The 71,835-nt window shown below is 46.0% G+C and overlaps 3 protein-coding genes across 3 annotated transcripts; 2 read left to right on the top strand and 1 right to left on the bottom strand.

Annotated features, from left to right (window-relative positions):
• Positions 1-28,983: 28,983 nt before the first annotated feature.
• Positions 28,984-33,132, top strand: LOC146176342 (uncharacterized). Its single transcript, XM_084581287.1, has 4 exons — positions 28,984-29,583; positions 30,806-31,181; positions 31,969-32,037; positions 33,059-33,132. The coding sequence occupies exons 1-4, from the start codon at positions 29,233-29,235 to the stop codon at positions 33,130-33,132; spliced, it is 870 nt and encodes a 289-aa protein (XP_084437413.1). The 5' UTR covers positions 28,984-29,232.
• On the top strand, positions 33,072-46,672 carry LOC146176340 (uncharacterized). The gene is made up of 7 exons (XM_084582693.1): positions 33,072-33,440; positions 34,339-34,503; positions 35,774-35,960; positions 36,056-36,298; positions 36,589-36,760; positions 42,498-42,643; positions 43,035-46,672. Exons 1-7 carry the CDS (start codon positions 33,132-33,134, stop codon positions 43,217-43,219), a joined length of 1,407 nt encoding a protein of 468 aa, XP_084438819.1. The 5' UTR covers positions 33,072-33,131; the 3' UTR covers positions 43,220-46,672.
• Positions 36,551-39,925, bottom strand: LOC146176341 (P2X purinoceptor 7-like). The gene is made up of 4 exons (XM_084582692.1): positions 39,332-39,925; positions 39,052-39,261; positions 38,432-38,582; positions 36,551-36,852 (listed from the first exon to the last, which is right to left on the bottom strand). Exons 1-3 carry the CDS (start codon positions 39,505-39,507, stop codon positions 38,432-38,434), a joined length of 537 nt encoding a protein of 178 aa, XP_084438818.1. The 5' UTR covers positions 39,508-39,925; the 3' UTR covers positions 36,551-36,852.
• Positions 46,673-71,835: the final 25,163 nt, after the last annotated feature.

Raw genomic sequence — 71,835 nt, 5'->3', positions numbered from 1 at the left:
TGTGGCTTCACGAAGTTCTTCATACATATTATTGGCCCCAAGTTTGACTAAGCGGAGTGTTGAGGTGCTGGGAGGAAGGCGCAGAGTGGTTTCTGTACAACTGCGGAGTAAAGCATTCACTCGATCACGTTCCTTGCTAGTGAGGGGTAAGTATTGAAGAGCGTATGCGACTCTGCTGGTACATATGCTTGTGTGAGGCGAAGTGTGTTTCTTTCATAAAGACCTGTTTTTCGAGGTGCTACACGACGGATGAGCCGAGTAATTTGATGAGCGTGAGTCTGGACTGCTTTGATTACATCTCCATGTGCTCAATGAGAGTAGAGAGTCATTCCTAGTACTCTGATTTTAGTTAATACGGTAATCGGTCGTGTACCGAGTGATGGTAGCCTATCAAGATGAGTGGATTTGGGTTGGTAAAGGAAGAGTTGAGGTTTAGACGGTGAGCATGGCAGGCCTCTCTCCTTCACATATAGGTGTCAACAGGGTTGAGGGCTGTTTTGATGTGAGTCTCTATGGTGGCGTCACTGCCTCGACATGCCCAGACAGCGATGTCCTCCACATAAAGGGCGAAATGTATGTTTGGAATCTCAGAAAGTTGTTTTGGGAGATGAATAAGGGCAATGTTAAAGAGTGTCGGTGAAAGGACCGCGCCTTGAGGTGTTCCCCAAGCACCGAGCATGATGTTTGAAAGCGTATGAGGGCCAAGTGTGAGAGTCGCTTTTCGGTTGCTGAGGAGGGCCCTTATGTAGTTATACATGTGGCTGCCTACTTGTAGCGTTTGTAGATTATTGAGAATGGGAGAGTGTGTTACATTATCAAATGCTTTGATGAGGTCGACTCCACGAATGGCTTGTGTATCGCTATTTTTTGAATCAAGGATATTGTGCTTTAGCTGTAGGAAAAAATCTTGAGTGGCCGGACCCGGACGGAAGCCAAACATGTTGGGCAGCAGCTCCCGTTCCTTCAGAAAGCTGCTTAGTCGTGCATGAATGACATGCTCCATTAATTTTCCGACACAAGAAGTGAGTGAAATAGATCGAAAATAGATGGGGAGAAGTAATTTGCCTGGTTTTGGTATAAATACTACATTTGCCTTCTTCCACTGTGCCGGTAAAGTGCCTTGTTGCCAGCATTCATTAAAGTAATTGGTTAAGGTGGTTATGGAGGGGGTGTCTAAGTTGCGCAGAGGTTTATTAGTTATAACGTCTAACTCGGGAGCTGAGGAGGTATTTAGGTTCTGAAGTTCTGCCATTACTTCTGCTTCAGTGATAGGCTGACTTAGAAGGTCATTAGGGAGCCCTTTATATTCCGGATGGGACATTGGTTGGTAAGGTTTAAAGTATGTATCCTTGAGGGCCTCAAGTAGTTCTGATGTCGCTGTGGGGAAGTGTGAATTAGTTTTGTGAGGTTATGTCTCTGTGGTGTCATAGATTGATATGGGTCTATGAGATGTCGGAAGAGGTTCAATGGTTGAGACAGGCTAATGTTAACGTCAAGACGGTTGCATAGGGATTCCCAGTTTTGCCTCGAAAGCGTAGCTGCGTGTGTTTTTATGTCTTTTATTAGACCAAGACCCATCGCGCTCTGCCCATACCCTGTGGTGTTTAGTCGGCCCTGCCTGCGGCGGAGGGTCCTGTTCCATCTCTGACATTTCCAGCGTATTTCAAGACTGCCTTTACTCCCCAGAGATGTAGGAGGTGAGCATCAAGTGTCACTGGGACAGTCAATTAAGTTTTCGTGTGACTGCCTGGACATCCTTTTCTGTAATTGTGTAGTCGAAGCAGTGATGTCGGTGACTGGAGCAGCAGTCCCGGTACATCTGCATTTCCGAAATGAATCCCACTTGGTGAGAGTAGATCCCTAGGTGGACGGTGAGGAATGTAGGTGTTAAGAACGGTTTCAAGAATGCAGTGAACACTACCTAAACACTCCTTGGTGTTGCACCAAGTAGCTACTGGTAGCCGGTAAGCGAAGGTACGATCTGATGTGGTGTCATTTAAACAAACTATTGCCGATACGTGTGGGTTCAGTGGGGTTAGTGATGAGAGAGAGCCCTGTCTGTTGCGCAGGAAGCCACACACTGCGGCCTTTTGGGGAATGAAGTATCCCCATGCTGTATGCGGTGCGTTAAAATCAACCACAATCAGGAGAGGACACTTGTTGGCAGGTCTTTTGGCCAGCGTTAAGAGACGATAGAAGTTAGTATTTAGACGTTTTGGATAACTCGCAGCGCCATATACAGGCCCACACTTTCCTCTCCCCTGCACGCCTTGCCCTATTCACCCGGTGAGTTCTCACGAAAATACACGATATGCAGCTCCCTCGAGCAGACTACGCTCATATCCTATTCTCATGTCCAGCGCACGTTCCCCCGTTTCCTGGCAGTTAAACAGCCCGAAGCGGTGAGAGGTTGCTTTGACCATCTCGGAGCAGCAAATTCATAAGCGGCTTACGACCTGGGCAGCGGAAGTTGACGTCGGGCGTGATCTCGAGGCCACAACCAGCAGCCACAAGGCCACGCACGGAACGGCGTCAAAATAATTTTCTTTTAGCCTTCTCTAAATAAAGTATTCACCATTGAATACTTTATTCAAATAAAGTATTCGCTCGAACTACATGCCCTAGCGAAGCTTTTACATCACAGTTGGGGAGTTTAAGCATGGCTTTAACCTATTGATAGAGCGAAAGCTGTGAGTATTTTAGCGGTAGCTTCTGTAACACCGCCTATTCAATCCGTGGGGGGGGGGGGGGGGGGGGGGGGAGTGCCTGCTTCTGGCTCTGCGGGGCTAGTAATGGTAGGCTCCTGATCTTTGCGGCAGGGGTCCACCTGCCACCGGCGACTGTATCTGTTGTAGGCCGTCACTGCACACGGCACAGCTTCGGTGGCAACGCCTATGGAGTGCTTGTCTAGGCATCCTATCGAGTGACTGTACCTCTGTATTTATAAAAATAAATGTTTTCACCATCATGACGGCTGTTGCGACGCGGGTCTTTCTCTACCCTTTTCTTTTAAAGCGAAAGCCTTTCTATAGATATAAGATAATTGGTTTACTGGAAGGGAAAGGCACAGTTTCTGTCACACTTGCTCTGTGGACACCTGAACCGCGCCGTAAGAGAAGGGATCAAGGTAGTGAAGGTGGAAAGAGAGAAAGGGGAGCCGTGGTGGAGGGCTACGGTGTAATTTCGACCACCTGGGGATTTTTAACGTGCGCTGACATCGCAAAGCACACGGACGCCACTTCGTTTCGCCTCCATCGAAACGCAGCCGCCGTGGTCGGGTTCGAACCCGGGAACTCCGTAGAGTAGTCGGGCGTCTTACCACTGCACCACCCCGGCGGGGTTTCTATAGGCTCATGGATTGAAATCTTGTGCGCGAGATCTGTCATATTCAGCCAGATTCCTTGATATATGTTCTTGTCTATGTAAAAATTATAAATATATGTAGCCTGTAACGGACGTCGATGAAAGGCAAAGCATGGAAGCAAATGATAGCAGCAGAAGGATAGGCTTTCGCCACTCCTCTTAAGCGTCATCTAAGAGACTCCGTCTAATTTTCTCCTTTCTTCTCTTCCCTGTACTCTGTGCGCACGAGGCAGTGCATGTGACTCAGCTGCAGAGCTAGTAGCAGACCCGTGCATTTTCTTTTCCTTCTTCCTGCAGCGACAACAACAACAACAACAACCGGGCGCATGACTCCTCGTCTTCCCCTTTTCCTTCTTCCTAAAGCCACAACAACAGGGCGCATGACTGCTCGTCTTCCTCGGCACGCATGGCGGGGGCGGGGTAGAGGACGCCCATTTCCAATGGAAATAGAAGTGCAACCAACCAAATCCGAGGCTTTGAGCGAAGGGCTTCCAACCAATCACAGAGCGTTCCGAACTTAACGCAAACTGAACGCAGTTTTCTAAAGCGTCATGCATATACGAAGCTGACCCAACCGGGCGCGTCCGATCCAGGCTATCGTGCCGCGCCTTTCATTAGCCGCTTCTTCGAACGCCGCACCACACAGTAAACAGAAGCAGACCCAGATGTCTAGGATGAGGAGGATCTTTAACGTGCACTGACATCACACAGTATATGGACGTCACTTCGCTTCACCTCCAGCGATACCACACTTTGACTGAAACGTAGCCGGCGGCGTAGGGATTGATCCCGGGTACTCCAGCACAGTAGTCGAGTGTCTTGCCACTGTACCACTGCGGATTGGTTCACTGAAAAGGAAAGGTGCACTACCGATCACACTTGTTCTGTGGACACCTGTACCACGTCGTAAGGCAGGAAAGGCAGGTGGGAGTGAAAGCGGGAAGAGAAAATGGGGTACCGTAGTGAAGGGTTCCGGTGTAATTTCGACCAGTTGGGAAGTTTTAACGTGCACTGACATCGTGCAGCACACGCACGCCACTTCGTTTTGCCTCCATCGAAACGCAGCCGCCTGCTTTCGGGATCAATTAAACCAGGGTAGTCCGTTTTACCACTGCACCACTGTGGCAGGGCTACTGGTTCACAGGAAATGAAAGGCGCAGTATCTGTCACACTTGTTCTCTGGGCACCTGAACCACGCCGTAAGGAAAGGAAGGTGGAAGTGAAGGCGGAAAGGGAGGAAGGAGGGCCATAGTGGAGGGCTTCGGAGTAATTTCGACTACCTGGGGATCTTTACGTCTACTGACATCATACAGCACACGGATGCCACTTCGTTTCGCCTCCATCAAAGCAAAACCGCCAGCGGTTGGGTTCGAAACCGGGAACTCCAGCACAGTAGTCCAACGTCTTACAACTGCACCACCGCGGCGGGGCCACTTATAATAATGATATACAGGAAGGGAACAACGCAGTAGTTGTCACACTTCTCTCTGTGCGCACCTGAACCGCACCGTAAGGGAAGGGAGGAAGGTGGGAGTGAAAGCGGAAAGAGAGAAAGGGTTGCCGCAATGGAGGGTTCCGGAGTAGTTTTGACCAGTTGTGTGGGATTTTCAAGGTGCGTTAACATCGCACAGCACACGACACATTGTTTTGTTTCCAACGAAACGCAGCCGCTGCGGTCGGCATCGAATCTGTGTACTCCGGCACAGTATTCAGACGTCGTACCACTGTACCACCGTGGCCGCGCATGGGACCACTGTGGGTGGACATCACAGAATTGTGAACACCCACACTTCGTTATATCAAGTTCGCTTGGTCAAATTTGGTGCCACGTGAAGACCCTGGCGTAGCGAATGAAGCTGTCGGTTCACAAGTTCTGACAAGTGGCTAACCTCACGACGGAAATAACTGAGTATTGGCCACACAGCAGAACACAAAAAGAGGATTTATTGGGCACATAGGTTTGGTTTGGTTTGTGGGGTTTAACGTCCCAAAGCGACTCAGGCTATGAGAGACACCGTAGTGGAGGACTCCGGAAATTTCGACCACCTGGGGTTCTTTAACATGCACTGACATCGCACAGCACACGGGCGCCTTGCTTTTCGCCGCCATCGAAAAGCTGCTGCCGAGGCCGGGATTCGATCCCGCGTCCTTGGGAACAGTAGTTGAGCGCCGTAACCACTGCGCCACCCCGGCGGGGTTATTGGGTACATACATACATGCATATGTAACCTATAGTGTGTTTTTTTTATAGTGCTTCGTTTTTTAGTAATGTGCGTTTTTGTATGTATTGGGTACATACATAAATAGAAAAACGCTCATTACTAACAAAACGAAGCACTATAAAAAACACTATAGGTTACATATGCATAATAAACTAAAAATAACATTCTTTAGAGAGGGAAAACAGTATAAACGAGGAGGGTTCTAATAAAGGACGACAGGCATCTCAATTCTGCTGCCTCGTACAACATAGAAGCGCGTGTTCCAGCGCCGCAGAAACCGCGTCTCGCCGTCCGTTTCTAACTGTCCAGACAGATACTACTAGACGACGAGACGCAGCCTCTGCAAGGCTGGGTACATTGCTCTGGCGGGACTTCGGCGCGCCTCACCGAGGCACCTGCGACGCCACAACACAAACAGAACCACACTGAACACAAGGTGTTCAAAAGGGTTGCGCCGGCATCTGACGCCGTGGTTCATGCGGACGCTAAACATCCTATATGCGAGCCGCCACATTGTTCTCGCAACTACACATTCGAAAAAAAATATGTGCGAGGCTCTCGGGAACACCGCAGTTGGCACACTGGTCATTGGGCACAATACCCCATCTGGCAAGGCGCTGTCTCGTGGGGAGAACGCCCCAGTGCCTGAGCCAGTCAAAATCTCGCACTTCATTTGGCAGCCGACAAGCTGCCCACGCTCGCCATTTGGATACAGCGGTCTCTCGTTGCTCATCAGCTGAAAGCCTGCGAATGGCTACTAATTCGCTGGTGCGTATGGCTGGTAGGTCGCCTACATTAACATCTAACAGGTCTGCATCGAGAGTCAACTTTATGTTGGCAACCTCGAAGTAAAAAGGCAGAGGTCTGTCCGCCTGTGGACACTGTCGGAATGCACGGCAGGCCATGGCCTCCCATGCTCCTCGGAAGGTGAAGGATGTGACGGGCGACTAGCCCTGTCCTGCCACCCCAAACAGAAGTCCTATAAGGGGCGCGAGTCTCTTCACCATCCGACGCGGGATTGTCGCGATACGCGCCACATAAAAGGTGAAAGCGCACGCTCGTGTCTTGACGACACTAACTTTAGCATCGAGCGCGAGGTTGAAACGCGCTGCGTCAGAAAGGGCGTGCGTGGCTCGCGAGAAAAGTACGTCCTATGTCCGGGGCGAGACTCCGCTTGGCTCAGACAGCACACCAAGTACACGCACAGCGTCCACAAACGGTACCGCAGGCCGTCACACTGCCTAACGCTTTAATTTGTACTGTTTGCGCCTCTAGGACAGCAGCATACCATTCCGAGAAACACAATACCCTCTAATTACTTGACAGAATCTGCTTAAGAGAAAAAGTACAATTTTGTTCTAAAAATTAGCCTATGAACTCACTTGCATGTCGGTTTTTGCAATCACTGATTTTATTTTCTAATCTTACTCTACATTACAATATGGACAAAACTTCATCACCACACCTTGGCCCAGGCAAATTGGGAATTCGTTCTTTCACTCGGTTTTCATTGTTTGTAAATGTCAATTCATTAATAGGCAAGGTGCGGTATCTCACTTTTTTTCCCGCAACTTCTTTCACCGCACTAGTTGTACGCCAGTGCGTTAAGTCGTGATCGCTGCAGAAATTGGCCCTACGGGGCTGGGAGTGGTACTGCCCTGATGGGGCTGGGACAGGTGGGTCACCGCAGCTTGCGGCGAGGGCTAGCTTGTCACAGAATTCTTATCTGTTGTAGGCCGTCATTGCACCCGCCGCGGCTTCGGTGGTGGACGATGGCTGTTGCTGCGGCGCGCGTCTTTTTCTCCTTCTTCCTTTTTTTCTTCTCTATTTTCTCTTCTCTCCGCACGAGGCAGCGGAGGTGGCTCAGCTACAGTCAGTAGCAGGCCCGTGCATTTTCGTTTCCTTCCTTCAGCCACAACAATGGTGATCGCTGCTCGGAATTGTCTCTGAACTCAACTTAGATTGAACACAGACCCACTTTAGGTGTGAAATAATTACGCAATACGAGGTAAATAGTGCGAGCAATCAAGTACCACGTTATGTGACGTCGCCTCTAGGACATTTACAGCTTCTTTTACAGCAAGCTATAATGAAATTCTAGAGCGAACTTTGGAATACTAAGCTGCGATGAGGCGAAAGCTATTATAGCAGGGTTGATCGCAGCCCTCCACTACGACACCTCTATCTCCCTCTCTTCTTTCACTCCCAACTTACTCCATTCCTTTACGGCATGGTGCATGTGTGCGCGGAGAATTGTGGCAGATACTGCGCCTTTTCTATCATGTAAATCGATTTGAAACGCCGCTAATGCCTGCTGTACAAACGCCTCCTCGACATATGGGTCTGCTTCTGTTTGCTGTGTGGTGCACTGTTCGAGGAAGCGGCAAATAAAAGACGCGGCACGATAGTCTGGATTGGGCTTGGTGACGGCATGACCAGTCATGACGGTACATGGCGCGCCCATTGTCGAACACCACCGGCCTTCCTTTGAACGCATCAAAGTTCACCGGCGTTCTATAATTGATTAAAGGAAATGCAATGCGCAGTATCTATCTCTCGCGGAATCCTCCTATCCTCACGGTAGACAAGGGGATTGATTGATTGAATGTCCTTTATTGAATGGGAAGACTCATGGCCATGGGTTGGGATAAAGGGGAGTAGACATAATCTTCATTGTTTAGGTCGTCACCCGAATCACATTGCTCTAACCAGGCCACTAAGCGAGCCATACTTGGCAAATATCATCTGTGTGTTAGCATCAGTTTCTAGAAGGGAACGGTAGTTCAGGCGGTAGGGTTCGATCTCGGGGCGTCCAGTAGAAAAAGCAGGGCATTCCCAAAGTAAATGAGATATGCCACCGCAGGTTAGAGTCGTACAGTTGGGGCACGTAATCATTTTCTCCTTATACTGACGCCAGCGGGCCATAATACGTGGCGTGTAAGCCGCATGGGCGATGAGCTTATTCAAAAATACTTCTTGACTTCGGGTGAGTTATGATGAATGTTTCACGATCCGGTGCGTTGCGAAGTTGGTAAAGGGCTCGGCTGGAGATCCTAGGGATGGAGGTCGGATTCCCGGTGGAGACAAGGTTTACTATCTGCCTCGAAAGTGTGACACCCTCTGGGGAAAGCTCCTGCTGACAATGATGACGCATTAAAGGCTTCCGCCTTAAAAAAACATTGCGTAGTTCAGCCTAAATGAAACCACACCTCTATGAAAAATGATAATAATTCATTAATGCGAAAGCACTACTTTGTTATGTCACAGATTTCTGACCGCAGAAAGGGTTCGCAAATTCGTGTCCGCAGCAGTTGTATTTGAAAGGTGGTAGAGGTTAATGAGTGGTGTCAATCGATAGAGGGTGAGGTAAAGTTGTGTCCCAAAAATAATTAGGCCAATAAATTAATTAGGTATTTAATAAGCATAACTGGTTCATAGGAAGGAAAGGCGCAGTATATCTGTCACACACACACTCTGGACACCTGAAGCGCGCCGTAAGGGAAGGGAGGAAGGTGTTAGTGAAAGCGGAAGGAGAGAAAGGGGTTTCGTAGTGGATGGGAGGTTAAGGATGTGAAGTCACCCAATCGAAAGTGGAGCCGAAAAAGGGCATAGGAAGGGATTGGCGCGCAATTTGAAAGTACTAAAGACTGAAATGAGTAAACAACAAGTGAATTAATGTGACGTAGAGAATGTGACGTCACACAACTGGAAGTAGAGCCGAAAAAGGACATAGGAAGGGGTTAGCGCGCAAGTTGAAAGTACCAAAGACTAAAATGGGTAAACAATAGGTGAATTAAGCAACTAGAAGCTACCAGAAGCAGCCAACAGCAGCATCCGTGCTTTCGCATTACTCTAATGCAGACTCTGCAGAGCTCTTTAAATTTTATATTGCCAATTGAAAAATGTCCACAGAAAAAAAAAATAAGGTAGTATGAAGTGGATTCAAACAGCGGTCTTTGCGTTCGATAATGCAGCAGTAATCCATTGCGGTAATGACGAATTTTTTTTTTTGTTTATTGCATGGAAGTACTCCAAGCCCGGTTTAACTAAGTCACATCCCGCAACCTGTCATACAGAGTCGCACCAGCCTCGAGCTCTCACTTTGCCCACAGATCGAAATTTTGGAAGACATACATTCATCGAATAAAGGTAACCAGGCATACGGTCGATTCTGCGCAGCAGATACCCCCGCACCATAGCACGCTCTTTTCTGAACAGAGACTTCGATGAACGTGGTGGCTGTACATGGAGATCGGTCATGCGGCTCTTCCACAGGCTAAACAGTCCCATGAGCACAAAAGCATCACATAGAACTCCAGAGCCTTCCATTGTAGGCAAAATTGTTGTAGTATAGGGCGTAACAGCAATGTCGTTTTAGAGAGTTCGTTGAAGAATGTCCCCCAAAAAGTCTGCATCATGGCAGTACACAAAGCAAAGATCTATAGCTTCCCGCTGCTGACCCAGGGGACAGCCTACTGACCATGGTACGAAATTCCTTTTTGCATGAAGGCACGATTTGACAGGTAAGATTGACATGAGAACATTAAAAAAGAGATTATTTGCGGCTGATTGCATATACATCTGTTGCACCCGCTTTAATACAGTATTTAATACAGTAAAGAAGAGTTAAGGCTGCCAATACATCGATAAGGAAATAAAGTCTCAATCAGAACTTTTGTCATCTGTCTTTTGGATTGACTATACAGGTATTCTAAGGAAACCCGCATGGTGAGGAAATGTAATGTATCGGCAACTTCCTCAAGAAAACCCCACAGAGGACCCCCGCTCCTATGACCAGTGGGTGCAAACAAATTAGCAAATTGCAATTTATTCGTCAAATAAACGCAGCAAGGAGGCAGGGATGGCTTGCCCTCTAAACAAATAAAAACTTTTAAACAAGGTGATGAACAAACTAGGGCTGACGAAACGCATCGCCAGCCCCTAGAGGGAGAAACAAATTGTCACGTCGCATAGGCTCCCATTGAGAGCGCCACACAAAAGCAGCAAAAGTTATATGCATGGACTGTACTTTGTTTCTTGTAAAACAAAATGCCTTCATGAAGTAGATAAGCTTCGAAATCAAGAAATTGCAAACTTGTGCTGGTGTAAATAGAGACAGCTCCCTACCCATCCATGCATTAGTTTGTCGCCTAAGTGATGAGATCTGAGAATCCCAGTCAGGCCCACTATTGCGATAATGATGCAAGGAAACCCACAAATACTGTAAATCTTCGGAATCCCATCTGATGCCAGGCCCACATGATGCCGGCAAAAAAAAAGTGTATTTCTTCACCAGTCACCTAGTCCTGACCCTTTTGATTTATCATGGTTGAGACGCACGCGAGCTATCAGAAAATGCTGTTACGCGCAAAACTTCGATCACACTTTTTTATCAGAACACAAAAGGAAAATGTCATCAGAATAAGTCAAAACCTTTATTTCACATTGCAATAGGGAGGACCCGCGAACTGCTTTGTTCTTGACGGTACTACGAGATAAGAGCTTAAGAAATAAGTAAAAAAAAACGAGGCGGTAGTGGACAGCCCCGTCGAACAGATGATTTAAGCGGAATAGGTTTGGTAAAGTATTGATTAACAATCAGTCTTATGTAGCCGCTTTATAACATATTTTAATGCATTTGAGCAAGACGTCACCAATGTTTGCATTCTCTAAAACAGAAAACAAAAAATCATGACGTACCTTATCAAAAGCTTTTGCCAGATCCACCTGATTAGCGCAACTTGATTGACCTCATTTGACACTGTCTGTATCATGCAACGTGCGATGTGTATATGATTTTGGATACTACGGCCTTTGATCCCCCACATTTGGTGTGGCCCTAATAAATGTATTGCTACAAGCTTCAGACGAGAAGAACCTTCGCGAATACCTTATAATCCGCATTGCATAAGTATATCGTACTATACCCTTCAACAGTTTTCAACCGACATAAGTCCGTGGTTTTTGGGATTATAGTATGGTGTGATCACTAAGAACGTCGCAGGCAAGACGCCTAGCTGCAACGAAAACTTCTAAAGCAGGTGCCAATAAGGTAGGCATAAACGTTCCTCGTCTTGAAGATGAGCAGCGGGCAATCATTGAGGGGTCTATTTCTTTACACGAGGTCAAGTCGGTCATTTGTTCACTACAGAGCAAGATGTCTCCTGGGCCGGATAGTTAAGTAGTGAGTGCTACTGAAGCGTTTAGAGCGCAGCTCTTTGGCGCCCGTTCCTGCGTTTCGCGTCGTCGTCTCAGTCGCTGCCACCGTCGACGTTGTCCCTCGTAACCAGCTCCACAGCCGTGGTAGCGCGCGCTCTTCCCTTCCTCCCCCTTCCCCCCTCTTCTTCCGTGGCGGCGACCGTGCGTGTGCTCCAATTGCTGCGCGCACTCCTGCCACCACCGTTCGCCGCTGCTTGTACCACCCCCCTCTTCCTGCGTGGCGGCGACGGTGTTCTCCGCGTCGGGGTGGTGCAGTGGTAAGACGCCCGACTACTGTCCGGAATACCCGGGTTCGAACCCGACCTCGGCGGCTGCGTTTCTATGGAGGCGAAACGAAGAGGCGTCGTGTGCTGTGCGATGTCAGTGCACGTTAAAGATCCCCAGGTGGTCGAAATTATTCCGTAGCCCTCCACTACGGCTCCTCTTTCTCTCTTTCCACTTTCACTCCCATCTTCCTCCCTTCCCTTACGGCGTGGTTGCGGTGTCCACAGAAAAATAAGTGAGACAGTTACCGCACCTTTCCCTTCCTATAAATAAATCAGTTTCTCCGCGTGCCGAAGCGCCGGATCGCTATCAGCGGATCGCGGTGCGTGCATCCCAAGTCGAAACGCAGAACCACGTTGTCTTGACTCGTTATCGGTGTCAGCGGCATCAGTGAGTCGCTGCTATTTCTTCGCCGCGCAACGTACCTACATTCATAACCGAATTGCTCTCTTCATTTCTACTACCACAAAGCTTTCTTCAAGACACTCAAGAACTTAGTGAAGTGTTCCTTAAAGGAATATGTGTGAAAACTTAAAAATGTCTACAATTGTACGTACATGTCTTGCCCAAACCTTAGCCTCAATCTATTGAAAAGGTGAAACAGCTGCTGAGCTGCGCTCAAATTTCGCATTAGAAACTAACGTAATCGTCGGCAATTTTTTTAACACTTCATTACCCACTTCGGCATAGATAAGGTGCAAAAAGTATTGTTAAAACACGTCAGCAACACATTTACGGAAGTCGCAGATTTGAAATGTTCTCATCACCACCAGTTCTTCAAGCCTTCCAATCCATGTCGGCTGGTCAGGAAGTACGCAATTCGCTTCTCTGAACCATATGACACTCAATTAAATTCTCACTTACAAAGCGCACTTCGATATTCGCGCTGTTGTACTGCATCCTCGTTTTCCGCAAAATCAAAACAGCATCAAAATGAATATCATCTGTTTTTACAGGTAAGAACCAAATCTCACAGGTATGTAAAGCAAACTCTTTCTTTAATGTTCTTAGAAGGATGCCCCAGAAAAAAATTTCCTCCCTACAATCCAAAAACGTGTGTTATGTTATGTCAGGTTTATTGCAACACAAGCGACGAGAACAAAGGGCATTATTGGCACTCTTCTCCGTTTTAACAATATTTTTGCTATTTGTTGCCAGGCGACGCTGCTCAGAGTACCCTGCCGTTGAGAAAACGGAATCCTGCCACTCGCCCCCATAACAAATTTAATTACAGTGAATGATCAAGCCATGAATTTGTTATGTATATCGACAAATATCCACTCGCTTCTGCTAAAACTATACATCTCAATTTTAAGCTAACGAGATTTAATTTCCTTTTTAGTAAACTTGCAGTGCGCAAACAGCCGGAGTACTGGACAGAAAGACACACTGTCAGTTCAGGGGAGGTGTTTATCAAAAGTGTTCTGTGCAGACTCAGAAGAGATCAGGTGTTTCTCAGAGATAGAGGCCCATGCATGACCTGCCGCACTGTTTGCTGTGTACTCATTGTTATGTAAATCTAAAAGGCGCCTTGGGCTATGCGTTAAAGGAGCTAGGCCGGTAGTTACGGGAGACAGCAGATAAAACATTGTGGATACCATACCATTCAGTATACTTTACGATATTTACAAAGCCCTGATTCTCCATAGATGGGGAGTGCTGTGCTTCACGCCCGCATCAATTCGATTGCATTCTGCGTCATAAATTCGTAAACGCGTCGCGGATAGTCGGAGAGAAGTACCCGTTAAGGACGTGCTTCCCCTAATGTTGGCATTTTCTCCATCAACCGGATGCGTTGATACCACATCAACCATGAATACCAAAGGCTTTTAGTTGACATCTTTACGTTACCGGTTATTACCTAGCGTCCAACGTTCCTCAATCGATGTGAAAAAAAAAGAAGTCTTAACATCCGGAAGAAAAGCTGTTGTAGGTGACTGCGCGAATGCTTAACGGGAAACCCATGTGAGAGGCATCAAGTTCCGCTTCCCCTTTGCTACCTACGTCAAACATACCTGATAATATCAAGTAAGCCAGAACATATCCAAACTGCATTTGCGCTACATTAGTTTGAAAAAAAAAAGCAATAAGAAAAGTCACCCTCACACTCGCTAGCATGAATGCGCAAGAAAAAATACAATAGACACAAAGATGAACTAGCGAGATGGGGAGAAGAGCGGGGAGAAGGAACGGAGGGGGAAGGATGGGGGTATTATGTGTTGCAGACAGATGGCATCTATGACGCCACTCGTTTACTAAAAAGATTACAACTACCATACTTTCTAATGCCGAACGGGTGTTGCTCAAGCCCTTGTCTTCATGGGCCGCAAACTGACAGTGTTCTAATAAAAGTGGCACTGGCAACGAGGATCCAACTCCATCCAATCCAAGGATATGATCGGGGACAAACACGGTAAATGCGGAGGGCGGCAAGCCTATAAAGAACGTCCCATGAGACCCAGCTGGAGCCCTTTATTGAGACATTCGGCGCAAAGAGACAAAGAAAGAGAAAGGACGAAAGAACGGACTGAATAAAGTATCCACGATGGCGAAGTGACGCTCTCAGAACACCGAAATTGTGTTATCTTGCGTCTCAGCTGTTAGCGGCTTTTATGAGTGTGGACAAAGATCGACGGATGGAAGGTGTCCGGAGTAGAAGATTGGCTCGAGCATTCTCTAGCCGGGGATCGTAAAGTTAACAGCCTTTGGTCATCAAGAGGTATCGCATGCATTCGGCTTTGCCGTTCAAGATTTGGGCGTATGCGGGAAGACGGGAGAGTCGGGAAAATAGGGCGCACATATCGTATTTTCCTGGCATTATGAGGATCCCAGAGAGGTTTAGTTAACGACGCCGTTCATGGCAGTCACTGTTTGCAAAAGAATATCATGCACTACAGTAGGCTATGCTCAGAACATGAGATGTGTACAAACTTGTTAAAGTAAAGGTGAACCACATTCGACAAAGTTCGCTCAAAGACGACTCCTCATTCGAAACGCTAGCCTGTGAACTGACGTTTGCCCACGATCATTGTTGGTTTTAATGTAATAACATTAAGGACTCCGTTCACCGAAAATCCCGCTTTGGCGTTATGAGCGAAAAATCAGCAACATGGCGTTGGCAGGTGGTAGTTGGCAGCTGACATGGCCGCACACTGAATGGTAGTAGCGTTAACTTACAGTACGCTAAGCAGGAGCTGCCAAATCTGGTCTCTGCCTTCATATGGGAGGGCGATATCAGAATCAGCCGGCCAGGGTCCTTGCATTCACGTCAACCCTAGGCCACGCAGGTACGTTCATACGGCTTGGTTAACGCGGAGTTTTATATGGGGGCAATAGCCTGCGCTATCGCGTCATACTCTTAATGGCGGGATTTAAGTGCACTCCGTAATGTTTAATTCGTGTTATCTAAAAGCTGCTTTCTTCAACCAATCTCACTAATTGAGATGCATCTGGTGTGGAACGAATGGTGTTCATGAGGTTAATATTTGCACATTTGCTTAGCGGACAAAATCAAGCACGCACACACGAGGGCCTCATATCTCTATCTGCTTGGACTGTGAATGGGGACGAAAGAAAAGGCGGGCTGCCCCACGCTTTACTCTTGAAGTAAGCTGGTGTCCGTACTATAGGTTCACGCAGATTAAGAGGCGATGTCCCGTTTCATTTTTACAGAAACGTGCATGGCTGACTAGCAGGCTCTTTAGTCGATTTTAAATTAAAGATAAGTCTGGTAGTAAAGTCCACTTCGTGAAGCAGCACAGCCATCGAAACAAAGATCGAAATTTTTGGAACCGCAGGCCGCATGCGTGACGTTTGATACCCCCGGTATAACTATGATGTAGTACAGATCGATATGTCATGTGAAATGTTTACTGCAGCATATCCCAAAACTAAAAAGCCCTAATAGTTGCGAGCAAATTTTTCATTAACGAGCATGGCAATCGCGGGCCAATACTTTTTAATCGTGTGTAAGGCGAGCAGAATACTCCTTTGACAGGTATACGAAACACACTCACGACAGCCACTCTGGATTCCCCCAGCTTGTTGACCAGAGCTCGTGAAATTTTAGTGAGGATAAGTGCTGGCTCATAACTGTGGAATTTGCTGGTTTGCGGGCTTCAGTTTTCTTCCGCCATTCGCCAACCACACCAGGACTCGAACCACCACCCTTCTATACCGCAGCCGAGCCTACTGACCGCTACTCTACGGCAATTTTTTTTCTACATTACCTGCCCAGACAGAACTCCACAAATAAAGGTCAATAAATGCAATGCTTCATCAACACACGAGAATGTATGATTTTATTTAAGTTTCTTCGGGTGTGCTAGGTCATATAGAATGCTCACTCACCCATGTAGTTCGCTTTGGGTTTGATACACTACAAGTGCAAAAAACACAAAAATAATTTTAATGTCAGATGTCGAACCTATACTGACATCGCATGACGAACAGCCGTTCTCTTACTCCTCAAACTCTGGAGGGCCAAGGCCTATACAGATAAATATCAATTTCAAGCGGAACGTGTCGATCTATTTACGTGGTTATGAGAATTACTTTCTTCAGAGTACGCTGTAGAACATTTTACTGAGATATGACCTCCCAACAATAAGTGAAGGAATGTTCAATTGTTTCCGGTTGTTTAAACAATAAGCAGTAAGTCGTCCATGGCACGAAGATAGATTTCTGCTCAAGCAATGCTTCGGCAGCAAATATGTTAGAATGATGCTGGACGAAAAATAATTTAACAGTAGAGCTTACATGCATTCTTCTGACTCATTACAATACACCCTTTTGAGAGGCCTCCACATTGCTCCTTCCATAGGCATCATGTAGTCGACTACGTCTGAGTGCAGATCTTTTTCTTCGTTACAGAGAACAACGAAAAATATCGGTACAACATTCTAAAGGGCGCAAAAGTTTTTCGATATGAAAGTACCCAGCCAATTTCCGAGTAACGGAACTAGAAGTAGACACGACGATTTTTGGTAGGGCCTTTGTCTTTGCTGCCTGAATTCCAGTAAAACGAAATTCATTTAGTTCACCACGCAGAAAAAAATGGAGTGATGCAGTTTACTTTTTAAACAAGTGAGAGAGCCCAAACCCTCCAATTAGCGAACTATGTGAAACAATTTCCCGACAAAAACTCCATAATTATACTAATTCATGCATAAGAAAGCAGGAGGATTTGTGGGAGAGAACGACTGCGGCGCTAGAGAGGAGGTGGGAATTATCCACGACAGCAGCACACTTTAAAAAATCTTGCCCACCAATAATATGTAGCCTTGTGGGCTCAAATCTAAAAAAAAACAACAAAAAAGAACAAGACAAAAATAAATAGAATATTAGAACTGTAAAATACCAATAATAAACACTAAAACGAGACATGAAACTCATGGATAAAAGTTAAAGAATATACAAATAACAAACTAAATATAAACTAAAGGAACACTGATAAAAATGAAGTAAAGTAAAAGTAAAGTTGTGCACGTCGGAGTACAGCGAAACGCAGAAGGAGGTCATAAAGCAACTAGGCACGTAACTCACAATGATTTTGAATTTCCGCGCGTAAGAATGCTTAATTGCACCCTTGTAGTTTTATTAATCTCATGACTGTCATGAGTACCTTTGCGAATGTCAGGACCAAAAATAATTAGTCCTAATTCATATTAATTTAACCCTTGTGAGGCACAAGTTAAAACAAAGCGTAACGTGTCTGAACATATATTAGCGTGGAAATAGACTTAGTTGAATAGACTCAATTTTTCCTAAATAATATTAAGCTTAGCTACGTCAACGGCCACATTGTAGCAGTGCCCTGCTTTCGAAACGTATACATGACAGTAGTTGCCACTCGCTAACTTTAACTAGGCATTATTTTGCTTAGTAAAGCCCAATATGCTTAACTTAGCCTGTCGATTGGGAATGCACTTCTTGCTTTCGTACGTAAAACTTGCGCTTAGCTCTGGAAAACTCACCGTCATATTTTTACCGTTCCGTTACTGATGTTTGTCGTTTGGGTTAGTGCATTGTCATTTTTTAAATTAGTTAAGAATTATGTATTTGCGCCTTCCATTATCCCACTATACTAATGCACCGTAGTTCTTTCGAAGCGACATTTTTAGAAATGATTGCTTAGGATGCAAGGCAGGTTGTGCCAACGATCATCTTTTCAAATATCCAACCGAAGGTGAGGTTAAGCTCCCTTAATAAAGGTAAGCGTTAAAGTGTGTTAAGTGTAGACTTTTCTTGCAAGGAGAAATGATCAAATGAAGTCACATGATTTTAGTTTCTTATGTTGCTGTAAACCTCGAGCAACTCAGGAGACAACCGACATCTCGTCTCTTCAGCATGCTCTTCAGTATCGTGAACACAAATAGTTAGGCACATCCTCTGCAAAAAGCTCTTTGATTGAACTTCACTAATCACAAGCTGCTTCTAGAGCACAAAACTGTACTCGTATGGCTGAGCCATATTCTCATTCGATAATCATCTTGCCCGCAAAACGTCTATCTTGCAACTGGTTATTCCTAGCGCAAACACGGTGTGGCGCCGCTTCATAGCAACATTATTTAGTCCGTATAGTCTGTTTGGGACATCATGATAGTGGTTCTGCTATTTTTACGCAATTGTTGGTATTTTGTACCCTCGAAAATTCATTTAAAGCTAAGATGGCGGAACAGGAATGCCACGAGTGTTTACCCACCCCAGCCGGAACACAGCGGCTAGAGTCACTCCATAGGCTATAAGTAAAGCCTGGTATAGTAACACTAACTACACCTATACCCTAGTACCTAAGAATGGTTTAATGTTAAGTCTGCTTTGCTCACGAACTTATAATAGATGCTGGGGTAAATTTAAAAACTGGTCACAACAGGCCGGTCACTTAGCAGCAGCATATAAAAGCAAAGTGTGGAATGTCCTACCTGAGCGAAATGCAATTACTTGCACAGTCTGGGCGCCCCCTCTTCCCTCATATGGGGAGAGAGCCGGGAGAAAAGATGTATACCGCTGCCTCCCTAATGCAGAAAAATGAAGGAGGTGCAGGGAAACAATTTGCTGGATATTCCTTGGCTAGGGCCAACAGGGGCTGCACAAGGTTTGAAACAATACCACAGTCGAGGAGCTGGAGCTCGCTCTCGCTCGAATCGGGGTTGAAACTTTGCCGCATCGAGCACGGACGTTTCAAGGAAAAAGCGTTGCTTGTGCAGCATGTAATCCAAAAGGGCAAAAACATTACTGCAAAGGCACCGGGTAGATTTGAGCCGTTATTGGAAGGTTAGGTTAGATATTAACCGAGAGCCGACAACGTCAAAGGGCAAAGACGATAGAGACCGTACAAGGGGCTCAAACCACTGCAGTTCCTCGTGAACTATTTGCCGGATCGTCGACAGGTCCATGAAGCTGTCTTCAATGCTCGCCACAGATGGAACGTTGACAGCGGCCCAAATTTTGGCGTTATGCGACGAGTCTTCAATGTCTCGAATGTGCGAACGTGCCGAATTACATCCCAGACGGCTTTCAGGTCACCTTTGGCAATTAGAAAATTATAAACATCATCTGCGATGCCCTTCAGATGTCCTACTTTATTTTCCTCGGTCATATTAGCGCTTGCTGTTTTGCATAGCTTCAGGACCTCCTCTATGTATGTTGTGCATGTTTCCCCAAGTAGCTGAGCTCTGTGCGCAAGCGTGTGTTAAGCCCGCTTCCTTCGTACAAGGCAGTCGCCAAAGCACTGGCGCAATTCGGTAACGAAACGATTCCAGGTGGTAAGAGAGTCTTCGTGGTTTTCGAACCAAACAAGAGCGGTATATGTTAGGAAGAAAACCACGTTTGCGAGCTGAGCGGCGGTGTCCCATCGATTGTAGCGGCTCACCCGTTGGTAGTTGGTCAACCACTCGCCAACGTCCTCACCAGCCGCTCCGCGAAAGTCCGAGGCTCCCGATAGTGATGCGAGGAACTGTTCCCTGCGCCCGTAGGCCGGTCTTCAGCCTGGACCACCGCGTCACCACGGGCTGCTTGCGGGTCATTGGCCGATTGCATGGCGCTGGTTTGCGGTTGGAGGCCCGCAAGGTGACGAATCCGGCGAGGTTCCAGTTGTATCGGTGCTCTGTCTAGCGCCAGGGATCTCACCCAGCACCTCCACCACAATGTTACGCCCTTAGCGTTGCGACCGAGACGTTCTCGTCGGTTCAGTACGCTAGGTACACACGGCCAGCGGAAACGAGACGGGTGCCACAAGACAAAGGTCGAACGGGCGCGCACACTACTTCTTCATCTTCCTTCCTCCGTGCTCTGTTTGAGAACAAGTCCGTAACAATATGTTTGTTTTTGGTTTGGCTAAAGGGTTAGCTATGTCTAAATGTTACATGTATATTGCTATTAAAGCAATACCTGTCCTTTTTCCAAGAAGCCCAGCTTATTATACTTCTTACAATCCTGCATCTCCGGTCATCGTCATTAGCTGAGAACCACTGGACTTCATTGCCGTTTCGGCGTTTAGTGTATATTTTGTATCATTATATCTACGCAGGCATATTTTATACTGTACTAAAAAATATGCTGCTGGCGCTATCACGTTTACCGAATATGCAAGGCTGTGCAAAACCTATGCGCACTCACACTTTATTCGCCAGCCCAAAAGCGTTTCAGCAGTCGGCAGTCAGCTCATGTTTAAATGGTTTTGCCAAATCAGACCGCCTACTCGTGAACCGATCTGCTGCTTGTATCCGAAGCGGTGATGCAGTGGTTATGGCACTAGACTACCAGCTGATGATGGTGATGATGATAAGATGTCGACTTCTCTGGTGCCGCCCATGTCAAGCGCTAAAACACCTCTGTCACTGCCTCCTTATTACTAACTTCTCAGCTGCTCCCTCATCTCTGGACGTCCATTTCATGTACTCATCTAGGAGGGAGAGTGGAGGCAGGACGAGGGGAGAACAACCAAGTTGAAGTTTTAGCCAAACCTTCAAAGAGCACATGTCGCCAAAGGTGCCGCCACGCGTGAGACGCCAAGGCGTTTTAAACAAAGCGTAATTAGCTGTTTCTTATTCCACATTGCCTAGTTCCTGCAGTGCCTTACCTCTATTTGACGAAGTCAGAACGAGTAGTTCTCGATGCTAAGTGGTCTCCATCACCTCGCACAGCGCTTGCAAGAGTTATTTGAAACGCTTATGGGAGTTTCTCAGTATTACTGATTTAAACTGATTTATTTATAGGAAGGGAAAGGCGCGGTAACTGTCTCATTTGTTTTCTGTGGACACCGCAACCGCGCCGTAAGGGAAGGGAGGAAGACGGGAGTGAAGTGGAAAGAGAGAAAGAGGAGCCGTAGTGGAGGGCTACGGAGTAATTTCGACCACCTAGGGATCTTTAACGAGCGCTGACATTGCACGTTAAAGATCCCCAGGTGGTCGAAATTACTCCTTACGTGCCTACCGACCGTGACTACATGAAGGGCCGAAAAAGATAGTAATGCTTTAGCAATAAAATATGAGAAAATAGACATGTTCTGATCTCCTTAAGTGTCCCTTATTGTTGAAAAACAAGGAACTGGCTGAACATACTTCTCGGGAGTTAATAATACAAATACATATTATTTGTTAACATTATTTGTTAACACAGAAAGAAAATGAGCAGTATTTGTCACACTTGTTCTGTGGGCGCCTGAACCGTGCTGTAAGCGAAGGGAGGAAGGTGGGAGCGAAAACGTAAAGAGAGAAATGGGTGCCGTAGTGGAGGGCTTCGAAGTAAGGTCGACCATCTGGGGATTCTCAACGTGAACTGATATCTCACAGCAGATGGATGCCACTTCGTTTTGCCTTCATCGGAACGCAGCCGCCGGTGGTTGGTTAACGCTGCAGCCACTCTCAATCTAAAACATGCACTATTCCAGTTTCGTCAATCCTACTGCATATAGACTCCTTATGCTCATTGACAGAGACACGCGCTGTCATGCTTCCTAAATCAGTTATCTCCGCAAGCTTACGCGAGAGACAACAGTAAAATAATAAACTGATGGAAAGCATTGGTTATATTTGTAATACCGCCTATGAAAATATTCTTAAATTAGAATTTTGAGACCTGGTGAAAGGCGCTTAGACCTTTCACGGCTGTAAGCCGGGAGCTACAGCACCGAGCTGACCCGAATACCCTACCCTCTTAAGCTTATACTACCCGTGCTGAAAGAAACAGTTGTCAAAGTAGTTCGTCAATAATAATAACTTAGTTTGACCGTCCTGGCACGCGAACGCCAAACTAAAAATTACTATAGGTGTCTAAAGAGTCATTAAGCCGGATTGTAACAGCCTTTAAGATTTCGCCTGCATTATGTTTTTTGGGTTAGCGCTAGTTTGTTGCATTGTCAGCATATCGCCCTGCAGCCGTCAATGGTAGCAGTCCGACTCGAAGTCTTGCGAGTGCGTCTGAAAATGATTTTCTCCTATTTCACACCTGAACGTAGTCAGTTTTGAGTGGACGTTCGGGAGCGTAACCTTCAATTATGTGTTCTTGTCTCGACCAATCGTTGATGTAGAGGCAATTTTTAAATTCGACACTTTAGGTGGTGCTCAGTGATTAGCCATTCATGGTCATGCGATCTTTGTGGCCTAATCACTGTTCCCCAAATTAAGAAATATCTTCTCTGTCTGCTACTTGGCATATGGTATGAGGAGAATTCATCTGCTGGCCCATTGCATGTCAAGAAATTTGTTAAATGCGGCCAATATTATATGCCACACGTATATTCACCTTTTCTTTTTGCTCGGTGAAACAGTAGAACTTTTTTCATGAGGAAGTTGATCGCTATCACTATTTGGTGAAAGTATTGTAAGTAATCAGGGCTGCTTATATTTGCGCGAACGAAGAGGAGTATCTGCATTACCTTCAAGTTTGCGTGTCGTGGTTTATAGTTTCGTCATCTCCAAGCAACAACCTGACAAACTGTTGGTAGGAACAGGGCACTAACCATTACTTGCCCTCTGTGTTAAGAAAACACCGGAGACGAACAAAATGAAATATTCTGCAGGAAATAGGCGGTGGTTGCCCCGCCGCGGTGGTGCAGTGGTAAGACACCCGACTACTGTGCCGGAGTACACCGGTTCGACTCCGACCCCGCGAAACGAAGAGGCGTCCGTTTGCTGCTGTGTGATGTCAGCGCACGTTAAAGATCCCCAAGTGATGGAAATTTTCTGTAGGCCTCCATTACGGCTCCCGTTTCTCTTTATTCACTTTCACTCCCACCTTCCTCCCTTCTCTTTCTCTCTATCCACTTTCACTCCCACCTTCCTCCTTTATCTTACGGCGATTTTCGCCCCCGCCTCTGAACACCGCGGGTGCGTCCTTCCGGCATTGCCGCGCCATCTCCTCCCCCCCCCCCCCCCACGGGCCCCTTGCCCATCCCTCCCTTCTCCCCCACTATTTATCACTTTTCGCCACTTACCCCTCCCCTGCATAGCCCCGTTGCGGTGGTCCCTAAATTCTACTAGGAGACAGTTATAGGGCTGTGCCCCCTATTCTTCCTTCACATTCCTAATGCCCCCTCAAGAACCTCAAGCTCTCTCACGGCGTGATTCAGGGTCCCTATTCCGAGTTGGCGTCGTTATCCAAAGTGTCGCTACCTTCCTGACCGCGAGACATCTGATTCGTGGAAACGCCGGAAAATGATGTTGCCACCTCATCCGGTTCCATAATTTCAACACCCGGATCCGGCGTTTCGACCAGGAATATGACTCGAGATCACGTGAGATAGCGACACTTCGATAACGACGCAAACTTGGAATACAGGCTCAGGTGCCCACAGAAACAAGTGTGACAGATACAGCGCATGTCCCTTCCTGTGAACCAATTAAAAAAATATGAATATATATATATATATATATATATATATATATATATATATATATATATATATATATATATTAAGGGGAAATGAGGGTACTCGTTATAACACATGAAGGAAAGAAGCCAACAGTCGGCGAGGCCAAGGAAAGCGTTGGGGATGGGACTTATTTTTATTGTTTACTTGGATAAGCACGGAAATTAGTAATGTAATCTGTTTAGGGGAAAGATAATTAAACACAAAGTAGAAGAAAAAACAACGTGCCGATGGTGGGAACCGAACCCACGACCTCCGAATATCGCGTCCGGTGCTCTTCCAACTGAGCTACATCGGCCGCTGTCCCCCCTGCTACTTGCTTGGGTATTTATGTTGTCTGTATACGAACCTTGAGAGTGCTCACCAGCGCCACCCTCAGCCATAGCGGCGGACGTGGAACGTCCTTTGTTACCGCCAGCGTCACGTAGAACGTGATCAAGAGCGAGGGCGAAAGCTGTGCAAGAACCCTCTTACGCTACCTATGGCTTCAAGACTGCCAGAACCGAGACCCCCGTAAGCTACAAGCAGATCAATTAAGGGGAAATGAGGGTACTCGTTATAACACATGAAGGAAAGAAGCCAACAGTCGGCGAGGCCAAGGAAAGCGTTGGGGATGGGACTTATTTTTATTGTTTACTTGGATAAGCACGGAAATTAGTAATGTAATCTGTTTAGGGGAAAGATAATTAAACACAAAGTAGAAGAAAAAACAACGTGCCGATGGTGGGAACCGAACCCACGACCTCCGAATATCGCGTCCGGTGCTCTTCCAACTGAGCTACATCGGCCGCTGTCCCCCCTGCTACTTGCTTGGGTATTTATGTTGTCTGTATACGAACCTTGAGAGTGCTCACCAGCGCCACCCTCAGCCATAGCGGCGGACGTGGAACGTCCTTTGTTACCGCCAGCGTCACGTAGAACGTGATCAAGAGCGAGGGCGAAAGCTGTGCAAGAACCTTCTTACGCTACCTATGGCTTCAAGACTGCCAGAATCGAGACCCCCGTAAGCTACAAGCAGATCAATTAAGGGGAAATGAGGTTACTCGTTATAATACATGAAGGAAAGAAGACAACAGTCGGCGAGGCCAAGGAAAGCGTTGGGGATGGGACTTTTTTTTATTGTTTACTTGGATAAGCACGGAAATTAGTAATGTAATCTGTTTAGGGGAAAGATAATTAAACACAATTAGTAGAAGAAAAAACAACGTGCCGATGGTGGGAACTGAACCCACGACCTCCGAATATCGCGTCCGGTGCTCTTCCAACTGAGCTACATCGGCCGCTGTCCCCCCTGCTACTTGCTTGGGTATTTATGTTGTCTGTATACGAACCTTGAGAGTTCTCACCAGCGCCACCCTCAGCCATAGCGGCGGACGTGGAACGTCCTTTGTTACCGCCAGCGTCACGTAGAACGTGATCAAGAGCGAGGGCGAAAGCTGTGCAAGAACCCTCTTACGCTACCTATGGCTTCAAGACTGCCAGAACCGAGACCCCCGTAAGCTACAAGCAGATCAATTAAGGGGAAATGAGGGTACTCGTTATAATACATGAAGGAAAGAAGCCAACAGTCGGCGAGGCCAAGGAAAGCGTTGGGGATGGGACTTTTTTTTATTGTTTACTTGGATAAGCACGGAAATTAGTAATGTAATCTGTTTAGGGGAAAGATAATTAAACACAAAGTAGAAGAAAAAACAACGTGCCGATGGTGGGAACCGAACCCACGACCTCCGAATATCGCGTCCGGTGCTCTTCCAACTGAGCTACGTCGGCCGCTGTCCCCCCTGCTACTTGCTTGGGTATTTATGTTGTCTGTATACGAACCTTGAGAGTGCTCACCAGCGCCATCCTCAGCCATAGCGGCGGACGTGGAACGTCCTTTGTTACCGCCAGCGTCACGTAGAACGTGATCAAGAGCGAGGGCGAAAGCTGTGCAAGAACCCTCTTACGCTACCTATGGCTTCAAGACTGCCAGAACCGAGACCCCCGTAAGCTACAAGCAGATCAATTAAGGGGAAATGAGGGTACTCGTTATAATACATGAAGGAAAGAAGCCAACAGTCGGCGAGGCCAAGGAAAGCGGTGGGGATGGGACTTTTTTTTATTGTTTACTTGGATAAGCACGGAAATTAGTAATGTAATCTGTTTAGGGGAAAGATAATTAAACACAAAGTAGAAGAAAAAACAACGTGCCGATGGTGGGAACCGGACCCACGACCTCCGAATATCGCGTCCGGTGCTCTTCCAACTGAGCTACATCGGCCGCTGTCCCCCCTGCTACTTGCTTGGGTATTTATGTTATCTGTATACGAACCTTGAGAGTGCTCACCAGCGCCACCCTCAGCCATAGCGGCGGACGTGGAACGTCCTTTGTTACCGCCAGCGTCACGTAGAACGTGATCAAGAGCGAGGGCGAAAGCTGTGCAAGAACCCTCTTACGCTACCTATGGCTTCAAGACTGCCAGAACCGAGACCCCCGTAAGCTACAAGCAGATCAATTAAGGGGAAATGAGGGTACTCGTTATAATACATGAAGGAGAGAAGCCAACAGTCGGCGAGGCCAAGGAAAGCGTTGGGGATGGGACTTTTTTTTATTGTTTACTTGGATAAGCACGGAAATTAGTAATGTAATCTGTTTAGGGGAAAGATAATTAAACACAAAGTAGAAGAAAAAACAACGTGCGATGGTGGGAACCGAACCCACGACCTCCGAGTATCGCGTCTGGTGCTCTTCCAACTGAGCTACATCGGCCGCTGTCCCCCCTGCTACTTGCTTGGGTATTTATGTTGTCTGTATACGAACCTTGAGAGTGCTCACCAGCGCCACCCTCAGCCATAGCGGCGGACGTGGAACGTCCTTTGTTACCGCCAGCGTCACGTAGAACGTGATCAAGAGCGAGGGCGAAAGCTGTGCAAGAACCCTCTTACGCTACCTATGGCTTCAAGACTGCCAGAACCGAGACCCCCGTAAGCTACAAGCAGATCAATTAAGGGGAAATGAGGGTACTCGTTATAATACATGAAGGAAAGAAGCCAACAGTCGGCGAGGCCAAGGAAAGCGTTGGGGATGGGACTTTTTTTATTGTTTACTTGGATAAGCACGGAAATTAGTAATGTAATCTGTTTAGGGGAAAGATAATTAAACACAAAGTAGAAGAAAAAACAACGTGCCGATGGTGGGAACCGAACCCACGACCTCCGAATATCGCGTCCGGTGCTCTTCCAACTGAGCTACATCGGCCGCTGTCCCCCCTGCTACTTGCTTGGGTATTTATGTTGTCTGTATACGAACCTTGAGAGTGCTCACCAGCGCCACCCTCAGCCATAGCGGCGGACGTGGAACGTCCTTTGTTACCGCCAGCGTCACGTAGAACGTGATCAAGAGCGAGGGCGAAAGCTGTGCAAGAACCCTCTTACGCTACCTATGGCTTCAAGACTGCCAGAACCGAGACCCCCGTAAGCTACAAGCAGATCAATTGAGGGGAAATGAGGGTACTCGTTATAATACATGAAGGAGAGAAGCCAACAGTCGGCGAGGCCAAGGAAAGCGTTGGGGATGGGACTTTTTTTTATTGTTTACTTGGATAAGCACGGAAATTAGTAATGTAATCTGTTTAGGGGAAAGATAATTAAACACAAAGTAGAAGAAAAAACAACGTGCGATGGTGGGAACCGAACCCACGACCTCCGAATATCGCGTCTGGTGCTCTTCCAACTGAGCTACATCGGCCGCTGTCCCCCCTGCTACTTGCTTGGGTATTTATGTTGTCTGTATACGAACCTTGAGAGTGCTCACCAGCGCCACCCTCAGCCATAGCGGCGGACGTGGAACGTCCTTTGTTACCGCCAGCGTCACGTAGAACGTGATCAAGAGCGAGGGCGAAAGCTGTGCAAGAACCCTCTTACGCTACCTATGGCTTCAAGACTGCCAGAACCGAGACCCCCGTAAGCTACAAGCAGATCAATTAAGGGGAAATGAGGGTACTCGTTATAATACATGAAGGAAAGAAGCCAACAGTCGGCGAGGCCAAGGAAAGCGTTGGGGATGGGACTTTTTTTATTGTTTACTTGGATAAGCACGGAAATTAGTAATGTAATCTGTTTAGGGGAAAGATAATTAAACACAAAGTAGAAGAAAAAACAACGTGCCGATGGTGGGAACCGAACCCACGACCTCCGAATATCGCGTCCGGTGCTCTTCCAACTGAGCTACATCGGCCGCTGTCCCCCCTGCTACTTGCTTGGGTATTTATGTTGTCTGTATACGAACCTTGAGAGTGCTCACCAGCGCCACCCTCAGCCATAGCGGCGGACGTGGAACGTCCTTTGTTACCGCCAGCGTCACGTAGAACGTGATCAAGAGCGAGGGCGAAAGCTGTGCAAGAACCCTCTTACGCTACCTATGGCTTCAAGACTGTTGGCTTCTTTCCTTCATGTATTATAACGAGTACCCTCATTTCCCCTTAATTGATCTGCTTGTAGCTTACGGGGGTCTCGGTTCTGGCAGTCTTGAAGCCATAGGTAGCGTAAGAGGGTTCTTGCACAGCTTTCGCCCTCGCTCTTGATCACGTTCTACGTGACGCTGCCGGTAACAAAGGACGTTCCACATCCGCCGCTATGGCTGAGGGTGGCGCTGGTGAGCACTCTCAAGGTTCGTATACAGACAACATAAATACTCAAGCAAGTAGCAGGGGGGACAGCGGCCGATGTAGCTCAGTTGGAAGAGCACCGGACGCGATATTCGGAGGTCGTGGGTTCGTTTCCCACCATCGGCACGTTGTTTTTTCTTCTACTTTGTGTTTAATTATCTTTCCACTAAACAGATTACATTACTAATTTCCGTGCTTATCCAAGTAAACAATAAAAAAAGTCCCATCCCCAACGCTTTCCTTGGCCTCGCCGACTGTTGGCTTCTTTCCTTCATGTATTCTAACGAGTACCCTCATTTCCCCTTAAAGGGCAACTCCGGGGATTTTTCGAGGTCCACCAATTTGAATAAAATTTTTACACCATGTTTTTCTCTCTCCTATGAACTTTCACACCAAGTTTTACAGCTGTGCGGTTTGTAGTTTTTATGCAAATCAATTTTAAAGTTACGGGCATGCCTGAGCAAATCGTGACCTCAAGAGGAGCGATTTTAACGGGCAACACTGTGCTTGCCTCTTTGCGACGTCACACTCAGTACCCGCTCGCTCGCGGCCCGCCGTAGCGGTACTTTTTGCCCGTATGTTGACTGTTGACAGCGGCGAGTAGTGATCAGTGCATTTTGTGAGCGATTTCGTTATTATTCCCGCGATGGGCGGGGGTGGGTGCTTCTGTTGTGCTGTGGGATGCGCAAACACTTCAAAGAAAAGGCTGGAGGTCTCTTTTCACGCCTTCCCGTCCGAGCCGAAGTTGCGGGCGCAATGGGTTCATGCTGTTCGGCGTGCCAACTGGTCTCCAAGTCCAAGGAGCTTGATCTGCTCGGCGCATTTCACTCCTGAATGTTTCAAAGACAGTGTGCATCTGAAGGAAATGTTCGGGCTGGTGAAGCCAGGCTACAGGAGGCGCCTGAAGGCTGATGCCGTGCCTACTGTGTTTGCCTACAATGCGTCTGCTAAACCTCCCATATACCGAGGCGCTGCAATAAAAAGGAAACGCAAAGAGGTAAGTCGTCATATTAATTTCAGTTCTGACCTAATTGGGGGTGCAAAGAAAAGGTTCCTTCTTTTAAACACGCAACTTTGTACCGAATGCAAGGCGATCGCTGCTCAGGCGGCAAAACCGACGTAGCTCGAGCTACGGTTTTGGCGCCTGAGCAGCGCGCAAAACAAATTACCATTTTGCCTCCGGTCTGCAGATGTGCGCCAAGTATTTTAGTCCTCTGCAACTTCAGAGAGCTGAGCTATCGACAACTGTTGTGAGCGCTCTTCCTGTGTCGTCCTTTATTTAGCCCCCGTATTTTATCGCGCTATTCGTTGCAATGGATCGCTACCAACTCGCCCAAATCGCTCCACTTCTACAACACATTTCTTGTACAATGGGCTGTATTCCACGTCTTAATAGTTTCTGTATTAAAAAAAAATGCGCTCATTCTGTGTTGACCTTTCTTTAGTCCCCGTCGCGCTGTTCGTTGCAATGAATCGCTACCAACTCGCTCAAATCGCTCCACTTCAACTATGAACTTGACAACCTAGGTCACAAAGCTGTTACGAGGCGCTCATATCCGTTTTCGCTGTCTATTTTTGTTTTGACAGTTTTGTGAAAGCGGATATAAGATATTCGATGTGCACATGCCAAATATGGCATTTTGTGCGTCACGCGAGCAAGTTACATGTCTTTTACGTACATGTGTATACTTATATATACTTACACGCTCTCGGCGTGCAATAAAATACGATTTGGCAGCGGTACGCTTACTGACTCGAGTGACGGGAGATCCAACATCGCTGTTTCTGGTTGTATGAAACTTCTGAAATTTAACTCAAGCCGTTTCCCGAGAGAAAGGCAGTTATAGAAGACCGTGCACCTCCCCTACATCTTGCTTCGTATCACATTGATAGCCTCCTTGTGATAGTGCTGCTCACTACATTAATAGGTATTTGCTGTGCTATTTTAATGCATTCGCAATTAATAGTAGCCCCATTGTGAACAAAAGCCAGCACCCGGCAAAGGTTGTGTACACACAAAAAAGTCAACATAAACTGACTTAAAATAAAGTTGCATTAAGAGTAAGACTATATTGAAAATGGCTAAGAATGACTCAGCAAAATGAAATTGTTTGAGTGACTTGCTGAGACTGAGAGATGTAATATGTTGTCATGACATAATGATAATTAAGTGCCCCCAAAATTTTTCATTCTGAATAGTTTTCTCTTATTTTTAACAGCTTGTCAAGGATGCCTGCGGTGAGTGGGAGCTTGTGGAAGGCACCGATGAACCTACATGCCCTGTTGGTGAAGGCAGCACAGAGGAAGAGCCAGCACAGACCACAAATGGAAACAGTCCTGATGATGAAGCTGTCACCTCTGAAGCACAGGCAGTGCAGAACACAGAGCAGTATGTGTGCCCTACTAATTCGGCCATCGCAGACGAAGAGCCAGTAGAGAACTTGGACCTAACCGGCCAACAAAATTCAACGTTCTACAGTAGTGAGCCAGGCACTTCTGGGGCATCTGTGCCACGCACAAAAAATTCTTCAGTGCAAACATCTGTCCAGAAATATTCAAAGACAGTGCAGGCATTGGTCCAAATGACATCTATTGGTGAGCACATGTTTACTCAGTAGTAAACCACTGTATGACTGTACTATTCCAATTTACAGGCACGCAAGTTCATCTAAGCTCAACAGAGGACAGTGCCACCCAGACAGATACATTCCATGTGCAAGGACACTTAGAACAGCCTGATCCCAGATGCTCGAGTCCGGTACCTGGTGTTAGTGCTCCCCCCTTTGATGAATACAGGTATGCAAGATTTCAAAAATTTTGATTTGGATGATAAAGATTCAGTTCATTATTGCACTTTTAGTCTGTGCTCTTTTTGAGACTTGCTTTTCTGAAATATATTTTGGTCAAACTTGCCTAGGCATTGCATCTACGAATGACAGTACTGTTTCTTGAAATCTTTGCAGTCGAAAAAGTTCATCTTAATCCATGATTCTAGTATATTTTAGTTAGACCCAGTTCCTGTTTCATCAGCTGGAATGACTTTAAGAAATCTACAAAGCCTTCCTTTGTAGTTGCATGACTGTGCATGGGTGGATGCTTTTGTGGCTGAAGCATACACCAGCTAAGATTTCACTCAGTACCATGAATTAACATTACTACTTTTATGATGATCACTCTGGCCACACCTTGAAATCTGTTTGCCATTTTGTTTGGCTAAGTCTGTAAAGTCAGACGTCTTGGTGCACACTGGTCCTGGCTTTTAATCTAGACATCACGAAGTTACCAACAAGAAATCTGAAGAAAAGTTTTTTTTTTATCTCATGACTTTACTGAGGGAAATGGGATAATGTGTAGTTGTCTTAATAATGCATTATTCTTTCAGGAAAAATTGTCTCTGGCCGGACAACTCAGGTTCCAGTGATTCAGACAGTGGTGATGATGATGATGATCTGTAAGTAACAGTAATTGTGTAGAGTCAATCTTGAAAATCTTCAAAGTTCATTGCTGTGTACTGGTTACCTTCCTGCTATCAAAGGACAGCTTATTTGCAGTACTGCGCAAGAGAACAGGAGAAACAGTACACAACAAGCGATGTGAAGTTTGTTCACACCACTTAGTTACACCAACTGGCACAAAATGCCACCTCAGATTGCATGTTTATCTGCATATGTATCATAATATATTGCATGTTCCCAAAGGCATAGAATGTAGTAGAACTGAGCATTGGGGAAGGTCATAAAAATGTACTTTCGGTCTTATGGATGCAAATTCTCTTGTGTGCTGTTAGGAACATTGAGATTATATACATATCTTTCAATTATGCTGACAGGTGCTTAGGCCTGAAGAAGGTATATAACAGCAGTAAGGCTAGTGTATCGCTGTGATGTTTTTTTTTTTTTTTTTTTTTTTTTTTGCACAGCATTACAACCAAAGTGCTGCAATACTACAGCTCAATACAAGTAAAGGTGCATTTTAAAATTGTAGGTGTGCCTCTGAGCTTTGCAGTTTTTGTTATAACTGGATATGCTACTATATAATGCCTGTTTGTAAACAAGCATAAGAAATTAACAGGTGCATTTTTTTTGTTATTGTGTCCCTAAAACTTTTTTCTGTTGCACAGAAAAATTTGCTTTTTAAATTATATATATATATATATATATATATATATATTAGTAAATAGTGCATATAGGGTCATTTATGAAGCCTGGTCTTTGTGTTCATGATACTCTACATGCAGTTGTTCTGATGCAACTTCAAGATTTAAGCTGTTTTATACATCACCAAGGTTTACTCTAAAACAAGCATTTCCATGTTGCAGAGAGCAAACTGTGGACACGTCATACATTTGTGATGAACAGGACAGTGAATCAGAGTAAGTAGTTGATATATTTGTGAGGCATCCATGAGCAGGGATGTATTGGCTTAACCTAAACAGTGTCCTTACCATGCAGTGTGCATTCGAAATTATGCAGGTTACATCCACTGGATTCTCCTCAAGAGGGAGGCACGGATGACAAAAAATACATTGTGTTTCACACAAATCTGATGGAATTGCTCAGCATTTGCCAGGTCTGTGGGGCCAAGGGCTGTGATGTCAAGATTGTGGCATCTGGGACTATGATTGCTGCTACCATAACCTGTCCCATAGCTCCTGCTCACACGAAGAGATGGTATAGCCAGCCGGTAATTGGCGACAAGCCGGTGGGGAATATCCTCTTCTGCTCTGCAATCCTTTTCACTGGCAGCAGTCCTACTAAGATCATGAGGCTCATGTCGGTGATGGGAGTGCAAACACTGCAGAAAACTCAGTACTTCGAGTTTCAACGGTACTACCTTATTCCAGCAGTACAGCAGGTTCGTATGAAAAGGTGTTTGTTCACATACTGCAGTTTTAAACTCTTATAGCAAATTTAGGCACAAAATAATTCAGCAGGAGTCCAGCTACTACTCATTAAAGCAGAGTTCTAAAGCTGCTGAAAGGGACTCTCATCTGTTTGGCATCTGGTTCTGTTTAACCTTTTCTCAGTTACTAAATAAAGCTGCCACAATCTTTGAAAAAATAAAAGCAAGGAAATGAAATCTATGGTGCCATTGTTACCTCATTTTGAAACAGCAGTGATAAACACATCTATTACATGGCGTATTATCGAAAGCCATCTCGCCAGAAACAGCTTCTCATTACCACCACTTCGTAGCGCACCAGTATAGGTGGCGAATAATTGTCTTCTTCCAGCCCAAAACAATGGTGTGCTGCTTCAAGCAATTTCAAGAGAATTTACAGCATTTCAATTATCACGCATTTGCAAATAAAATGCACTTTTTGGTTTCCTGCAAGAGTATTCAAACATAGATCAGATGGGAGACTAGTTACGATTTGTACCTCATAAAATGAGTGAACCGTCAAAGACTACTAGGTCTTTCTCACTCTCCGTTGCATAACATGACTTGGTACATTTGGTTAAATGCTGAGCATAGACACCTTTTGTTAAGGTTTTCCATAGATTTATGCTGTTATAATCATGCAAGGGAGAAATGTGTATTGCATGTAGGAGCCTAGACAATGTCTTCTAAAGATGTGAATTTGGAAGTCTAGGTTCTTTCAATTCACACCAAGTGCTGGTATCAACCAAGTAGACAAGAGGCCTCATTAAGCAGCAATCACTCATCTGTTTCTTTTAAGAGAGCAGCATTTTTTGAAGGCATTATGGATACTTTCATAAATCTAGTTCGTTTATTCTGCTTTCTATTCCAGACATGGCAGTCAGAGCAACAAAAACTCATGGAGCCATTAAGAGGCCAGCCTCTCTGTTTGGCGGGTGATGGCAGGTGCGATTCTCCTGGGCACTCAGCAGATTTTTGCGCCTACTCACTCATGGACTCCACTTTGAACAAAGTACTGCACATTGAGCTTGTGAAGGTTAGAATCTTTTGTTATTTCATGAAATTGAAAGGATGCTTCTTGTCAAAGCACCAATCTTGAAGGTGCATACAGTGCAGCATTTAAACTTATCAACATGCGTTGTCTATATGAAGGGTTCATATGGCCTCAGTTATGGGTAGTCATGCTGCACATAAAACTTCAGTTCGAATTGAACAAATACAAATATACAAATATGTGCAGCAAGGCATGTGCTTACAGAGTATCAGCATGTTGCTGCTAATAATGATTAACTCTTTTAACTCTTCCATGATGCAAAAGGGTATATGTAATGCTACAACATTCACTCTGTGTTAGTTCCTTTGTTATGCTTTAAATACTCCAGGAAGAGAAAGGCTGGTCATGGTCGGACTTTTCTTTGGACTTTTTCATGGCCGGGCATGTCCTTTTAAATCAGTGGCAGCTTATATTTGTCATATGACATAAAAAAATACTTATCTTTTTTTACCTGTGCCAACTTGCATATATTACTCGATTATGGACTGTTCATGCAGCTCACCCTTCGAGAAATCACACATTACACAGCTAATCGGAAGCCAAAACTTTCACCCGTTGAGTCTGTCTTTCCATGTTTGCGTTCACCAAAGCTTGTTTAAGAGATTGTCTATTAGGTCGTGAGCCAGCCTTGCATCGTATCTACATGCTGCGAGAGATGAGAACTGGAAATAAAAGTGCAGTATCTCCATCCCTCAGTATATATGTACTCAGCCTAAATTTATAATAGAATAAACAGCACATAAATAGATAGAGATAGGTAGAAATGGAGGGCACATTTGCGCTGTTTAATCCACAACGAGCAACCAACTAGCCCGCATCTCAACGCTTGCCAATTTTATGAAACGGGAGAGCGATTTCCCTTTTTTACAGTTTTTAGAGCCAGCTTTTTGAAGAAAATATGTTATGAAGTTTGAACTTTTTTTTTACTTGTGCTCACATTTTTATGTTTTTATTTTTTGACGTAGATGAGCCCTCTGCATTATTTTTTTATATTTCGGCGAAAGCCTATGTGCGAAAGCCACAGAAGTGAGCTGCCAGGAGAGGCTAGGTCCGTCATGCCCCTAGCAGCAGCAGCAGCAGAGGGAAACTCGGATAGACCTTCCATTGTATTTGCAGCAATTATGCAGGCTGTATGGAAGCGCACACTGCCATTGCTCAAGTCCGACCATGGGCAGGTTTAGTAAACTGCACAAGTATGTTTATGCATTTGGCTGCTTTATTTCATTTCATGTTTTGCCTGTTTTTCTCCCAGTCGACTGAAGTCACCTCAAGCAGTCGGATGGAGAAGGAGGGCCTAGGAAGGGCATTGAAACACCTGATTGATGCAGGAATTATGATAACAAGCTTGGTGACCGACCGCCATAGTGAAATCAAAGCATTCATGAGAAGCTGCCACCCCAAAGTCCGCCACCTGTTTGATGTTTGGCACATTGCTAAAGGTAAGTTATCAGCGGAGGCTACTAGTTAAGCATGCACAAACTAGTTTATACCTCTCTTATTCTTCATACATTATAAAATGGCTTTCTTTTGATAGGGCTCAAGAAGAAGCTAACAGCTTTGGGCTGCTTGAAGCAGCACACCATTGTTTTGGGCTGGAAGAAGACAATTATTCGCCACCTATACTGGTGCGCTACGAACAGTGGTGGTAATGAGAAGCTGTTTCTGGCGAGATGGCTTTCGATAATACGCCATGTAATCAATGTGCACCACCACCCAGACCCACTCCACCCTTCTTGTTATCATGAGGCCATCCCTGAACGAGACTGGATGATTGAGGGTATGATAATGTATCTCTTCATAATTGCTCGAGGAATTTTTTTCCAAAAGCTGATCAGCCTGCAACACACTCAAAAGTGTGTGATGGGCTACAATGGTCGCAGTATGCCAGTTGAAGGAACTTCACTTAGTTTCTTACCCTACAGTCTTGGTTGCTGTGCTGACATTTGTTTCCAATTTATTTTTTTTTTTTTGGCAGCCAAATTTACTATTCACATTTCTTTATGCGAAAAGAATGTGTTCTGTTGTGCACAGTTCATCTCGTAACATTTGTTTACATTCTTTTTCCAGGTTCAGAATCCTTTTGCAGAATGAAAGCCATTTTGCAATCACCACACCTTCTGAAGGACATTGTGCATGCATCGCACTCCAGTCAAACATATGGACTAGAAGCATTCCATAGCCTAATCATTCACTTTGCCCCAAAGAGCAGCAAATTTTCATATGAAGGGATGCTTGCAAGGTGAGTGTTCGTAAAATGTTTATTGCAACTGCACTGGATTCCCAGTCTGTCTGAATTTCACTTCGGCACCACTTTTTGTCTTTTTGCTGCTTCTGAAAGTGAAAAGGGTGAGTAAGTAGGAGAGGCGTATTTTTGGTGGATGCTTAGAGGTTTCAAGCACATACTGAATTGTTTTGCTAAAAGACATGGCTCATGTACTAAAACAGTTGCAGGCAGCAATGCATGCAATAACATGAGCACAATGGTTTCAAACTGCACTAACAAATACAAATAATTTAATTATGCCGTAATAACACTGTACGTGATAATGACAGGTGAGGGTGCAGGGAGTGCTAATATAAGAGCTAATGCCTCCACATTGTATCTAATATAAAGATTGCAAAACTGTTCCTTGTAATTTCCACTGGTGTTTGTTGCAAGCAAAAGCAACTACACACTTACAGGGCACCTCCAGTAGATTTTCGATATTCACTGACCAAAATTAAATTTGAAGCCTGTGTTCTTTGCAGTAGTCTCATCTCCTGTGTTAAAGGTTTGCACCTGAAAGTGACGCAGTTTTTCCGCAAGCGAATTTTAAAGAAAAGTGCCCCTTGACAGCAGCCACATCACATGATTGAGAAATTTGCACAGGCACCCGATACTGTGATTATTGTTGGATTAAGGTGGTTGGTAGGTGCAGTACACGAGATACGCAAGCAGTTCTGCACCATCCCAGCATGCTTAATGTGATACAGTAGTGGGTCACTGAAATTTTTATTGTACGTTGCAGTACACCAATTGTTCCTGTGTGTCGACGGCTGTAATCTGTCATAGGTTTTCAGTGATCACTAAGAACCTTTGCGACAGGTGGATGAGAGCTATACACCCTGCCAACAGGACTCCGAGCAAGCATCCTAGCTTGTGCTCAGAACATCCTATGCCACAGCGTTGTGAAAACACTGACACCTCAGAGAGACGTGATTATTTATTAGGAATAATATCAACATGATGAGCATCTGTACCTCAGAGAGACCTTTGGACTCACAAAGGCTTCTTTTTGGAGGTGTACGAAGTTAGGCTCTGTGGCAACGTTGTTGAATTACAACCACCCATTGATGCCGTCAACTGAATGAGGCATGACAATGAAGGAGGAGGCCATGGCAAGTTAAAAAAGGTTCAATTTCAATTTTAATTCAATTAGAAGTGGCCACCTGGCAAGAGCACACTACGAGCAATTATATAATAGCGATTTCGTTGGATGTTGTGTGCTCATCTGCATAAGCCCTGAGCATAGGCTTATTCGGTGTGTCCTTGTAATTGGTTTTCATTAGGTAGAGGTGACGTGCAAGGAAGGTACATGTGAGTTTAGAACTATAATATGCTTCTTTCATTTTTTTTTCTATACATCTTGCTTTAGTAACCTGTTAACAAAAGCAGACACTTTTGAATTGGCTGCAATTTCATTTTTATGAATAAATAGTTGGAAGTCTGTGCCCATGAGTTGTCTTTTTGCTCTTGCAGTCCTTTCCGTACCTCAGTTTCACACTTATGCTTATTTTCATGTAAGATCAAATTTCATTTGCTAACATATGGACTGTAAACCTAAGGCACATGCAACAAAAACAGAAATGAAGGCTAATACAGAGGCTCTGCACAGCTGCTTATGTATCAGATATTGCAAGCATCACTCACCTATCCCCACGAGAAAGTCGTATAGTGTGCACTTGGAAATTTTTTCCTAATTTTTCCCAGCACGCAACCAGGAAGGGGCTGCCGATTCCCTCTGCCCAAGTGGCCCCACACCCACCATACAAACAGCCTATAGGCTGTATACCTCAGCTTCCTGAAACGAAAATCACATTCAGAGAATGAAGGATGCTGTATGAATCCGCCATACCATTTTATTATCGGAGTTTGCCCTTACATCTATGCAAATACACTGAGTGCTATGGAGCTGGCTACAAACAGATTATAATTATTCTCTTAAATGTCTAATAAATGCAAAGTTTAAAATTTTACTCCAGAACAAGAAAATGAACCTTTGCATAGCGAAATTATGATCATTTTTGGTTGCTGCTAGAATTTGACAGGTATGTAGAAAAAGGCCCAATCAGTCGTAATTTTCATGCTGTGACGAACCTCCAGCAACGAGCGCAGCCTCAAGCTAAATCACAGGTGTTGAAACTAAAACAGACAGCGAATAAACAGAATGCCTGTCAACATTTGTAATGCATCACCAAAAAAAAAAAAAAAATTGAGAAGCTCGCGAATGTCACTCCTCAAATGAGCGATATAAACACGGATCCACCCACCTGTTCTCGTCGGCGTGCTCAAAGTATGTCGGATTGTAGAACTGTATCTGCCGAGAATTCACCTCCAAAAGGTCGCCATCTAAACAGAGCTTCGAAAATAGAGGATTGCTTGTGATGCATTGCCCCGTGAGGACGTTGTGCACTGCGGCAATGTTCCGGCAGCAGAGTCTTTCATCAAATTGTGTCGGCCGACACTCGCCGCACGAACAGCTGTCAGCGGGAACAGCACATAAACTTTTGTTCCGAAGATCGTATAAGAAATGCATGCACGTGTACTTACTTCTGTGAGTTCAGGCCGGCTCCTTCTTGCAGTCCACGCGACCTGTCATGTGAGCCAGCTGGCTGCCGCGGCGGTGGGTCGTACATGAAGGGCGAGTCGTTCGGCAGGAAATCATGAAATGAATCGTCTAAAGACGCACTGTTCTCTGAGAAACTGTACTCCGAACTGTCAGACATGTCGACAGCGTGGCCTCCCGGTAATTCGAAAATATGCGGAGCCGCGCCGCATGGTGTCACAGCCAATATCACATCAAGGCGCCTCAGCGGTTTCTGTTTCGGTTTGCGTCTCGCAGAAATCGGAGCCTAAAGTCCCTAGATCAGTTTTTAAACAAACAAAAAAGAAAAAAACCTAGGGATTATATCGGAACCCGAAGCCGCGCTGCCGATATGTGTGGAAGCGCGGAGAACAGGCGACTAATTCGACGATTTTCGGCCGGACGTACGGCTCGCTGTTCATGTACCTACCTAAGCCCATCACATGTAGAGCCGCCATTATTTGTAATAATAAGCACGGGCGTCGACTAAACTGCTGGTGCAACACGGTGGGAGTTCGCGCTCGCGCACCAATGTAGAGCGTCGTCTGCTACGTTGCTCCGATCACGCGGACACGAAAAAAAAAAAAAAAAAGAGAGAGACGTCGCTCAGTAGAGCACACGTGCTTCCCTTGGTATCTCTTTTACCGTGTTCCCATCTCAAAGAGAGCTCCTCAAATAAGAAGGTTCGCATTTCAGGCGGTGCTTTCCTTGTGCTGCTGTTTTTTTTTTTTTTTTTTAATCTTAACCGTGTTTCGTCCCCAGCGCAGCCTCTCGTAATAGAAAAAAAAAAAAAAGAAGGAATCACGTTTGCCATTTGAGCGCATGCGCTGTGCTGCGCGTGTTCTCTTGATCGGAGCAGTGTAGCAGACGACGCTCTCTTTCCGTGCGGGTGCGCGTACTCTCGCCGTGTAGCATGCTTATCTCCATCATAAGGCGCCGTCAAGCAGTTCGCTCGACGCTCGCGCGTTAAAATTAATAATACCAAACCTGTACTGCAACCACCGCCCCGAGAGCCAGCCACATGACGGGTCGCGTAGGTTGTAAGGTCATTCCACATGCATGCATTTCCGATACGATCGCAGGAACAAAAAATGTGTTGTTCCCGCTGATAGCTGTCCGTGCAGCGAGTGCCGGCCGATTCACGAGAGAATCTACTGCTGGAACATTGCTGTGGTGCACAGAGTCCTCACGAGGCCATACATCCCAAATAATTTACGCTCAATTTTCGAAGGTCTGTTTGGACGGCGAGCTTTTAGAGAGATATTCTCGCCAGCTACAGTTCGACAATCCTACATACCTTCATTCAAAGCACACTGACGGAAGAGGTGGGTGGATCTGTGTTTATTATTGCTCTCGCCATTAGTTTACGAGCTTGGCTTTTTTTTTTTTTTACTGCTGCATTACAAAAGCCCAGAGCCATAAAGCAACATGTTTATTTCTGCACCTGTTTTAGTTGTAACCCGTCTGATTTAGCCTGTGAGCTGCACGCGTTGTTGGAAGTTCATAATTTACAGCAGTGCAAAAATAAGGCAGATCAGCCTTCATTTCCTTACCGCAGTTTTCATACCAGTAAGCTAAGTTATATAGCCTAAACCTAAAGGCATGTTTGCATGGTGGTTGTGGGCCGCTTGAGCAGGAGAAACCGGCAGCCGCTTCCTGGTTGTATATAGGGAAAAATCAGGAAAACATTTCCAAGTGCACACTACAAGACTTTCTCATTTGAATATAAGAGCGATAGCCGCACATCTTTTATGCATAGGCAGCTGTGTGGAGCCTCTATTTAGTTTTCATTTATGTTTTTAAAGTTTCTGTGACACAGCTGCAATGTGCCTCAGATTTGCAGTCCATGTTAGCAAAAGGAATTTCACCTTGCATGGAAAAAAGCATAAGGGTGTGATTGAGGTAGCCAAAAGGACAGCAAGAACAAAAAGCCACAAATCCATGGGCACAGACTTCCAATGGTTTATTCACAGAAGTGAAACTGCAGTCAACACACGTAATATTTTCTAAAGTTGCCAATGCACTATTTGGAATCAAACAGTGTCGGCTTTTTGTTCACAACAGATTTTTAAAGCAAGAGGTACAGAAAAAAAAATAAAAGAAGCATATTATAGTTCTAAACTCACATGCACCTTCCTTGCACGTCACCTCTACCTAATGAAAACCAATTGCAATAAGCCTAGGCTCAGGGCTCATGCAGATGAGCACACAACATCCAACGGAATCGCTATTATATAATTGCTCGGAGTGTACTCTTCCAAGGTGGCCACTTCTAATTGAATTAAAATTGAAGTTGAACCTTTTTTAACTTGCCATGACCTGCTTCTTCTTCACTGCCATGCCTCATTCAGTTGACGGCATCAATGGGAGGTTGAATTTCAACAATGTTGCCACAGAACTTGCCTTCGTACTCCTCCAGAAAGAAGCATTCGCGAGTCTAAAGGTTTCACTGAGGTACAGATGCTCATCAAGTTAATGTTATTCCTAATAAATAATCACGTCTCTCTGAGATATGCAGTGTTTTCACAACACTGAGGCGCAAAATCTTCTGAGCACAAGCTAGGATGCTTGCTCAGAGTTCTGTTGGCAAGATGGACAGCTCTCATCCACCTGTAGCAAAGGTTCTTAGTGATCACTAGGAAACCTATGGTAGATTACAGCCATCGTCACACTGGAACAATTGGTGTACTCCACCGCACAATAAAGGTTTCAGTGACCCACCACTATGGCACACACATCACATCAAGCATGCTGGGATGGTGCAAAACTGCTTGCATATCTCGTGCACTGCACCTACCAACCACCTTGACCCAGCAATAATCACAATATCGGGTGCCCGTGCAAATAGCTCGATCATGGGATGTGGCTGCTGTCAAGGGGCACTTTTCTTTAAAATTCACTTGCGGAAAAACTACCACTTTCAGGCGCAAACTTTTACACGGGAGATCAGAGTACTGCAAGGAATACAGGCTTCAAATTTAATTTCAATTGGGAAAAAAAGCACTGGGGTTGTCATTCCAAGATTTTTTTCATGTTATATGTATAATGACCACATTCAGAGGCTTCACAAATAGGCTGCATTTCTTTGCTTCATGCAATTTTACATGCTCCAACATTTTCTGTTACTTCCAGGATACAGATTGCTGCTATACATTACAACCATAACAGCCACAGAGGTACCATGACTGATGGTGAAGGGGCTCCAAGGTACAGCCAACGATTTTCTCGGGCAGAAAAGCAGTGGACAGCAGCACCTGTAAAGGAATCAACAAGCTACAGTAAGAAAGCTATGACAAGAGACCTAAATTATTAAAGTACAATCACTGCATGAAATTGCATGTGTAGCTGTTAGCATTGTCAAACATTTCAGTGCTCTATACTCTAGTACAGGCACTATCATTGCAATGCTTTGAATAGTCATACCAAGGGCACACATGTGTTTAAACTTTTCCAGCTTGTGTCTGAGTTCCTGTATGTAGGACTAGCTTTTTGTTTGCATTTCTAGTTCGCTAGTTTTGCCTTAAAGGTACTGAGTGCCATCTTCAACGGATTTAAAAGTTCGTTGCAATGTGTATATGGCTGGTATTTTCTGTTCACAATGCTAGAAGTAGAACATACTGTATTTCACTTCAGCTTTTAACATAGCTTGAATGGCGTTTTTTGTTGCAGCTTATGTGTTGGGCTTGATGGATTCCGTACTTGAGTGTGTTCGCAAGTGGCCATCCTACTCTGCAGCCCAGGCTATGTACCAGAGCACACACCATGAGACCATCTCAGCAAAACATGGCCCAAAACCATCTAAGGAAGAAAGCGTGCAGAACCGCCAGTCACGCTTTGCTGTGTCAGCAGACTGAAATGAAGGAAGGACTTAGCAGTCATGAGCTGCAGCTGCCACCCCTTCACATACTGCACCGCTAGCCTATTGCACTGACTTCATGATCAATAGTTTCTGTACTGCTACATTTTATGGTTGATAGGTGCACATTATCATCCAGTCTTGATTTCTTATTTACCTATGTATGTAGTAGGCTGTGAGAGACGCCATAATGGAGGGGAAATTTTGACCAGGTTTGTTAATTTGCACCGACATCACACAGCATACAAGAGCCTAGCTTTTCGCCTCCACCGAAAAGCAGCTGCCGAGGCAGAGTTTCAACTCCGCATCCTTGGGTTCAGCAGTCGAGCGCCCTAATCAATGAGGTGGAGCATATACTTGCAATGTAATAAGTTGTTTCATGTATTTGTCTTGGTGTACAACTGCTTACTGCACCCTTTCAAAGAACATATTGTGTTTAGAGTTAGATACGGCTTAAGATACAATTAGAAAAGGCCGTTTCAGCCATTGACGTCGACTGGTTTTTATAATGATTGATATTCCAGAAGATCTGCTGCTGCACAGAGGATACTTTGAAGGGCAAATCAGCCTTTTTTCTTTTTCTATTGGTTATGCAGCTAATGGAGGGGGCCAACAATGGGGATGCAAGCACATTTTAAAGTTAGTTAATAGGCAACAGCAGAGATACACGTACAAGGCAGAGCTGCATTTCAGCTTGAAAAGCAGCTTCTATTGAACCAACTTAAGATGGCAGAAAGCATGCAGAACACGCTATGTTTAGTGCCAAGGAAAAAAAGTGGAAGCAGGGTACGAGTGATAGTACCAAAGTATGCAGTGCTGTTGAGAAAAAGAAAGGATGTGTGGTGGGGGGGCCAAACTGTGCATAGTGCAAAATGTTAAGGGATAATTTGCAAGATAGAATATGCAGGGGCAGCATTGCAGGTGGCAGTTTGTGCCGGAGCAAGGCATGTAATGTGAATAAAAAGACCAAAGTGCTCTCCTGGCTTTAGGAGCTAAAGTAAAACAAGGAAGCAAGTAAAAAATAATTCAGCGTCTCTCATAACAGAGTCCCTTTGAGATGTTAAACCGTACAAACTGAACCTAAAAAATAATTCAGTCTATGAAACATTGCTGGTGGTTCCTTTGCAGCACCAGGTTTCATTACACGTAGTGAAGGGTGGTTGAAAAGCAAGCAAGCAGCTGGTGAGAACTACTTTGAAACTAAAATTGGCAAATTTGGAGTCTGGAGCAATAGTAACAGTGAGTGCAGTGTAAAGAGCATTGTCTCCTCTTATTGTAGCTTCATGGAAGCAAAGTACTTAATTCACCTGATCATAAACCAACTACGCAGACTATGCGCTCAGAGCCATGTGCAGAGGCGCATTGTGTACAAGTAGTCCCCCACAGAATTGCATGAAAAGGAATGTTTGGCTTTTTAAAGCATGTGACGTGCAGGTGAGAACAAGTCACATAATGCAAGTTATTGCAATGCAGTATGGGCCATAGATGTGCTTTGGAAAAATTGAAAATTGCAAAGATGTACAGCAGGAAGGAAAAACTGAAGAGGACTGTATACTAAGGGAAGCACCATTCAGAGATTTTTACCATTAATAGATTTTAACCACTTAAAAAATATGTATCTAACTTTTCATGTATCATACCAATTGGAGCAAAATTTTAATGCAAAAGGACTCTAAATGTGGGTTCAACTGCAGATTTCAGCAGAATGCAAAAATAAGGAAATAGCAAATTATAATCTTCAAAGTAGGTAGTGGTAGGTGTACTGTATATTTCTGGCATAAATAGTGTCCATAGTGTGTTTTGTAAACAGTACAGGACTTGAATGATGAAAAAGAAAAGAATGTAGGGGTTTTGCTTTTTAAACAGGCGAACTATTGCTGAAAACTGAAAACAGTTTGATAAGCCATTCATAGATTCGGCACATAATTTTTGATACACTTCATCTTTTTCATAGAACCTGTATGTGCTTGTACAGCGTTTGAGGGCACATTCAAGTTTTCTGAATTCTGGTTCTTGTTAGTGATTCTGTGAAGTAGCTTGAAGATGAACAACAAATTTAGCTCAGTCGCCAAAGTAGCTGCGACTTTCAGGGTGGAGACATTTTTTCATTGACTACAAATATTGCTTACGGCAAGCCACCAACGAGATAAGTTGAACTTCATGTAAGCTTTCTGCTTGTAGGACTGTTCATAGCATGTTCATATGTCCCAAGAATGACTTTACCAATCTAAAGAAAACTCTTCATTCATTTAGAACCCATTCCTCTGGAAGACTCAAAAGTGTCTCGGTCAACAATGCATTCAGCATGCGACAGAACATGAAACTTCATTAAGTTCTCAACTTTACCAGACAAACTGAGCTGCTCCTCCTTCAAGCAAAATGGAGGTTTCATTGTTGTGATCAGGAGCCTGCAAGGAAAGGAGCTTCCAAGCTACTGAGTGCACAATTTGTAAACACTGAGAACTGTGGGCGAATATTAGTGGTTTAGCTAGCAATGTAAGCTTATGGGTTGTCTCTGTATAGTATGTGCACCATCATTGTTTTTTGGGGAGGAATTTGATTTGATGTAAGTAGCATGTGAAAGTGTGAGTGAGCACATGTTCACACCCTGTCATACTTTGGGCAATCAGAAACTGTGGAGATCACCACAAATGTTGGGAAATTTTGCTTTATCATGATGCGAGTTTGCTTGGTTGCAGTCTCTGGCTGTTTTACAAGCTTTCTCCATGTGGATGGATTTTGATGAAGAGCTGTTTTGATGAACGCTACTGGCTCACTTAGTGCAATGTAAGAGAACTGTATGCATGTTTATCAAAGTAGTGTTGTTATGTTTTGGATGTTTTGGTGGTGGGAAGGATTGCCCCTAGTGGTTCTGTGAGCAGTAGTCAAGCAGTGCATATTTTCGGAAAGGAACTCTGAAGTGAATGGTGATAGTGATGACTGAGTGGTCAGAGCTGGATAGAATGAAGACTATTCAGTATAGAGGAGGACGGAAGATGGGTGGAGCATGCAAAATGAACCTTGAGAGAATTTTCAGAATAAACTTCACCGAAAGACAATATGTAACTGAACAGAACGATGACTGAAGAGTCTCAAAAAGCAAAAATGAAATGGTATAAGGGCAGAATGTTCATCTTATGGGGTGCAAAGTAGTAAGCAGGCACTATCTCCTGCGTAATTCTACGCGATTCAGCAAGACAGCTGGCAGCCAAAGAATAGGGAGGCTCCAGGGCGCAATAGCTCGTAAATGCTGGAATGTGACTAGGAAGGATGAAACATTGACAACAAACATGGCCACAAAAGATGCCTAAGCAGTAATTCAAAGTGTTGCTCTTTTCTCAACCAATGACACCTGTGAAGACCAGCGATAGGAAAAGTGGAATCAACATTTGCATTACAATGTAAAAGTGGCCACCATTTTTGATGAGAGATACGAAAGAATACAGCTGGCATACTTTGCTGCACTAGAAGTGCAAGACTAAACATGCAGAGTATACCACAAGTGCTCATTCATGCGTCTCCTGTACTGTAGTTATTGCTTTGTAGTTACTTTTTCACTCATTAGTTTTGATGCAATAAGAACATTTTGGTAAAGGCGAAGAAAAATGCCTAGCAGATCAGTCCCAAAGCGCACCTAGGATGTGGCTGAAGACGCCCTCTTCGAAAGCGGTTCCACACCTACCACACAAATAACATCTATGCTATATACGTAACTTCCCTCGACCATAAGAAGGCAACTTCATGGGAAGAGACATACTAACAGCTACCAACAACAAGGAAAGCATGGGGGTTTTGAGGCTGGGGGCTCGGATCCCACCAGCGGCATATATAGTCTTCATTTATTCAACTTTCTAATCATATATCTCCATGATTACATTATCATTTGAATCTACAATATTCCCTATGCCTTCCTATGTACCATTGGTTGTTGGCACCCTTGAATGTACCTCATAACAAGTCTTTCGTCTTAGATTGTTCGTTCATGGAAGATATGAACAGAAATGTAACCTGAAACTTTCTGGCATCATAACTAATGTTCAATTATCAACAGTTCACACTTAAATATGCTCCGTGCTTATGCAAGGATCAGCACTAAGGCATATTTTATGAATAAAATGAGTCTGGCTTTCTGGTAGGTTGGTGTTTCTTGGCCAGGAAAAAAATTTTCAAGCTTTGCACTTTCTTACCTGAAAAGTAGATGTGCTTTGTGATGTGTTCCTTGTCTATCTGGTTTTATTACTAAGCGTCTGATTTTTCATTCTTATTTACCCATTGTGTGATTGTGCTATGCAGTATTGCTACTCCTAGTACTGTGATTTGAACCAGATATAAGCTGTAGACTGTGCTTAAATTTTAATTGTGCACAGATAAATGCACAAAATGGAAAAATAAACTGCGCAGCAATGTCAAGTGTGGACCTGACAAGTTTGCGGATACGTACTAAACGCGATGCCTGGCCTCGCTGTCCCTTTTACTCTTCGCGTGACCACCTAGAATTACACTTACAAGATATTTGAAATTTATGAATTAATCGTAAGACACTGGTGCGACAAACTATCCATTTCGCCGCCCGGGCGTTTATTTTAGGACAGTGTCCCCAAATATGATCGTAATAAAACAGTGTGCAGCGCTTTAACAATGTAACAAGTGGGCTTATAAATGGACGGTAAAAAAATAGTCTCCCATGATACAATCACAGACTGCCTCAGCGGGTTCTTCTTAGCGCGCATGTGTAAGCGAGATAAGAAGTGCGAATTGCGGAGGGCGCAATCCTCGCACTGCTCGTATTTCTTTTTTTCCCTCTTAGCGTGAATAGTTTGCTTCTAGAAGCTCGCATGCTGAGAAACAATTTCGAGCAGCTCACCATACAAGCGAGGTAACCAAAAATTGCATTTCCTGTCGTGCAATGAGCTGGCACATCGCGGACGCATTGGAAGGCAGGTGGAGCACACAAAACGAACATTGAGAGAATTTTCAGAATATTCACCCAAAGACAAGGTTAACTGAACAGAAAGATGACTGAAGAGTCTTAAAAAAAAAAAAAATGAAATAGGGCAGAATGTTCATCCTACGGAGTGCAAACTTGGTGCAAAGTAGTAAGCGGGCACTATCACCTGTGTATTCACTATTCAGTAAGCACCTGCACGAGCACCTGCAAACAGTCGAGCTATGTTAATAGTACTTTAAGAATGCGAACAAGCCGTTCAATAGCGTGAACACTCACCTTTCTGAATCGGCGCTTTAGCATCTTGTCCGTTTCATCCGTTCATCGACAGCGTCGGCCGCCGGCCGACTCCAGTGGCGGCAGGCGGGCAGTGCGCTAGCAGCGAATCATTGTCGCTACAGTCGTACAAGAGAGCCCCTAACAGTTTTAATAAGGATTCACTGCTGTCTGTGTCAATTATTTCGCGTGCATCGAGTCACCTAGCTCTTAGACTCGCTTCAATCGCATACTAATGGCATGGGCAGCGCAGGCGAGGCTGGCGAGCCACCGGAGATACTGAGTGTGACGTCACCAAAAACGTCATGACGCCATGCAAGCTTTGCAAGAGTTTCAGTTTCGGTTTCGCAGCTTTGTTTTATTGCTGTTTAAAAATTATTTTGTCACTATTTCAACCAATGACTTAGTGTAACGAAGAGAGGGGTTCCCAGCGAATACAATGCAATCATTATCTCAAAATATTTGAAAACCCCCCGGAGTTGCCCTTTAATTGATCTGCTTGTAGCTTACGGGGGTCTCGGTTCTGGCAGTCTTGAATCCATAGGTAGCGTAAGAGGGTTCTTGCACAGCTTTCGCCCTCGCTCTTGATCACGTTCTACGTGACGCTGGCGGTAACAAAGGACGTTCCACGTCCGCCGCTATGGCTGAGGGTGGCGCTGGTGAGCACTCTCAAGGTTCGTATACAGACAACATAAATACTCAAGCAAGTAGCAGGGGGGACAGCGGCCGATGTAGCTCAGTTGGAAAAGCACCGGACGCGATATTCGGAGGTCGTGGGTTCGGTTCCTACCATCGGCACGTTGTTTTTGTTCTACTTTGTGTTTAATTATCTTTCCCCTAAACAGATTACATTACTAATTTCCGTGCTTATCCAAGTAAACAATAAAAAAAAATGTCCCATCCCCAGCGCTTTCCTTGGCCTCGCCGACTGTTGGCTTCTTTCCTTCATATATATATATATATATATATATATATATATATATATATATATATATATATATATATATATATATATATATATATATATATATATATATATACATATATACATATGTATTTATATATTGGCTTTGAGCAATGTGAGTTCCATTTGCGCAAGCACGGTCAAAGCCGTTTTGCAACTTGCATATATATATGCATATATATATATATATATATATATATATATATATATATATATATGCAGATAAATGAGGGGGAAATGAGGGTGCTCGTTATAATATATGAAGGAAAGAAGCCAACAGTCGGCGAGGATTGGGGATTATGTTTTATGTCTTTTTTGTTTTAATTTTTACTTGGATAATCACAGAAATGAGTAATGTAATCTGCTTAGGGGAAAGATAGTTAAACACAAAGTGGAAGAAAAAATTACCGACGATTACGTTACTTCCTAATGCGAAATTTGAGCGCTGCAAATAAGCTGTTTCACCTTTTCGATAGATTGAGGCAAAGAAATCGAGCGACACATGTATGCCCCATCACAGAATTTTTTTTTTTTATTTTTCACACGTATTCCTTTAACAAAGAACGGCAGCGGCAATTTCGGCTCGGGCGGTGCACATATACAGATCCGCCGGCGCCGATGTGGCTCTGTGATTGCCACCGCACAGGGGTTGCATTGGAGGAGGAGCGAAGAAAGGAATTAAGTTCGAGCCGGCGCTTTGACAACCGGAGACTCGCAGGAAGAGGGGGGAGGGGGGCGGCATGTACTTAATTTAGCAAAGAAGCAATAACAATAGCATTATCGGCTCTCTCAAGCTAGTGCCGCGTCCAACATGACGCCCATTGAAAAAGCATGCGCTGCTAATCGCTAGGCTGCTCGGCTCCTGGGGGTGGTAGATGCTAGTCGGAACAGCCCGCTTTCTTCGTCTCTTCTGTCGTTTTGTCCCTTGCGGAGCCACCGTACCGAGCAAACCCAAATACGCGCTAGCGCTGGGGGTATGAAAGGGGGGCGGAGCTGGTTACGAGGCCGACGCCGACGCAAAACCCAGGAACGGACGCCAAAAAGCTGCGCTCTAAAAACAACGTGCCGATGGTGGGGACCGAACCCACGACCTCCGAATATCGCGTCCGGTGCTCTTTCAACTGAGCTACATCGGCCGCTGTCCCCCCTGCTACTTTCTCGGGTACTAATGTTGTTTGTATACAAACCATGAGAGTGTTCACCAGCTCCACCCTCAACCATAGCGGCGGACGTGAAACGTCCTGTGTTACCGCCAACGTCAGGTAGAACGTGATCAAGAGCGAGGGCGAAAGCTGTGCTAGAACCCTCTTACGCTACCTATGCCTTGAAGACTGCCAGAACCGAGACCCCCGTAAGCTACAAGCAGATAAATGAAGGGGAAATGAGGGTGCTCGTTATAATACATGAAGGAAAGAAGCCAACAGTCGGCGAGGCCAAGGAAAGCATTGGGGATTATGTTTTATGTCTTTTTTGTTTTAATTGTTACTTGGATAATCACAGAAATAAGTAATGTAATCTGCTTAGGGGAAAGGTAATTAAACACAATATAGAAGAAAAAACAACGTGCCGATGGTGGGGACCGAACCCACGAAGAGCGAGAGAGGGAGAGAGAGGGAGAGAGAGAGAAAGATAGGAGGGTGCCATACAGATTTCTTGAATGTTCGTCGCATCAGCAGTTTCGGACTGCGGACCGTTCCTTATCAGTGTAAGAATGACAATGGAACGGCTGGCACATTCACAGCACTGTAAAGGTGGATATAGAGAGAATTCTAGATTTTTTTTTTACAGGAAACACATATCACCGATTAGACAGAAAAGGCAGAAAGGGGTGGTGCAGTGGTAAGACGCCCGACTACTGTGCCGGAGTTCCCGGGATCGAATCCCGGCCTCGGCGGCTGCGTTTCAATGGAGGCGAAATGAAGTGGCGTCCGTGTGCTGTGCGATGTCAGCGCACGTTAAAGATCCCCAGGTGGTCGAAATTACTCCGTAGCCCTCCACTACGCCCCCCCCCCCCTTCTCTCTATCCACTTTCACTCCCACCTTCATCCCTTGCCTTACGGCGCGGTTCAGGTGTCCACAGAGCAAGTGTGACAGATACTGCGCCTTTCCCTTCCTATGAACCAACCAACCAACCAAGGCAGTTCCCGTTGATTGATTGAATATCTGAATATGCCTTTCGGTTTTCGCAATGGAGCCCAGGTTTTCAGCGCTTAGTTGAGAAAGTCCTGCGCGGTTTGACGTGCTTCTTTGCCTATCTTGATAATATTCTGGTCTTCAGCCCTGCGACAGAGGCCCACAAGCTCTATCTGCATCAAATCCTTGCCAGGATCTGCCGCTTTGGTCTTGTGGTCAATGGACCGAAAAACGCGTTTGGCATTGTAGAGAGACTTTCTCGGCCATCACGTGAACGCCCATGGCATTCGCCCGTTACGGCCCGTCTTACCATAACTCAGTTTCCCTAGCTGGCCCACTACTATCCGGCATCTGCGCGAATGTTTTGGCCTCGCCAACTATTATCGGCATTTCATTCCTCGCTGCGCTGCACTACTGCAGCCTCTTCACGACCTTCTCTCCGGGCCACAGCAAGCTGACAGCTCTTGTCGCTTGGAGCTATGCAGCTGACCACGCATTCAGTGGCATCAAAGCTGTCATCGTCGGCGCCACGCTCTTCGTCAATCCCAAATGTGATGCGCCCACATCCGTCATGATTGATGCATCGGACATTGCTCTCTGCGTAGTCTTACAACAGTTCGTGGCTGGTGTTTGGCGGGTAATCAACTTCTTTTCCTAGAAGCTTGCGCCTTCTGAGCGCCGCTGCAGCACCATCGGCAGCCGTGGACCACTTCCGCCATTTTCTCGAAGGACGCACTTTTCTTATCTTGACTAACCACAAACCTCTGACGTCTGCGTGGGCATCCAGAAGTTCCTCCTACGCTCCTCAGGAAATGAGGTAGCTCGCCTATATTTCCGAGTTTTTCTGCGATATTCATCACTTCAGCGGCAAGTCGAACATAATTGCCGATGCCCTTTCTCGCGCTGAAGTAAATGCGACGGGCAATGAACGGCCAATAATCGCCTTTACGGCTATGGTTGCTGCTCAGCGAGCCGATGCCGAGCTGCAACGGCTTCGCACGCGCTACACCTTTTTGGTATTGGGGGACGTCTTAGCCTCAGACTACGCCGTTCCTCTCGTCTGTGATACGTCGACAGGTCGCCCTCGCTCCCACTTGCCTCCATCATACCGCCGAACCATGTTTGATGCCCTCCATTCTTTGGCTCATCCTGGAATTCGCGCAACTCAGCGCCTCGTCACGCTTCGTTGTCTGGCCTCGCATCAAATTCGACGTTCGCCGCTGGCCACGCACGTGCCTTAGCTGCCAGCAAAGTAAGGAGCACCGACATACTGCGACTCCTCTTGGATCCTTCTCGTCCCCGGATGCCTGCATCCGGGGACGAGACGCCTGCATCCGGATGATCTGCACGTCGACATTGTCGGTCCTCTTTTTGCGGAAACCACCGCTACCTGTTAGCCTGCATTGACAGGTTCACGAGGGGGCCTGAAGCGATGTCCCTTTTGGACATAATGGCGGAGTCAATCGCACACTCTGGATAAGCCGCTACGCTGTCCCTTCCACCATTACGACTGATCGTGGCCGTCAGTTTGACTCAGCATTATTTGCTAGCCTCTCTCGGCTCCACGGCGTCAACCACATTAAGACGACCTCTTACCACCCTATTTGAAATGGTATCATTGAGCGTTTTCCCCGGCAGTTGAAGGCTTCACTTAAGGCGTCCGCTTTCCCTGCACCATGGACTGAGCGCCTACCCTTCGTCCTAGTTTGTCTCCGCACCGCACTTCATAATGACTCTTCTACCTGTGCAGCAGAGTTAACGTTTGGCACCACTCTCCGTGTCCCTGGCGAGCGCTTCGAGCCCTCGTTACCCACGTCTGCTGACGTCACAGATTACACCTGCCAACTACGTAGCGCTTGAGCAACGTCATTCCACCACGTCAGCGCCAGTATGCCCATCGTATCCACGTCCCCCCGACCTGAACGTCCCCGAACTCCGTTGATCGCCTTAAAGCCGCCCCCTTGACTCAGACATCATCGCAAACTGTGCCACTGCAACCCCTCCCGATCGTGCCAGTTCTCACGACGTACAATGCACACTCCCAGTGTCCGCTTTCCGCCATTCCCCTTCGCGCATGGCTTCATCGCTAGAGGGGGGGGGGGGGCTGTGGTATGCCATCGGGGTCTGGACGCAAAAGAAGACGAAAGCCTCAGAAAGCCTACCAAGCACGAGCAGCTCGTTCTTCAAGGCAGCAGGACTGAGTGCCGGCGGTTCGCTGTCCCGTTTCCGCCTGGCTCCTGCCAAATATATCTGTGGAGACCCGACAACGAGTGTCTCTGGTTCATCTCCACAAACTGTTAAAAACAGAAGAAAGAAAATGGGATAGGGAGAAAACCCTAGCGGAGGCTGAAAGATGATCAGTATTACACTAGTCAAAGTGAAATAGTAGTTACATATATGCCGGTGCAATTGCTGGGACAGTGGCTTGTTTTCGTTCGCTGTCGGCGTAGACGATGCGAACATCCGTCCAAATTCTTCTGATAGATCAGGCAAGTACAGCAAAAAAATTCTTTAAAAAATAACCATGAGACTAAATGGCATTATTTGAGCGCAATTTGAGTTAAAAGGAGTCGGTGGTTTATTTCGGATAAGCATTGTTAGGTTTGGGTCGCGTGGCTCCTGGGTAGCGTACCGCTGCCAGCAGTTATTACGTGCGGCGCGCGGCCCCTCTGTAGCGTTGGCCTTGCGGCTCCGTGGACGGCGGACGGCATCAAAGGTGCCAGCAAAGACGAGGCGTCTTTTAACGAAACAACCTTTACTGTAACATCATGAAGAAACGGGCAGTGAAGCTGACCCGGAGAGAATACAGACACTCTCACACAGCTGGCGTCTAGCGTCGTGCCAACGGCGCGTCAAAGTAGTCTCTATCTCAGCGGAGTCGGCCGCTGCTTTTTATAGGTTTTCCCGTTCACAGGGAAAGGGTAAACCCTCACAGGAAATGGAGCGCCCAACGTGTCTGGGCAAGAAGGGATGACTCAATCGCATGTGGTCCGAACGCATCTCCTCCACCTCCTGCAGACAGGAGAGGGCGACGCCCTCTCTCTCGAGCTCCAGGCTTGGCCAGCTTTTGCACACACACGCACGCACACACATTTGGCGCGTGGCAGGAACACGCTGAGACTTGTCGGCGGGAGGAAGCGTTGCGCGGCCGATGAACGGCATCGAAATGGCCGATCCGCTCGCGGTTCTGCCTGTTGCTATGCGGTGGCCGCGTCAGCTGTCCGACTTGTCGGTGGAGAAACGTAACAGACTGCCCCGCCGGGGAAGGGAGATCCCGAAGGGCAGGGGACTGCATCCGCTGTCCGGAGGGATCGGGATGTTGCTGCTAGCCGGGGTCGTCCGTCTCGGCTTCTCTTGAGCCAGTCAGCCTGAAGAATTCCTTGGCAAGTCCGGGTTTCCAAGGCACTCTGCAACTTGTCTTCTGGACAGTTTGCTGACAACCTACAACGTCCCAACCACGCTAAAAATTCAACCGGTCAGCCAGCAAGCACGGCACAAACTTCATCAAGTCATGCCAGACTATTTCCCTTTTATGCCCCCATCTACATTAAAGGGCAGCTCAGCAGCACTAGGAACGCGTCCACAAATTTGAAAATCGCGCTTTCAAAATGTTATTCTCAAACAAAAATAATACAATGCAATCTGTTCAAAATCCTATGTCAGGAAGAAAAACACCAAGAAGTGAAAACTGGGGCTTCTTCTCACGTTATGGGCTCCGACTTAAGCCGTCGGCGTTACCGTTGAGATCACCCTTTTCACTAAAGCTTCGGCTGTCCGTTTCACGGAACAACCGTACCTTCCTGATTCTGTGCAAAGAAACACATGAGCATAAGTCACTCACATTTCGGAACAACCTATCGCTCTCCTTACGTGTTGCGCACCAGTCACGCATTTTCTGGGCACGGGCGCATTTGTGCCTTTGGGATAGTCGCTTTCTCTTTCGCGATAGCTTCAACTTGCTCCATTCTTTCTCTCGCCTGCCTTTCCGCTTTTTTCTGCGGCAGCACTGAAACACAGGCTTTCTGCTTTCTTTTTGCAACCGTTTGAGTTTGCTCTCCTTACGATGATAGCATTCTTTCTTGCGTCTGCCTTTCCGCGTTTTTCGTCGGCAGCACTGGAATACTAGCCTTCTGCTTTCTTTTTGCAACCGTTTGAGCTTGCTCTCCTTACGACGGCAGCAATCTTTCTCGTACCTGCCCTTCCGCGTTTTTCGGTGGCAGCACTTGAATACTCTAGTCCTACTTTCTTTCGGCGCGAGCTCTGGCAAGCTAGCGGTAACCGGAGCTAGTAGGACACCGGTGTCATCGAATTGGTCAAAGCAGTCAAAGTGCGGTGCCGCGTCTGCATCGAGGCCAGCAGCGCATGACTCACCTTCAGATAAGTCCGAACAACAACTGCTCACGCCAGTCGCGTCAATCCCCCTTCTAGGCATTTGCTCCGGCGGCTCGCCACTCAGTGCGTCGCCTCGCTCAGAGCTAACCGGGGCACGATCAAGATCCTTCGACAGCTGGGGCGCTTCGGATTGCGCGAGGGTCATATGTGCCACGTACGCGTTCTCACTGGGGTTGCTTTCGCGAATACAACCTAGCATGGTATTGAGGCTCGAACGATTCTGACTCTGCTCTGGTCGCTCGCTATCGCCTTCGCAAGTCTCGCTCTCTACAGCGGACGCGCACTCCTCGTCGGTCTGCCCTGGCTGATCACAACTCGCGGGCTGCGCAGTTTTCTTGGTCGGCACTTCGTTTTTCTGCGTGCCCTGCTCTATGACACAGCTGATTTCGGAACCCGAAATTTTCTCCTTTTCTAGCTCATTTCCATCTCCGCCACGCTCTACACAAGCTTCTGCTTTCGACTCGAGAGACGGTTCAGTTACTACCAGTTCCCCACACTCATATGATGGAACTGTATCTCCTGCAGCTACTTGGGTCGGCGTGCAGTTCACCTCGCTTAACGGCGTCACTTCGGATTTCTCACCGATTAAGCCTGTGCTAATCGTCTCAGCTAGTGGCTCGACCAAGGTAACACAATACTCTTCTGTTCGAGAATCGGTCGGCTAACTACTGCGGTCACGTTGCTCGGCCGCTTCCCCAAGCTGTTTCTCACACTCTGGTACCTTTGACTTTTCAGGCTCACTTGTGTCTACGGCGTACGTGGTCTTAATCTCAGCGTGCTGTACCTTCGACCCTTTCTCATTGCTTGACCACCTCTCCGGTACTACCGCCTTTGCAGCTAGCTCCCGAGCTCTAGATCTGGTCAAGGCCTGTACGCTACCCTCTCCAAACACAAGCCCATTTTCGCGCAAGAGGTGATCGGACTTCTTTGAAAATAGGTACGGGTACTGAGGAGGAAGCACAGGTGACACCGCCGCTTCTGTCTCAAGTGCCCCGAAAGGTCCCTCAATAAGCCCTTTGGCTATTGGCAAACGCACGCTGCGAGCTTCCACGGCCTGTTTGATCCACGCGCACTCACCCGTGAACATCTCTGGTTCTATGTAAGACGGGTGAACAACATCCATGGTGGCCGCAGAATCGCGAAGCACTCGACACTGTTTCCCGTTCACGAGGAGGTCTCGAGTGTACGGTTCGAGAAGCTTCATGTTCTCGTCACTTCTGCATAACGACAAAAACACGATCTTTGGTTTCGCCTCTGGACACTGCGCCGAAAAATGACTAGACTTCTGGCACGTATAACAGACGCGCGATTGCCTTGCCTCGAACCTCTTTTTCCGTTCGGCTTCGGTTACCTCCGTCGCTTTATTGTCGGCCGGACTGCTTTGACTCGCATCCGCACCACGTTTATTCTCCTTAGCTTTAAAGGGCTTGAACTTCGGCCTCTCAAACTTAGAGCCGAATTCCCCCTGTTGACGGTCCTTAGCTCCACGAGCCCACGCGTCACAAACTCTTCAGCTAGCTCGGCGGCTCTACTAACACCTGGCCTATCCATGACCCAATACCGCACGTTCTCGGGTAACCGACTGTAAAACTGTCCCAGCCCGAAACACTGCAGAACCTTATCGTGGTTACCATGCGCTTTTTCTTCTTTGAGCCACTCATACATGTTTGACATGAGCTTGTAGGCAAACTCTGTATACGACTCACTTTTGCTTTTCTCATACTCTCGAAAATTCCGACGGAATGCTTCTGCTGACAGCCTGTACTTTCTTTGCAGACTCGATTTCACTTTGCCGTAATCCTCTGCTTCCTCTTTTGCCAAGCGAGCGATTACGTCTGCCGCCTCACCGGGTAACAAAGTGAGCAAGCGCTGTGGCCACGTTTCCCGAGAAAACCCTTGCCTCTCGCACGTTCGCTCGAAGTTAACCAGGAACAAACCAATGTCCTCTCCAAGCTTAAACGGCCGCATTAGGTCACTCATTTTGAACGATTCCCGTTCTCCTGCACCGTGAGCCCAACTTGCACTGCCAGCGTGTCCCGCGTTTATTTCGAGACGTTTCATTTCCATAGCGAATTGACGGTCTCGCTCCTCTTTCTCTAGCCTTTCCTGGCGTTCACGTTCACGTTCCTCTTTCTCGTGACGTTCTTCAATGATCTCAAGGCATTCCGAAAGCTCGTCATCTTCAGCTTCCAACGCAAGAATAGCCTTTAACACTTCTGGTTTTTTGAGTTTGCCTGACAAATTCAGACCCAACTCCTCCGCAAGCTCCAGCAATTTCGGTTTGCGCAACGACTTCAAATCCAAATTCATGGCTGTTCCGAGTGCTGCCTTCTCTACTGCCCACTATTGCCTTGCTGCACTTAACCCAGCAACAACGACAACACAATTACCAGCTCTGTTCTCTACTTAACAAAAGCCTGGCAAAACTCAGTAGAAGAAAGTCCCGCACTCACCAAACCTCGCAGCCAATAATCCAACGCAGTCGTTCCGCTGCAGGCGACAGTCATCACACAGGGCTCGTTGCACTGCTCCCGCCTTTCCGCTGAGCTGCTTTGATTCACGGGCCACGCCTCGGACATCTCCGCTCTTCCCACCAGATGTTGCACCTCGGTCAGGCCTGGCTCGTTTCACCGACCACGGTCACTGCTTGGTCGTCCACGTCTCTCCGCTGTTCACCAGTTGTTGGACGACGGTATCGCCTGGCTCGTCCCTCCAACCACGGTTACTGCTTGGTCGTCCCACCGCTGTTCACCAATTGTTACATTTGTGGCTCGAGTGTGCCGGGGTAGCGTACCGCTGCCAGCAGTTATTACGTGCGGCGCGCGGCCCCTCGGTAGCGTTGGCCTGGCGGCTCCGTGGACGGCGGACGGCATGAAAGGTGCCAGCAAAGACGAGGCGTCTTCTAACGAAACAACCTTTACTGCAACATCATGAAGAAACGGGCAGTGAAGCTGACCCGGAGAGATTACAGACACTCTCACACAGCTGGTGTCTAGCGTCGTGCCAAAGGCGCGTCAAAGTAGTCTCTCTCTCAGCGGAGTCGGCCGCTGCTTTTTATAGGTTTTCCCGTTCACAGGGAAAGGGTAAACCCTCACAGGAAATGGAGCGCCCAACGTGTCTGGGCAAGATGGGATCGCATGTGGTCCGAACGCATCTCCTCCACCTCCTGCAGACAGGAGAGGGCGACGCCCTCTCTCTCGAGCTCCAGGCTTGGCCAGCTTTTGCACACACACGCACGCACACACATTTGGCGCGTGGCAGGAACACGCTGAGACTTGTCGGCGGGAGGAAGCGTTGCGCGGCCGATGAACGGCGTCGAAATGGCCGATCCGCTCGCGGTTCTGCCTGTTGCTATGCGGTGGCCGCGTCAGCTGTCCCACTTGTCGGTGGAGAAACGTAACAGCATTCAACAGGCGGCATATAATTGCGCAACGCGCTTTATCAGTTAAAGCCACTGCAATTTTTATTTTGCTCATAGAGGCACGTTCAACTATATAACTTTATGTAAAAAACAAGGTTTTGAAACATTCTCCTCTTATAAGGTTTATAATTCGGGAGAAGATTTCTCTCTATGTTTAATTCTGTGTGCAGAAGCCATAAGGTGTAAGCAGTTCGGCGGTGCTCAACAGTATTGCAGTATTACATTATATTTAGGCGAGTATTTGCACAAATTTGACATTGGAAGAGCGCTGTGATGAAATTCCAGAAGATTCTTTAAGCAGCTCGAGCCCTGAGCATTGGTTACAGTACCACACAATGCTACACGCTCCTAAACAACCTTTTCTTGATGCTTCCTCATCTCGCGCCGGTCCATTTGCACCAATCAACATTTTCACGACTAGAATATAAAATGGTATGCAGTCACAGACAATGGGGTTGTGTAAATGTGTATGTTCGCGCTATACGAATACTGCGTAATGAAACACTTCCTTGTTTACTAAGCTGGTGAGATGTTTCGATGCCTAATGCCGCTAATTTGCCCCAAAATGACGGCTTTACGAATGGAGCATCTATTTGAGCGACGCCAATGAACGATTACTGTCGCTCCCAACTCCCAGTGATAAACTATACCATTCCTAACAGATGTTGGAAATCGATAGCGGTAGCTAATGAAAACAATATCACTGCATCATTTTCATGCAGTTTCTGTGCTGCCAACGTTTTTATTAAGGAACCAACTAAGTTACTACTGACTCTTGGAACGCTAAACGCGAACTGCAATATGCTTCTATCGTACAAGTCATTCCCTTATTCTGGTTGAAATTGGCACACAGATAGCAACCACCGTCTTTTGCTTTTAACATCAGTGTTTGATGACATATACGACATATATCTAGTATATGTCATATATGTATGATGAAATATATGTAGTCTACTTCGATCAGAATTTATTCAAAATCTGTGTCGTCTGAAACGTCGGCGACCCAAAAGAATGCTGCCTATGGATTGCCAAAACTGCAGACGACGTTGATTTTTTTATGAATTCTGATCGAATCAAGTGTGTAATACACCAAGATTGCTATTAAAACAATACACGTTGTCCGTGTGCCGAATTTCAGTACGAATAATCAAGCGATTAAACCGACATAAACATATTACGGTTCGCGTTTAGCGTTCAAACACTCTTTATTATCGTCGGTATACAATGCAAAAACGACACGAAAATGAGCGCCGCGTAACCTCTGAGAGTACAAAAAATTAAAAGATGTTAGCTAGATGTATGCTTGGTGAACAATGGGCGAACCCAGGCGCCAAATCAGAGACAAAGAATGAGAGGATCTCCACTAAATAACTAGCAGCAAGAGCAAGTGCTCAGGAAACCAGAATTCCTGTTGGGAAACGGGTGCGAAAAAAGCGCCCGGGGAGAGACAACGTCCGAATGTCATGTCCTGTACCTCAAACGAGGTTTTCGGGCAGGAGCCTGATGAAGGAGTCTGGGATAGGTAGCCTACCGTTCTCGTATTACCTGAGCACGAAGGCATGCTGCAAAAAAGAAACCAAAGAATCGGCTCTCAGCCTGCCCTGAGAAAACGAAACACCCTGAGGTTCGCCTCGGGTCACTGCTGAAGCCTCCTATTTTCTTATTCTGTCTGTCCACTCGGTAAGGCTCGTTTGTCTCGGACAAGGCGCGTTCTGTCCTGTGGAGGTTGTTGTGAATTTGAGGCCTCCTTTGCCGCTAACGCGTCGCCTTCGCTATTCCTTATACACTCACCGGAGTCGATTCAGGGTTAAAGAATTGAACAGACTGCAACAAAGCCGTTCAAAAAGAAGGCCGTTACTTTTGGGGTCCTGTGATCGTGGGCTATGTTGTTCGTTATTCACATGAACTGCACGGAAGTCCTTCAGTTCAAACAATTAGGAAGAAAAGGCGAAGAATACTACACTTCCGAGCGGGCATATTAGTCGCGGGTGCTGAGGAACCCAGAAATCCGGAGGGTCTGGACTGGACCAGAGGTTGCGAAGTGAAAGAGGCCGACTAGTTTAGACTACTCGGTGTCACTACTTATCATATATTCTCATTAGGAGATGAGATGTGACGGGTTTTCTATCGTTGTGCTAAGCGCTTGAGTTTAAGAAAGTGATGCGTTTATTAATTGCTTGAAGAGATAACTGTAGGCAAAAATAATGGTCTCGATAACGTAATTCGCATTTCGGCAAGTAACAGCCACTTTTAAGCTGCCTATGACCAAACCCCAGATATTCACGCTAAAACTCGTAACGTAATAAACATAAGTGCTCATGTGGAAACAGGTGCGATAGCAATCCATTTTATAGCCCTAAATTGTAAAACTAAAGCAGTCTAGGCTAAATACTTCATTATTACTTGAGTTGAGTATGCCAGATATAAGATCGTAGTTCAGGAACATGTAATTCTGGCGTTGTCAGATCAGATCTCATCATTAGAAATATAATTAGCGCACTTCAGAAGCAACAAAGCACAGAAAGTGCGACCCTCTTCTTCTCTTGCACAGTCTAGATGGCACTTCACAGTTACCTCTATTAGGGAGCCTACATGTTTCGCCGCGGCGAAACATGTAGACTCCCTAACCTCTAGTAACTACTCTAAACTGCTGCATAGGAATGCACCATAATGTGAACAAATGAATATATTTATGTGAATTACCTTTTTAGCTTTAACATAGGCTACTTTCAAAAAGATCTCCGTTTAAATTTACACATACCACCCCAGTAAAGCACGAGCACCAACATCCTATGAAAATAAATGAAATTGCAAACGACTTAAGGCTATGGTCCAAACATAGACAACGAGAAATGGGGAGTGCTTATTGATTACATTGTATCACGTTAGTATAGCTCAGGGTTTGACGAAAGTTCGCCTGACAAGAAATAATAATAAGAAAGTTGAACGACCTCGACGATGACAGCGAAATTTTCAAGATGCTCCGAATGCCATACAGGTTATTGTTTCTTTTATAGGGTGCTCCACCACTAAAATGCAACACATATTGCGGTTCCTCTATTACAGAATTATAGTATATAGCGTTTAAAGTCCCAAAGCGACTCAGAAAATCAAGAATGAGGTAATGGAGGGACTTAGTATTGGTTTCAATTCAATCACCTCGGGTTTTTTACTCTGCACTCATATCGCACGTATCATGAGGCCTTGGAGTGCAACTTAATGACGTTGTTGTATTAGGTTCGTAATAAAAATGTTCCCTTGCAGCTTTAATAAGCTGTATGAACTCTGACGGAAACTTGTAAGCTGCGAGATAAGAGCATGCATTTCTGAGCGGCTCATAAGACTTCCATATGGAGTATATGTGGCGAAGAACGACTTCAACCACTCGTTGGACTGCGGTAAGCCACGGTTATAAAATCAAAGTATTTTGTCAACTTCTCGATGCCCGTGAATGACCTAGCTTTACGGATACAAGGACATTGGCGTCAGTGTAGTTCAGCACGAGAAAACCCAAAACTTTGTGCACGATAACGTCTTACGAGTTTTGTGAGATGCCCCTGGCGTCACATCAGACACAAATTGATGAAAGAATCTAAAAGAAATATAAAAATTGACTAGGGACGGCGCAATAATGAACTATAGGACACGATCGGACAGAAAACGCCCCACAACGAAAATGGAAGGGGGGTAGCGACGCCGAGCTAAGGATTGAGACGTGCTGGAAGCTGTTGAATTCGTCACCCGCCTGGCCGAGATTCTTGGCTGCGTTTTTCATTTTATCGTTTTCTCTCGTCCTCCGGCGTACGTATTTTTCCCGTGCTTCTATCATGCCGCCATAGCATAAAACCATTAACCCATTAAGTCCTATTCTTTCTTCGGACGAACTATGCCACCGACCATTCCTTATTGCGTGAGGAGCGACGTCGGATGCTGTTCCCAATACCATTGTAGCGACACTTTGAGTGGGACACTGTCAGATTCTGCGCGTTTTTTTTTGTTTTTTTTTTTTTGCGCAGGGTTTTTTGATCTCTTTTCTGGCCGTGCCCAAAGTAAATTTTGAAAAGCAGAGTAGCCTGAGGCACTGGCGGCAAAGCGGAGGAGGAAGACGTGGACAAGGAAGGAAAGTGAAAAAGAATAATGAGAGCGTGATAACGGTACTCTCCACTGTGACGACCACCATAAATAAAAGTCAGCAGCCTTCGCCGAGCGCTAGCAGTTTTCCCCGAAGTTGCCCCCCCCCCCCCCCCCGCCTTTTTCTTTTCCTGCAATCACGAATATTTCTTTGTCATCTTTTTTTATTTAGCAGAAGTTTACCTCTTTCTAGTGCGAAACAGGCTTTTTGTGGGTCCCATTGTTTAGGACCGAGTGGCTCAGGGTTATTGGAAGTGGGCGTGAAAGGAGTGTAATAAAATCGGGACACTAGCTGCCTACTGAGCAATAATCAGGAAAGCCAGACAGAGAGGGAAATAACGGCAAATCCCCGGCGCACGTCTGCACTGAACAAGCCCTAACCTAACACAGGTTCCAGACGAAATTGCAGAAACGATAGATCTTTCTTTTTTCGTTGTGTTATTGTAACTGGCTGAAAAACCGATAAAGCGTTGCTGGCGTAATAACATCCCAGGGTTCTTTCAGTGTTTCGTTCAGCAGTGAGAACAACGGATTGTGGTTGCGTTAGTTTAGAAGTGAAATAGCTTTAACCTCTTTTGTTCATGTGTTTTTCGGCCTTTATCTCGCATTTGACAGCGGTTAGGAGTTGAAACTGGGGTTTTTACTACCCCGCTTCTCCTTCAACAGCATGATTATCAAGTAATATAATGAAAATGCTAATACTGCACTGGATGCCCCAAGAAAAAGCCGACATATTTTCAATTTCACAATCCCGCAGGACCCTGGACTGGCAGCTTCACACCGCAATCGACAAATTATACCGAATGACTGCGCACACCAAAGTCCGAGCTCATTAAGTATCGTGACTACAGTGCAAGAAACGAAAGCATTAAAATATAACGCCTACTCTTTAAAGTCTTGAAAAAGGATACAAAAGGTAGAAATTCATATTTCGACACATTGTACACCAATAAAAAAATACCGGCATATATTATCGCGTAAACATTTACCGCCAGGATATAAGTATAACACTGCAGTGAAAATGCACCCGCACTACACGCTAAAAAACAACCATCGTTGTGTCTGTTTCGCCTTTTTAAGTATTTAAGTAATTACCATCGTTTCAAAAGACGGTATGAATAAATAATCAAATTGGTATTGCATGCCATTAAAAATATTTACAGCAGAAGTAGTAAAGAGGAGTATTTTGCAATAGCTCGTGTAAATAGTCCCTGCAGGACGTTATTTTTGACTGTTTTATTGGTAAAAATGGGTCTTGAATATTTGGGGGCTGGGATTTAAAAAATTCCTATGTGAAATCTACTACCCCATTCGAGCTGAAATAACGTTCACAAAGTAGCAAAATATAGTCTACGTTATCTGATAAGTGATTCAACATCGGTACCTTCCTAGATTTCCCGAAATCGAGAAAAAACTGCTGTCGGTGGCTTGCACAATTTTCGCAGAAGAGAGTCGAAAAGCTATTTTAACATGATGCGTCATCTGTCGAGCAGTGAGACAAGCTCCATCCCGGCCGTTGGCGCGCTTGCCTCGCTGCCCGACAGATGACGCATCATGTCAAAATAGCTTTTCGACTCTTCTGCGAAAATTCTGCACGCCGCCAAGAGCAGTTTTTCCTCGATTTCGGAAAATCTAGGCAAGTACCGATGTTGAATCACTTATCAGATAACGTAGACGATATTTTGCTACTTTGTGAATGTTATTTCAGCTCGAATAGTGTAGTAGATTTTGCATAGGAATGTTTTAAATCCCAGCCCCCAAATATTCAAGACCCTGTAAACTTAACTAACCTACAATGCCAGAATTCTATTGCATTCGAAACGAAGAGACTAAAAAAAGACAGACTTGGCTGACTGAGAACCATATATTATACCCCTACGCACTGAAGGCGTCAGAAGAACGCGTAAAATGTTTTTATACATTTTATCGCACTATTTTATATGCTCTAATAACAGCCTTAAGAGAATTATCCTAAGTTTTCCGAACGGTGCGATCTAAAATTTTAACTAACTGCTGTCTAGAAACTTGCACGAACGCGCTCCATTTCGTAATCCTCTGCCCGATAGACACTGCCCAGCAGGGTCTGGAGCTCCTGACCACGCTGATGGAATTGGAGACTCTGTGGCGTACTGCGGACCTGACTGACCAGGCCGCCGTCACATCAATGGCTGCAGGTTTCATGGAGATTCGGGACATGAGCGTTTATGTCCAATGGAGCCGTGCGAGGGCCAAGGAACATACGAGTTTCAAACGCCGCTATATTATTACGAAAACAATACTGCTCGCAGTTTGAGCCTTCAGCCTGGAACGGCGGTGACCACCATTGATCTTTGACCTTTAGGCGACCCCCATAGACGAGCCCAAGCTGGTAGGAGCTGCCAATTTGGGTCTCTCGTTTCACATGGGACGGTTATGTTAGAATCAGCCTGCCAGGATCATGGCATTTCGTTACCCCTCTAAGCCACTAAGGCACATTCATACGGCTTGGTTAAAGCGGGGCTTTATGTCTGGGCTGGGGAAGAAGAAGAATTAGAAGAATGCTAGGTCACCCGCAGCTATTGCTTTCGCTCAATATTCGGTTCATCAGCGTTGAACTCTTCTAATGTTTTAGTTTTACTGCTCTCAACCTTCCTATTAATTTACTTCCGATCTTTCCTGGGAAATTGGTTGGTTATATAAGACAGACGACACGAACTTTCTGTGTCCCCTTCGAACGTGCAGCGGATGAGGTTTTCACTCCATCTTCTGGTATCTGAATCATATTGACGGTGATTGAGATAATGGTAATGGCTATGGGCCCCCTCCTCCCCCCCTCTCCCCCCCCCCCCCCCTACCATTACGCATACAGTGACGGAAACATATAAGGCACGTGCATGTACCTTTTTCGTCAGTGTTGCCTTCTCACCTTTGCGAATAAACTCTCGAAGTGTGCAGCTTGTTTCTTCCGAGATGTGTTATCGTGTATACGTCCCTGAATTGAGCATGGACCTCAAACACGGTTTGTCAAATCGCGAGCCGCGCAAGGCAGTGAAATAAACCATCATTCAGAGATAATGATGCGGAGGATATAGCAGCAAGGTAAATAAGAATGGGTGGAGCGGACTTAAAACAAGAAAGATGGTAGCGAAGACCTTTTTCGCAGTCCTTATTTTTCTTATGAGCAGACATTCACATTTCGCTGGCCCACGTCAGTAAGCAATCAAAGCGATAATAAAGGACAAAAAATTCTCGTGGTATATGAGGTGAACACGAACGCAAATTACAATTTTGGTCGTCATCCCCGTTCCGGCATATTTGAACGCTCGGCCCCGTATTACTCACACTGTTGTATACTTCCGATGCCTTCGCCTGATGACCACTCGCGCTGCGCCTATTCTGGAAGCCACCGTAACGACCCCGTGCAACACGGACTTGCATGTTCCTTTCGAGTGATTTTTTTTTCCCGAATGCTCACTTACCCGACAAAACGCATGAAGCGAGCGGCGATTAAGCAAACAATACATTTAACGTGAATGGCAACTTCTTCGGGAATAGAATGATAAAAAGATTGAGAGCGGCCACTTTCACGACAACAGTTTTTCGTCTAGAGTTTCTCCCCTTACACGGTCGCGAGAGAGTTTTTCCAATGCAACGTACGAGGGTGTCGCACAGCAAATTGGAAGCGCAAGGAAGACAGGGGGACGAGCCGTGGGTTCAAACTCAGAGTGATCTCAAGAGCGCGCGCATCGGCGGAGACCGAGAGCGTTGCCGGCCAAGACTAAAAATAAAACTTTGTTTCCAAGTAAAAAATGTATTTACGTGAAAATGTAAGAAAAGTGTGCGCGTGACCCAGGGGTAAAAATGAAGGCGGGGGTGGAGGAGAAAGGGGGGGGTAGCTAATTAATTAGCTAATGACGTGCTAGTGGAGTAATCTGCAGGCTAGCAACTCTACTGGCAACGAAGAAGTTAAACTGTCTTTCGAGCGTGGACAGCATCATAAACTCATCTGAATCATTGTGACCAAGCCATGCCGAGAAAATTAGATGCCAATAAATTGGATATGCGACACACGATTGCGAGTCCACCTCCCGTGCAGCTGCCGTATAGGTGGCAATTCGACTTTCAACACCACTTGATGCTCGTTTTTCAGGTACTATAATTTAGATTCAAAAATGTAGCTAAATGAAAAGTTTGTTGCATTGGAAGCTGTGGCAAAAATTACCTAGAGGATCTTCAAAGCCTGCGGAGTCAAACAGCGCATCGATAATTTTTTGCTTTTAGATTTTGTTAAAACTCAGCCGCTTAGACGAGCGTCCAGCGCACTGTGGGGATTGTGATCAAACTCGCCTGTTTCTGTCGGCCTTCGCTACAGTAAACGTCATGAGTAAATATTTAGATGAGGGATCCCAACCTGGGAGGACTGGGAGGCGATCCTGCTCGGCTGCTACGACTTACAGGCCCAACAAGCCTTAGCCGGGCGGCGGCAACCGCCACCGGGGTCACATACTAGGGACCTCCACCTAGGGCTTGTAAGGACCGGTCCCTTATGGGCTGGTCCAAACATACCTCCTGGCCATTGTATATCCTATAAATGATCTTACTATCACCGCCTAACCAACGACGAAGTTTTGAACAGGTAGACAATTGCGCGTGGTTAAGTTTGTTCCATAGAAGCCCTGCCGCTTCTTAAGTGGCAACCTGATTAGGCAGGCTTTGTTAGGCATGCACAAATTGCTTACTCAAATAAAAGAAAAAAGCAATATGCTTTTGGGAATATGCTTCTTAAGTGGCAACCTGGTTAGGCAGGCTTTGTTAGGCATGCACAAATTTCGTACTCAAATAAAAGAAGAAAGCAAAATGCTTTTTGGAATATGGCCGCCATGATCCCTGCGGCGTTCTGCACATTGCCTAGGTTTGAACAGGGCTTCCCTGAAAGAGAAGTATGGCACTTCAGCTGTGGAGCAACTTGCCAATGTCATGTGCGATTGCACTGGCAGTAACTACAAGGAGAGGTTTGTCATTTCCTTACATACTAATTCTTGGCTTCGGAATGTAGATCAATATTTCGCACCGTCAAACCGAGAGAGCGGGCGATGTCTGGAATCGAAGCAGCTGATAGTAAAAGGGAATGGTGCAGTCTCCTCGTGAACCGAGAGACATGACAGCACTTTTCGGTCTGTTTTTATTTTTTAGTGGCTGTTTTTTTCCTAAGGTCTCTAATCAAATATCGCTTTTCCAAATTTATACATCGTAGTTTAAATTGGCTTTTCTTTTCCTTTCGTTTCATGTTTTGCGCGGAGATGCTGCCCTCAGAACAAGTCACAGTGTAATTACGAAAGATAATTTTCTCATTATTACAGAGCAGCTGCTGCAGATCATTGCAGCGATTGACTGAAGAAACAATCACGTCTGGTTTTAATAGCCCTGGTGATTCTGATAGAAGTTCTGAAAACCAAAGAATGTAATTACGGATTTCCCGTTAGTTATGACGTTATACTGCTAACTAGTCAGAAGTGTCGGGGAGGTCGCGTGCGTGCTGAGGTCACTATTTTTAGCGTCAGTCACATGAATCAGAAGCGTTGTTAAATTGCTGCCAATCTGTGAGCGGTCAGATGATCTGGTCTGAACACTATCGCGGCCGCTTAATTGAAATACCAGGTATTAGGGGCTGCGCTGTAGCAGACATGGTTCCCTAATTCATGCCACTTTAAATTTGCAACGACGTCACAGCAGCTCAAACGTGCACGTTCGCTCTCGTGCTTAGTTAGGCCGTTGACCTGTTTAATTGGCGAGACACGTTTCCTAGATCATTGCCCTTCCGTGGATGTCGCCAACAGGGTCCTTCTGAAGCGTTTTATATACGTCACACAGCCGCGGTGCTGGCGGTCAAAGTCGAATATCGAGACCTTAGGCTTAACTGCTCCCGCGCTCGGTCGTTCGTAACAGCAATTTTGAGGAAAAAGCGGTCCTGATGATGGCTGTCTGTTCGTACACGTGTATGCGTGTGCGTGCTTGCGAGTTAGTTTAATTCGAGTTGTACTGAAAAAACGGGAGATGGAAAGAGAGAGAGAAATAGCAGTTACCGAATATCGCTTAGTTATGCGCATAATCCAGATGGGAGACAGGCGCGCACTGTGGGCGCCATTACGCGCGTATCGTTCGGCTAAGAGAAGGGGGCGAGACCAAAACAGACCATTGAAAAGAAAAGCGGCTGCGCTCAAATCTATCTGATTCGTGGGAATGAGGAAAGTTTGGTTGGAAAGCATTTGGGAGAAGTTAACGGGTGTCACAAGCGGTGGAGGCAGCTTGGTTAGTAATGCAAACTGAGTGGGCATATTACCTGGCTTTTTGGATGCTTGGTGGTCGACGCTAGGCAGCTGACGCCATAACGAGCTCCATTAGACATTGCAGTGTTGACCGGCCCATTTGGGGAAGTTTGACGTCCTTTGGGTGTGGCTACGTGTAGCGTTCGCCTAACCCTTTGTTCGACCTCAATGTGGTTCGTTATCCTGGTAATGTGCTTGGGGCGTACGTCTTTGAATACCGAACGTTAACGGACAGGCAAGGTGCTACAGAAAGTATCTGAAATAATCTTACAATGACGGTGCGGGGACACTGGCGCACGAGATCTTTGTCTCAGAAAAGAGATGCGATATAGGCACAAATTTAATGCGCTAATTTTCACACACACACACACACACACACACACACACACACACACACACACACACACACACACACACACACACACACACACACACACACACACACACACACACACACACACACACACACACACACACACACACACACACACACACACACACACACACACACACACACACACACACACACACACACACACACACACACACACACACACACACACACACACACACACACACACACACACACACACACACACACACACACACACACACACACACACACACACACACACACACACGCACGCACGCACGCACGCACGCACGCACACACACACACACACACACGCACGCACGCACGAGCACACACACACACACACACACACACACACACACACACACACACACACACACACACACACACACACACACACACACACACACACACACACACACACACACACACACACACACACACACACACACACACACACACACACACGCACACACACACACACACACACACACACACACACACACACACACGCACACACACACACACACACACACACACACATATATATATATATATATATATATATATATATATATATATATATATATATATATATACATATATATGTGTGTATGTGACGAGTGCTACGGGATAAGCTAGTTTAGTCTACAAAATTTTCTCAGCAAACTCGGATCGCCTACTCTAAACGGATCAAGCCCTCTACCCCCCCCAGGTGGCAAAACAATTTCCTCCTGCCCACCTCTCGGGACACACGGGCTGCTAACATATTTTCGTGACATCTCGTGCTAACTCTATGCCCGAGTTACAACCCAGGGTCCTTACTCTCGTCGCTGACATGTTTCCAAGCGCCCTCCTTTTTCGAGCCATTCTCGCTGCTAGCATGGATTGAGAATTACGTCTCATACCCTGCTGTTCCACAGAGCAGCATCCCACGTCTTGCTTTCGGATTCCCCATAAGACACCTCGTACCTACAGAACTCTCAGTTCCACATTGAATGAATCTCATCATGGTGCAATATCTAACGCAGGCAACACGATTTCCTTCCCTCACCGCGCAGCGTTTCCTCTCTATCACGAATAGAGGCCCGCGTCGTTAGGAAGAACTGTGAACCTCTGCATGCGTGCGCATTTCCGTGCACACGTTCTCGGTGTGGATTAGTTTTTAACGGGATAACTTTTAAAGGTCCTGTTCAGAAGATAATCCGGCTTCCGCGTATTCGGCTTCCGTTTTATGAGCAAAGAGATCACAGGCATTGCTTTGGTACTTCTGCTTCCCATTCAGGTGGCAGATTAAGGGAAATCGAGTATTTAAGTCCTGTCTAATTTCGAGTTGGTCATGCTTTCCGTACCGCGCCAGCTACATACGTCCGTGCGGTTGATTAAGTGGGGCTGTTAATACTATTCGGGTCGTCTTTCAGTTGTTGCGGTAGCGTGCGATTGCACGTTAAAGTTATTTGTGAGCTAACAGAAGCACAAAATAAGGCATCAGTGATTATTCGAATGAGAAAGTGTATGTACGCGAACGAGGATTCGCAAATACAGCCATAGATGGGAACCGTTAACGCTGTTGCAACATATCCTGGACGACCAACAAAAAGTAGCCCCCCCCCCTCCCCCCTCCCCCCGCGACGACGGCTGCTAGTGATGCATACACGAGTACAACCTGAAGAA

Source organism: Amblyomma maculatum, chromosome 10, assembly GCF_055883805.1.
Source record: "Amblyomma maculatum isolate TAMU_Amacu chromosome 10, ASM5588380v1, whole genome shotgun sequence".
In the NCBI taxonomy this organism is placed as follows: domain Eukaryota; kingdom Metazoa; phylum Arthropoda; class Arachnida; order Ixodida; family Ixodidae; genus Amblyomma; species Amblyomma maculatum.
This window is presented reverse-complemented; position numbering and strand designations above follow the sequence as displayed.

Bases quoted from the DNA above. Each gene is read 5' to 3' on its own strand.
- LOC146176342 (XM_084581287.1), top strand. From the start codon at position 29,233: ATGGGCGGGGGTGGGTGCTTCTGTTGTGCTGTGGGATGCGCAAACACT. The intron at 29,584-30,805 runs GTAAGTCGTCAT...TATTTTTAACAG, and splicing joins TAAAAAGGAAACGCAAAGAG to CTTGTCAAGGATGCCTGCGG. The intron at 31,182-31,968 runs GTGAGCACATGT...TTATTCTTTCAG, and splicing joins GGTCCAAATGACATCTATTG to GAAAAATTGTCTCTGGCCGG.
- LOC146176340 (XM_084582693.1), top strand. From the start codon at position 33,132: ATGGAATTGCTCAGCATTTGCCAGGTCTGTGGGGCCAAGGGCTGTGAT. The intron at 34,504-35,773 runs GTTAGAATCTTT...TTTTTCTCCCAG, and splicing joins TGCACATTGAGCTTGTGAAG to TCGACTGAAGTCACCTCAAG. The intron at 35,961-36,055 runs GTAAGTTATCAG...TTCTTTTGATAG, and splicing joins TGTTTGGCACATTGCTAAAG to GGCTCAAGAAGAAGCTAACA.
- LOC146176341 (XM_084582692.1), bottom strand. From the start codon at position 39,507: ATGTCTGACAGTTCGGAGTACAGTTTCTCAGAGAACAGTGCGTCTTTA. The intron at 39,262-39,331 runs GTAAGTACACGT...TCCCGCTGACAG, and splicing joins GCCGGCCTGAACTCACAGAA to CTGTTCGTGCGGCGAGTGTC. The intron at 38,583-39,051 runs GTGGGTGGATCC...TTTTCGTTTCAG, and splicing joins GAGCACGCCGACGAGAACAG to GAAGCTGAGGTATACAGCCT.